The sequence below is a fragment of the Cnephaeus nilssonii genome (genome assembly GCF_951640355.1).
Source record: "Cnephaeus nilssonii genome assembly, chromosome: 7".
Taxonomy (NCBI): Eukaryota; Metazoa; Chordata; class Mammalia; order Chiroptera; family Vespertilionidae; genus Cnephaeus; species Cnephaeus nilssonii.
Window position 1 is genome coordinate 30963706 of NC_137078.1, and position 72089 is coordinate 31035794.

Sequence of the window (72089 nt, forward strand, 5' to 3'; positions counted from 1 at the left end):
GCTTAGGGAATTTTTAGAGTTGGGGTCCATGGAAAAAACATAGGGCTACAGTCTGGGAGAAGGTACATTTCCAAAACACAAGGAAGCCAGGTGCAGTTACATTTCCATAAGACAAGAAAGCAACAACAGGTACATCTCCATAACACAAAGGAGAGGCAACAGCTACATTTCCATAAGCTAAGGCAGTGGTCAGCAAACTCATTAGTCAACAGAGCCAAATATCAACAGTACAACGATTGAAATTTCTTTTGAGAGCCAAATTTTTTAAACTTAAACTTCTTCTAACGCCACTTCTTCAAAATAGACTCGCCCAGGCCATGGTATTTTGTGGAAGAGCCACACTCTAGGGGCCAAAGAGAGCATGTGGCTCTCAAGCCGAGGTTTGCCGACCACGGAGCTAAGGGAACTGGGAGTAGCCAAGAGGTCTATATTTACAAAATAAAGAAGGAGGAAGAAAGCCCAGAAAGAATAGAAGGACAATGAGGGAGGAGGGTCTCAGGAGTTACTATAGTAACCAATACCAAAGGGAATATTGACTAATCAAAGGTGATACCAGGACACAGGAACTACAGCCTTTATAAACCATGGAAACAGGAAGTCTGTGGGACTCTTTCCCCCTACCCACATGGGAGTCTGTGCTGTGAGAACTTTTCCCTTTCCCCACGTTGGAGTCTATACTTGTTCTTCAATGAATTTCCACCTTTGCTATACCACCTTCTGTCCGTGGATTCATTCTTCGACTCGGCTGGACAAATAATCTGGGTTCCAGTCCAAAAATTCCATATCAAAACTAATTTAACTACCTGTATCTCTTGATTGGTAAATTCAGTGTCAGGCGATATATGTTAGGTTGATTCATGCTGCTATTTTTAAACACAACTCCAAAGAAATGGTGTACTTAAAAGCGATGATAATTTTTTTCAGTTTTAAAAATTAAATATAACATTCATTCTGTGAAAGAGAACAGTCTGTTAGGGTCACTGAAGGAGGAACGCACAAGGCCAAAATGGTAAGGGATTAAAAATTTATTAGGTCATCTGGATAGGCTAAACCCCAAAATGGCACCCAAAGACGGGGAGTCAGAGTTTATTAAAGGACTCTAGGCAGGCTTTTTCTGGGCGGAGAATTCTCTGTGCAGGTCTGGATTCTGGGAAACTCCAGAGGGGAGACACAATGGTCGTAGCAAGTGGAATGTGGTCTAAGCAAGTGAAATGTCCACTGTGAAGTGGCCTAAAGGCCAGTCCCAGGGGAGGAGGTGTCGATTCAATTATTTGATCAGACCTAACACAGTCTACTATTTCCTTACTTCTTTTGCTTAACTTTTTCCCCTTCCTTTTGTCCTTTACATTTCTATTCTTTCTGCCTTTGTTCCTTCATTAAAAAAAAAAGATTCAGGACAAATCTAAGTAGAATGGACATGCTGTAATTCTCTCTATGAAACGTCCTACTATCTCCTCTGTCTCCTGCATGCTCATCACTTTGGCCTCTACTCCCCAATCACCTCCCCTCCCCCCACCCCTGTTACTTTTTCATTACTCAGCTCTGATTGGCCTCTTCCTGAAAACCTTCTTTGACCGCTTCAGCCAGCTAAGGTGCCATTCTGTGTGTTAACAAAGCATCCTGTGCTTACATTTTCCAGAATCATAACTAATGTAATGGCTTTATTTATAAAAATTGGGGGACTGTATTCCTATATGAAAATGAAATCTGCTTAATATGACAGCTGACAACACTGATAACATTTCAGTGCAAAGCCTTCAACCTGGTTCACTTGCTTTCCCTAAATTTTTCCTGTATCAGGAATACCATTTTACATTTGCTATGATATATTTGTAAATGTTTAGTCTTGCTACTATCCAAAAACTCTTTTATAGCAAAACAGAACATTCACATTTTTGTTCCAATTTTTCTCAATTTTCCTTTCACTCTCTGGCTCATAAGCATACAAGATAGTAAAGATGCTGCAGAGTCCGATGCCCTTAAGATTAAACACACGTTCCCATGCATGGGGTTCTAAGGCTGCATCATTTAAGGTCATGCTACTGACTCTCCTGCTATAGTAAACTGCCATTTCTTTTCCGGATGCACAGCATTCAAGTATTCCTCTCTCACTTCAACATGGTCACATTCTTTTGTTTCTTCTCATTTTTTAACACTCAAGCCCCGAGAAACTATCAGCAGTCTCATTTCATTCAAGGAGGCAATTAGATAGAAACACACCTCCCAAATCTTTGATGATGACCAGGCTTCTGATACTCTGGAGAATTGCACTGAAGCCTTTACACATGAAAATAAAATAACCATAAAGGAAATAAAATTACCTCATTAGCTGGTTTAGACATATACTTGTCTAGAGGATGAGATAAAGCAGCTTTTAAAAATCTTTTATATTTATTAAATATGGTGATACTCATTTTTCCCTTTTGAATTCACTGATAATTGTAACATATATTCTCATGTCTAATCCTGCCACAGGAAACACACAACTGGTAGGAAACATTCCTACATGCTACTAGCGGGATTCTTCTAATTCAAATCATGTGGGATTGCATAATGAATTCACTTCTAAGTATTCTAAATTGTATAATAAAATACACCTGAAATATAAATTAATACTGTTTATAATAAAACATGCTTTTCAAGGACCCCTTGACATTTCCAATAAACAAAAGATACATATTTGTTGTAGTTTTATCAAGTGGATGTTCAAACCATATATTTTTACACCTATGCTAATTCCTGTATTATGCATAGCCAATGATCAATTAAAAGGTACTTTGTAGATGTTAAATCTGTGCAAATACATGATCATACAAGGAATTCAAAAAACCCAATAGCCAAAGGCATAGATGAGGGAGTGAGGGAGTCACATTCCAATTACTTTAATAAATGAACAAAAATACATTTCCTGTGAAACACTAAAACAAAATGTGTTTTTTATTTCATTAAATGAGTCTGTGACTGGAAATATTTGAATCTAATGTGGAAAACTGCCTTTAATTGACAAATGTGGTGAGGGGGGGGGTTCTGATTATTGAAATGCTGTCAAGAAGGTAAGTTGGGGCAGGCCAGTGTAGCTCAGTAGTTGAGCATTGACCCATGAACCAGGAGGTCAGGGTTCGAAACCCAGTAGGGGGTGTGTAGCAGGCAGCCAATCACTGATTCTTATCATTGATGTTTCTATCTCTCTCTCCTTCTCCTTTCCTCTCTCTGAAATCAATAAAAAAAAACAATGTGTTTTTTTTAAAAAAACAAGGTAAGTTGGTAAATGCAGTGATAGTTTTAAACTTTGCAAAGTAGCTATAAAGATATGGAGTGGTGTTGAAGCCAAACATCTATATTATCTATGAAAACATATGACTGAGTAGTTTTAATCTTTTTTTTTTTATATGTTGGAGGTATTTTTAGGTTAGTTTAGCAATAGATTTAGGTAAAATAAAGAAAAAACATTTCTCTATTGAGCACTGTCTGTGCTAAATGTTATCACTTAAACCCCCCCCCCATCATCTATCCAATAGTCTATCTATTCATATATATTATCAATATATTGTCTCATATCAGCGAGGTACGTTTTATTTCCCCAAGACTACAGCAGAGAAAATCCATCATACCTTGCCCAAGGGCACCAGAGCCAATTGAGATCTTGAACCCACATCAGCTGATTCCCATCTCTGGGATCTTTTTCTGTGATGATGGCTTTATTTACAGGGATGCCAACATTGTATCACAATAGGCTTCCTAGTGCTGTCATCTCCAATAGACTATAGGATCTTAATTGCAGGGGTCGTTATTATTATTATTATATTCACACCCACTAGCAACATGTCTGGTGCATAGCAGGCCCTAAACAAAGATGTGTTGAAGTGAACTGAAACATTCTACCTGCACTGGTTTAACTGCATTATTACCTCAGGTATTTCCATAATCTCCATCTTGTACAAAACAGTAAAATGAAAAGGAGGACTGGTGTGAACTGACCTAATGATATCAGGCCAGTTCTTTCCTTTTCCAGCGTCCCCATTGTTAAGTTAAACATCACCTGATATTAACTCAATTCACATGAGAACAAAGGAAACTTTCATCTCATGACTTTTTTGTTTTGGCAAGCACAATTTCCATGTCCCTTTTTTCCACCCAAATATTTCTCTCCCCAACACTCAGGAAAATTTTCTTTCTCCTGTTTTCAAAACAATGTCAGTCACTGGTTTAGCTCATTATAATTTCATAGCTTCACTGTGTACTAGTGTGCCTGACATTCAACACAAAGTAAATAAGCTCCATAAGCACGTGGTGGTTATTTTTATTATCCTAGTCATACATGTAAGGAAATGTTACAATTCACAGTGAATGTTGCTGGCATGAATACAGAGCCCACAGAAGAGAGATACATATTGATAGTGACAGGTGCTTTGTCGCGTAAGCTTTATCAGGACATACTGGGGAAAGTCCCCTTTTTAGAGTTCATTGTCCCGACTTGCACTTTAATGGTCCCTGCTGGCCACTACAGTTAAACTCTAAGTTCAAGTGAAAATGATCCCCAATGCCTGCCCCATACCTTTGACTAGTGCAATCCTGGGTTCTCAGGGCCACCAGTCTCCTACTGGATGGTGTACCAGTCAAAGCAACAAAAAGATTCTGAAGAGTAAACAAATGCTTTTCTTCTCTTCCCCTTACCTAGCAGAACCCATTCTTTTAACAAAGGGTGAGGGTATTAAGTTGACAGTTTCCATAATGCTAATTAAAAAAAAAAATCCATTATGTCTGTAGAGACTGAAGCCTAGAAAGCAACTTCATCTCCAAAGTGAGTGAATGGCCTGGAGCAGGGTGTGACAAACTATGGTTTCTGGCCAAATGCAGTCCCTCCCTCACCTCTTTTGTATGGCTCACAAACTAGGATTTCTTTTCCTTTTAATTTTAAGCAAAATAGAGACAGAATCATAGCTAGAGAGCTGGCACACAGCTCTGGGGGGTGGAGGAGTGGAAGGATTGAGCAAAAAAAGAGAGAACTCATGGACATGGACAACAGTGTGGTGATTGCTGGTAGGTGGAGGTGGTAGAGGGCAGAGAGGAGATAAATGGTGATGGAAAAAATTAAATTTAATTTAAAAAATAATAATAAATAAAGGTTTTCCTGAAAGAAAGCAAAAATATGCAATTTTAAGACTTTCAGATAACTGCATTTAATCTCAATCTAGATTCTTTACATGGGATTAGCAATTTTTTTTCTTTAAAGGATTAGACATTGAATGTTTTAAGTTTTGTGAGGTTTATCCATTTGCATATATTTCTGTGTTTTTTCTTCCTACAATCCCTTAATATATAAAAAAAAATTAAGACCACATTTTTCCTATGGAGCCATACAGAAACAGAAACATATTTGTGGCCAGATCTGGCAAGCAGGTAGGCTCCCACCCTAGTGGGTGGTTGACCCATTAGATAGAATGGAAAATGAATCTTCACATGGAGAAAACTACTCCATCAACCAAAATTCTTCCTACCAGATTCACCTGCCTTGGACTTTTAAGAGACGAATAGATGTCCACTGTATGTGAGCCAGGACATATGTTTAGGTCTATGGAACACAGTAACTAGCTTACCCTAACTAATACAGAAGGACAGGTAAGACAGGGTTCCCCCAAAAGTGACAGTTAAACACACATCTGAAGGAGAGAAAGCCATAGAGATATTTGAGTGAGCAGTGTTCCATGCAGAGGTCCTGAGTCAGGAGCATATCTCTAGTGTTTGAGGGACAGACAGGAGGGAGGTATGGCCACATTAGAATGAGCAAGCAGGAAAATATCAGTATCTGAGGTCATAGAAGAAAGAAGCAACTAAATTGGCCAAGACCTCATGGATCATTTTTTTTTGGGGGGGAGAGGGTTGGGGGGGAGAGGAGTGTGGTTTACTCAGAGGAAAATGGGAAGCCACTGAAGAGTTTTATGTTGAGTAATGACATGATTAGGCTATCTATTCATATATATTATCAATATATTGTCTCATCAATATATTGTCTCACAGTTTCACTCTGGGCTGCTGTACTAAAAAAACATAAAGGCAATCAAGTGACAGATTAGTTTGGAGACTAGTGAGAGACGATGAAGAGTTGGAATAAAATTGCAGCAATGGATAGGACTTGCGGAAGAATTGATGTGATAGATAAGAGAAAGAGAGAAGCTTATATTTTGTCCTGGGTAAAGTTGAATTTAAAAAGACTGGAAGAGGACTAGGTTGGAAAATATGAGGGGCTCAGTTTTCAACATGTTAAGTGTGAGATGTCACAGCCAACATAGATGTTAAGTTAGCAGTTGGAAATAAATGTCTAGTATTCAGGGGACAGATTAATGGGATCCCTCTGTAGTATATATTCTTCTCTGTAAGACTCCTATGAGACTTTTTATAGCATAGGTGTATAATGTTTTGTTCAATTATTTTCCTCTCCTTCTAGTTTGTTTACTCATTAAAGAAAAAAATGATTTTTAAAAATAATTTTATGTCATATACAGACCACAGTAGTCAATGAATGTTTTTCAAATGAATAAATGAGTGTATTTAGGCGAGTCTATGAACACCGGCGGCAGGGTGTTACTCAGTAGTTACCATGTTTGTTAAACATAGTAATTATCCACAGAGCTTCTACTCTGAAATAATACAAAATAAAATGAACCCCACATTAAAAAAAATGGAGAATATTTAATATCCTTACAAAAATATGAAGAGCTTATGTCTAAAAAATTCACCAAGTCTCTGGATAATTGTAATGCTAACTAAAGTTTAGGAGTCTTGCTATGTAACTGTGATTACAATTATATATATTTATCTGTGGAAGTATTAATAAAGATTATGTTCAATATCTAAGTTTTATGGGAAACTACCATCAATTAAATATTTTATTTCCTCTTCTACCCTTGAGATCTGTTTGTGAAGGTCGTGTCTACACAAATATAGAAAAGCAGCCCAGGTTCCATTAGTTTCCAAGAAAAATAACAATAAAAATATGAAATGGAGAAATCACCATCATGCAATATCATAAAAATCTTGTATCTGCTGAAATAAGTTCACAAAGTGTGTTACGTATGGAATTCACAAAAATGTATATACCCTTTAACAGTTGATAGCTCAATTGATGTTCCTTTCTTTTCGGATTTAACTGATTGGAATTAATAGTTATTCAAAGTATATATACAGTTTGGGGGCACCCTATATTTATCATGTCAGGGACAAAATCAATGCTGTATTTCACAAATGAATTATGGGTTATAGCATTCCTTAGAGAAGTAAATTATAACAGATATTAGATTATTTATTTGGGTTTACAAATAACTTTAAGCATCTTTTTTTTCTAGCTTCCCAATGAATACTGCCAGGAGCCTTCAAGCAATGTGGTGTTTGTTGCCATTTGCACCTGTGAGTATGCTGTAGTGGGTGGAAATGAAACTTCATGTTTTAAATAGATTAAGGAGTAAGAAGGGATCTTTAGCAGGTTAAAGCAATTACTTGGTTTTCCTGGCGGTGACAGATTTTCATTGTTCCCAACCATAACACTCTACACAAAGGGAGGTACATGTTTATTTGTTTTTCTGCGTGTGCGACTGACTCATCTGTCCCTTTCCTAACCTCCACAGCCACCAAGGCACCTGCACACCTCCCACACACAAAAAAAATCCAAACAGGTTGCGAATCAACAGTTATAAAAATCTATATACATATATTTGCATTTCTAGAGTTTTCAAGTAAATGACACCAGTGGTTTTGGGGTATGAATGAACTGTATGCCACTTCTATTTTATTGCTGTTTTATTTTTAAATTTTATTTTTCAATTAAAGTTGACATTCAATATTATTTTATATTAGTTTCAGGTGTACAGCATAGCAACTTGACAATTATATAGTTTACAAAGTGATCCCCCAATAACTAAAGTACCCACTTTGCGCCTGACATAATTATTGCAATAATATTGACTATATTCTCTATGCTGAACTCTGTACATCTCTATGTGACAATTTTGCAACTACCAATTTATACTTAACCCCTTCATCTTTTTTGCCAATTCTCTCTGGCAACCATCAGTTTGTTCTCTGTATCCATGAGTCTGTTTCTGTCTTGTTTGTTTATTTTGTTGTTGTTTTTAAAAATATAATTTTACTGATTTCAGAGAGGAAGGGAGAGGGAGAGGGAGAGAGAAACATCAATGATGAGAAGGAATTTTTGATCCACTGCCTACTGCACGCCCCCCACTGGGGATCCAGCCCACAACCCAGGCATGTGCCCTGAGCTGGAATTGAACTGTGACCTCCTGGTTCTTAGGTCAATGATCAATCACTGAGTCATGCTGGCTGGACTTATTTTTTTAGATTCCATATATATATGAAATCATATATTTGTCTTTCTCTGACCTATTGCATTTACCATTAATAACCCTGTAGGTCCATCTATGTTTTGCAAATAGTAAGATTTCATTCTTTTTTATGGCCAACTAATATTATATTGTATGTAGGTACCACAACTTTTTTATCCACTTATCTATTAATGGACACTAGGGTTGCTTCTATACCTTGGTTATCTATATACTAGAGGCCTGGTGCATGAAATGTGTGCACGGAATGGGGGGTGTCCCTCAGCCAGGCCTGCACCCTCTCTAATCTGGGAGCGCTCAAGGGATGTCCGACTGCTGGTTTAGGCCCGATCCCTGTGGCTCCTAACCACTGACTCCTAACCGCTCACCTGCCTGCCTGCCTGCCTACCGCCCCTAACCACTCTGCATGCTGGCCCCTAACTGCTCTCCCATCTGGCCTGATCCCCCTAATGGCTCTCCCCTGCTGGCCTGATCTCCCTAACGGCTCTCCCCTGCTGGCCTGATCGCTCCTAACTGCCTCTGCCTCGGCCCTGCCCCCATGGCTTTGTCCGGAAGGACGTCTGGATGGTCATCCGGAAGATGTCTGGTCTAATGAGCATATTACCCTTTTATTAGTATAGATATAAAACCCTAATATGCAAATAGACCCAATGGCAGAACAACCAAACAACCGGTCGCTATGATGTGTGCTGACCACCAGGGGGCATGCGCAAACATGGTGGGCATTGGCCATGGCAGGATGGTGGGGAGCAAGTGAGCGGGAGCGCTAGACCGCTGAAAATTCTTTGCTCCTGTGCGCCGCGGTCCTGCACAGCAATCATATCTGCTGCCAGTGCTGGCCCCACTCGCACCTGCTGCCAACACTGGAGCTGCTGCTCATAACCTCTTCTGGTGCCTGACACCACCCCTGATCGATCAGCGCCATCAGCGGGTGCGAGCGGTGGCTGCTGGCTCCGATCACCCCTGAGGGCTTCTCTACCTCCCCCTGCTCCTGCGGGGCGATCAGGGGCAGCAGCCACCACTCACACCCACTGATGGTGCCCCCAACTCACACTCGCTGCTGGTGCCGGCCCCACTCACTCTGCTCCCTCAGCGGGTGCAAGCGGAGCCGGCACCATCAGCGCGTGAAAGCAGAAGTGGCGGGAGCAGGACTGTCAGCAGTCAGGAGACTGGGGACTGTGGCAGGAGGGGCTGAGACCCCTTCCTGTGCCCACCACAGCCTTGTGGCTGCCAGTTCCTTTCAAGGTGCAAGAATTCATGCACTGGGCCCCTAGTTGTAAATAATGCTGCAATGACTAGAGAGATGCATATATTGTTTCCAAATAGTGTATTGGGTTTTTTTGGATATATACCCAGAAGTGCAATTGTTAGCTCATAAGTCAGTCCCATTTTTATTTTTTGAAGAACTTCAATACTGTTTTCCGCAGTGGATACATCAATCGGCATTCCCACCAACAGTGCATGAGGGTTCCTTTTCCCCCACATCCTCACCAACACTTGTTTGTTGATTTATTGATGGTGCCATTCGGACAGTTATGAGGTGATATCTCATTGTGGATTTAATTTGTATTTCTCTCATGATTAGTGATATTGAGCATTTTTTCATGTCTATTGGCCATATATAGGTCCTCTTTGGAAAAGTGTCTTTATTCAGGTTGTCTGCTCATTTTTTAAATTGAATTGTTTGGGGGTTTTTTTTGGTGTTAAGTTGTATGAGTTCTTTATAAATTTTGAATATTAACCTTTTATCTGATGTATCATTGGTGAATATCTTCTCCAACTCAGTAAGTTGTCTTTTTGTTTTATTGATGGTTTTCTTTGCTATGCAAAAACTTCTCAGTTTGATGTAGTCTCACTTGTTTATTTTTTTCTTGTTTCCCTTGCCCTAGGAGATATATCAGAAATAAATATTGCTAAGACAAATACCAGAAAGTTTACTGCCTATGTTATCTTATAGGTGACTTATAGTCTTTAATAAATTTTGAGTTTATTCTTGTGTATGGTGTAAAAAGGCAGCCTACTTTAATTTTTTTGCATGTATCTATTCAATTTTCCCAACACCATTTATTAAATAGACTGTCTTTACTCCATTATATGTTCTTTCATTGGCCATATATTAATTAACCATATAGGTATGGGTTTATTTCTGGGCTTTCTATTCTATTCAGTTGATCTATATGTCTATTTCTTATATAAAAAATAAGTTTTTATTACATATTTTTTTAGTATAGTTTGATATCATATAATGTGATGCCTCCAACTTTGTTCTCTCAAGGTTACTGAGGCTATTTAAAATCCTTTGTGATTTCATATAAATCTTGAGAGTATTTGATCTAGCTCTGTAAAAAATGCCATTGGTATTTACATAGGGATTGCATTGAATCTGTAGATTGCTTTGCATAGCATGAACATTATAATAATTTTAATTCTTCCTACCCATGAGCACAGTTTATGCTTCCATTTATTTGTATCTTCTTCAATTTCTATCTTCAATGTCATAATTTTCTGAATATAAGTCATTTACCTCCTTGGTTAAATTTATTTCTAGTTTTTTTTTATGCATTTGTATATGGGATTTATTTTTTCAGTTTCTCTTCTGATAATTTATTATTCATTTATAAAAATGAAGCTGATTTCTGGATATTGATTTTGTATCCTACTACTTTACTGAGTTCATTTGTAAGTTCTAATAGTTTTTTTGGTGGAATTTTTAAGGTTCTCTATATATAGTATATGTCCTCTACAAATAATGACAGTTTTACCTCTTCCTTTCCAGTTTGGATGCCTTTGACTTTTTCTTCTTGTCCGATTGCTGTTGTGAATTTATTGACTTTCAGTACTATGTTGAATAAGCGTGGTAAAATGGGACATATCGGTCTTGTTCCATATCTTAAGAAAAATGCTTTTAGATTTTTCCCATTGAGTATCTTAGCTGTGGGTTTGTCTCCTATGTCCTTTATTATTTTGAGGTATGTTCCCTCTATTCCAACTTTGCTGAAAAGTTTTATCATAAACTAGCAGCCCATTTGCACAAAGATTCGTGCAATAGACCTTCATTCACCTGGCTGTCTGCACCAGTTTTGTGCCGGCACCAGGGACCCAGGCCTTGGCTGTGGCCACCGCCTTCTGCCTTCTTTCAGGGTCGGGGCTTGGCCCCAGGCAGCGGCCTTGGGCTCTGCTGCACCCCAGCGTCCCTGCTACGGATCACAGGAGCCGACCCCCAGTGGTTGCCTGTGATCCGTGCAGACTCCCCGCTGGTGCCCAAGGCCTGGAAAGCCTCTACCGCACCCCAGCGTCCCTGCAACGGTTTGTTGGTGGGCGTGGCTGGTGGGCGTGGCTGGTGGGTGTAGCAAAGTTACGGTCAATTTGCATATTACTTTATTATTAGGTAGGATTATTAGGTAGGATTATTAGGTAGGATGGGTGCTGGATTTTGCCAAAAACTTTTTCTGCATCTATTCATATAATCATATAATTTTTATTCTTCATGTGGTGTTGTTGGGGAGCACAAAAAACTTGGTTGGAAGGTTGTAAGGAGGACATTCTGAGAAAAGGGAAGTGTGTCCAAGGCTGCCTGCCCTGTTTATCAGAATTTCGACTTAGGGGAGTGTTGAAGGCAGTGCCCCTAATTATTCCTTGACCTTTCCAATCAAGTCTGTGCACATACAGACCCCCGGGTGTTTACTGGAATCCTTATGCTTAATCTATGGATGCCCTTGCCTAGAGGACAATGTAAACATGTGTCCTCCCAAGATTACTCACCCTCCTGATTGTATCTAAAGATAAAAATTCCAATAAAGACCTAATGAGGCAGACAATAAAGGCTGCTCTGGCTACTAAAGCCAGGGGCCCCTTAGCACTCTCTGGCACAGTCAAACTGTGTCTGAGTAAACTATTCATCCATTGTTCAGGGGATGCTGGTCAGCCCCATGGGGTATGGTATATAACAGTAATTGATTTGTGGATATTGAACAAATCTTGCATCCCAGAAATAAATCCCACTTGATTATGATGTATGATCTTTTTAATGTATTGCTGAATTTGTTTTGCTATTATTTTGTTGAAGATTTTTGCATGTGTATTCATAAGGGATATTGGCTTATAATTTCTTTGTTTATAATGTCTTTGTCATATTTTAAAATCAGCATATAATGCTCGTCTCCTAAAATAAGCTGGGGGACCTTTCTTCTTCTTAAATTTTAAAAAATAGTTTGAGAAAGATAGGTGGTAATTCTTCTTTGAATGTTTGGTAAAATTCAAAAAGTTTAAGGCTTTTGTTTGTTGGGTATTTTTATTACTCAATTTTTTAAATCTTTATTGTTCAGATTATTACAGATGTTCCTCTTTTTTCCCCCCATAGCTCCCCTCCACCTGGTTCCCACCCCACCCCATGACCTCACCCCCCAACTTTATTCATCCATAGGTGTAAGATTTTTTTCCAATCTCTTCCCGCACCCCCCACACGCTCTTCCCCTTGAGAATTATCAGTCTGCTCCCTTTCTATGCCCCTGATTCTATTATATTCACCAGTTTATTCTGTTCATCAGATTTTTTTATTCATTTGATTTTTAGATTCACTTGTTGATAGATATGTATTTGTTGTCACTTTGTTCATAATTTTTTATCTTTACCTTTTTCTTCTTCCTCCTCTTCTTAAAGGATACCCTTCAGCATTTCACATAATACTGGTTTGGTGGTAATGAACTCCTTTAGCTTTTTCTTATCTGTGAAGCTCTTTATCTGACCTTCAATTCTAAATGATAGCTTTGCTGGGTAGAATAATCTTTTTTGTAGGTTCTTGCTATTCATCACTTTGAATATTTCTTGCCACTCCCTTCTGGCCTGCATAGTTTCTGTTGAGAAATCAGCTGACAGTCATATGGGTACTCCCTTGTAGGTAACTAACTGTTTTTCTTTTGCTGCTTTTAAGATTCTCTCTTTGTCTTTTGCCCTTGGTATTTTAATTATGATGTGTCTTGCTGTGGTCCTCTTTGGATTCCTTTTGTTTGGGGTTCTCTGTGCATCCTGGACTTGTAAGTGTATTCTTTTCACCAGGTAGGGGAAATTTTCTCTCATTATTTCTTCAAATAGGTTTTCAGCATCTTGCTCTCTCTCTTCTTCTGGCACCCCCATAATTCGGATATTGGTATGCTTGAAGTTGTCCCAGAGGCTCCTTACACTATCTTCATATTTTTGTATTCTTTTTTTCTTTTTGCTCTTCCGGTTGGGTGTTTTTTACTTCTTTGTATTTCAAATCTTTGACTTTATTCTTGGGATCCTCTAGTCTACTGTTGAATCTCTGTATATTATTCTTTATTTCAGTCAGTGTATGCTTAATTTCTGACTGGTCCTTTTCCATTTTTTTGGCATTCTCACTAAGATCCTTGAAGTTCTCACTAAGTTCCTCGGAGGTTTCTAGAAGATTCTTGAGTAACCTTATAACTGTGGTTTTGAACTCTATACCCAGTAGTTTGCTTTCCTCCATTTCTTTCATTTGTGACATGTTCCTTTGTCTCCACATTTTGGCTGCTTCCCTGTGTTGATCGAGTGGCCTTGTGTGCTAGGTGTCCTATAAGGCCCAGTGTCTCAGCCTCCCCAGTCACCTTAGGTGGACGCTCTTGGTGCACCCCTTTGTGGGCTGTTTGCACAATCTTATTGTAGTTAACCCTTGATTGCTGTTGGTATCACTGGGAGGAATTGACCTCCAGGCCAATTGGCTGTGAGGACCAGCTGTGTCTACAATGGAAGAGCTGCTGTGCAGGAGACACCCTTATAGGGCAGGACTTGCTTCAGTGGGGCTTTGATGCTCACTGAGTCTGCCCCTTGAGTGTGTCGCTTATGGATGTGCAAAGTTGTAATCTGGTATGGTCTCACACTGACCACTGGGTACATTGGCTCTTGGATCTCCAAGGAGGTGCAAAGTCAGTCACTGCCTGATGCCACCCAGCAGGAGCTACAGAGAGATCTGCAGATTCCTCCTCTTTGTATGGGGTTTGGAAGTGCCCAGATGAAGCCCAGCTGTGAAGCAAGGCAGGCTTGTTAATGTTGGGCCTTGGGCCTTCTTTTGGAAGCTTTGGAGCTCTCTGACCCAGTTGCAGTTTGACAGGTTTTGGGCTGAGAAAGGACAGGCTATTTATATGCAAAAGCTGTGTGTACTGCTTGGGTGGGGTTGTAAATTGGGTGGGGCGGGGTCTCAGGGAATCACCAGGGCAGAGCAAACAGCAATGGTTGCCAGTCAGCCCTGCACCAGAGAGGTCCCCGCATCTCCACATCTTGAGCCTCCATGCAGGAACAATAATCGCTGCAAGCACCCCTGAGAGAAAGCTGCCCTCGCATTCCAAACTGATGCCAGACAGTCCAGTTTCTCTCTGTATGAGTCTGGGTCCCCAGAGTCTCTCCTGGAACTGGAGTTCAGAGCATTCGGGAGCTTGTATCTCTCTCCCAATTGAAAAACAAAAAAACAAAAACAGCGCACTGGTTGCCTGCCCATTCCATGCGTGCCTCCGCACCCCCGTACCTCCTACCAGTCTCAATGTGCTTTTTTTTTTTCCCTTCTAGTTGTAGAACTTCCAGTCAGCCAGCTTTCTCGTGGTTCTGGATGGTAGTTGTTTTGTCTTTTAGTTGTAGTTTTGATGTGCTTGTGAGATGCAGCAAGTACAGGTGTTTACCTATGCTGCCATCTTGGTTCTCCTTCCTTATTATTACTCAATTTTGTTGGTTATAATTGTTCTGTTCAGATTTTACGCTTCTTCTTGATTCAATATGAGAGATTTTATGTTTCTAGAAATGTACCAATATCTTTAACATTATATAACTTTTGGCATATAACTGTTTGCAGCATTTTCTTATAATCCATTGCATTTCTGTGGTGTTATTTGTCACTTCTCTTTTACTTCTGATTTTATTTGAGTCCTCTCTTTTTTTTTTTTCTTAATGATCCAATTATCATTGTCTTTTCAAAGAATCAGCTCATGGTTGCATTAATTGTATTTATTTGACTATTTTGTTTCTGCTTTGATCATTTTTTATTTCCTTCTTTCTGCTCACTTTGGGCTTTGCTTATTGTTCTTTTGTTCTTTTTTAGGCTTAAGGTTAGATTGTTAAGAGAGTTTTTTTGTTTGTTTGTTTCTTGAGATAAGCCTGTATTGCCAATTTCCCTATTAGGATTACATTTACTGTATCCATAAATTTTGAGTTTTTGTGTTCTGATTTTTATTTGTTTCAAGATACTTTCTGACTTCTTCCTTGATCTCATCGTTAACTCATTCATTGTTCACAACATGTTATTTAGATTTTGTGTGTTAATGTGTTGTTCAGTTTTTTTTCTTCATGTAATGGATTTCTAGTTTCATACTATTGTGATTAGAAAAATGTTTAATATCAATTCAATCTTTCTAAACTTATTGAGATTTGTTTTGTGGCCTAACATGTAGTCTACCCTGAAAAGTGTTCCATGTGAAATTGTAAACAATGTATATTCTGCTGCTTTGGGGTAAAATGCTCTAGAAATAACAATTCCATCTGGTATAATGTGTGATTTAAGGCTGCTGTTTCCTTGTTGATTTTCTGTCTAGAATATATATCAATTGATGTCAATGGGGTATTAAAGTCCCCTACTATGACTACATTATTCTTGATCTCTCCCTTTATGTTCATTAGTATTTGTTTTATATACAGGGTGTCCTAAAAATGTATACACACTTTAATAGCTAACAGCTCAATTAAAAAAAAAATTAAATTCTTTATTTTTTAAAGTATTACATGAGTCTCCTTTTCCCCCATTGACCTCTCCCCGAGCACCCCTATTCCCCAGAACATGCCTTCACCCCCTACTCTCTGTGTCCATTGGTTATGTTCATATGCAAGCATACAAGTCCTTCAGTTGATCTCTTACCCCCTCACCCGCCACCTTCCCTCATAAGTTGGACGGTCTCAATTTTGAAAATTAAATGTATTTTAATAAACACTGCCTTTATAATTATTCAAAGTGTGTATATAATTTTTTGGGACACCCTATATTTAGGAGCTCCTATGTTGGGGGCATAAATGTTTACAAGTGTTATATCCTATTATTGGATTGATCATTTTATCATTATGTAATGTTCTTCTTTGTCTCCTATTATAGTATTTGTTTTAAAACCTATCTTCTCTGATATAATAATTGCTACTCCAGCTTTTATAAAAAATTTGCATTTGCATGAAGTATCTTTTTTACATACCTTTACTTGCAGTCTTTGTGTGTCTTTTTAATTTTTAATATGTATTTTTTATTGATTTCAGAGAGGATGGGAGAGGGAGAGAGAGATAGAAACATCAATGATGAGAGAGAATCTTGATTGGCTGCCTCCTGCATGCCCCCTACTGGAAGTCAAGCCCCCAACCTAGGCATGTGCCCTCACCAGGAATCAAACTGTAATCTCCAGGTTCACAGGTTGTTACTCAACCACTGAGCCATGCCAGCTGGGCTGTATGTGTCTTTTGATATGAAGTAGGTCTCATGTAGATAGTGTATATATGGGTCTTATTTTCTTATATAGGCCTGGTGCACAAATTCATGCACCTGTGGGGTCCCTCAGCCTGACCTGCACCTTCTCATAATCTGGGACCCCTCGGGGAATGTTAGATAGCTGGTTTTTGCCCGATCTCTGAAGGCCCGATCCAGACAGGAGAGAGTCTGATCCTGTGCATTGAGTCTCTGTCCCCTGGTGGTCAATGTGTGTCATAGTGACCAGCTGACCAGTCTTTCAGTCGTTCATTTACTTAGGCTTTTATATATATATAGATCTTTTCAGCTACCCTATGTCTATTGATTGGTGCATTTAGTCCATTTATATGTAAAGTGATTGTCGATAGATATGTAGTTATTGCCATATTATCATTCATGTTTATGTTTATTTTTCCTTCTTTTTCTTAAAGATATCTTTTTAACATTTCTTGTAGGACTGGTTTGTTGGTAATGAACTTCTTTAGGTTTTTCTTATCTGGAAAGCTCTTTATCTCTCTAGTTTTTTTTTTTTTGTTTTTTTTTTTTTTTTTTAATAGCCTTTCTAGATAGAGTGGTCTTGGTTGTAGGTCCTTGCTTTGCATAACTTTTGAATATTTTGTGCTAATCCCTTCTGTCCTGAAAAGTTTCTGTTGAGAAATCAGTTGACAGTCTTCTATGAGCTCCCTCTTAGGTAATTTACCATCTTTCCCTTGTTACTTTCAATCTTTGCTATTTTAATTATTATGTGTCTTAATGTGAACTTCTTTGTTTCTTCTTGTTTCAGATTCTCTATGCTTCCTGGACTTGTATATCTTTTTTCTTTACCAGTTTAGGGATATTTTCAGTCATTATTTTTTCAAATAGGTTATTTTTAAAAGCTCATTTATTTATTTACTTATTATTTATTGATTGTTTATTAGAGAGAAACATCAATGTGAGAGCGAATTATTGATCAGATGTCTCCTTCATGCCATGTACTGGGTATGAAACCTGCTCCTTGACCAGGAATTAAATCAGCAACCCTCTGGTGTACAAGATGATGCCCAACCAACTGAGCCACACTGGCCAGAACTCAAATAGGTTCATAATCTCTTGCTTTATCTTTTGCTTTTGTGGTACCCCTATGATGCAGATGTTGTTATGGCTGATGTTATTCTAGAGGTCTCTTAAACTATACTGATTTTTTAAAATTAATTTTTCTTTGTACTGTTCTGATTGGGTGTTTTCTGCTACCTTGGCTTTGAAATTGCTGATTTGATCTTCTACTTCATCTAATTTGCTATTAATTCCTTCTAGTGTATTCTTCATTTCAGTTATTGTATTCTTAATTTCTGATTGGTTCTTTTTATGGTTTCTATGTGTTTGTTTTTTTTTTATGCTGTTGAAATTCTTGCTTGGATCTGTGAGCATCCTTATAACCATTGTTTTGAACTCTGATAGATTGCTTGCCTCTGTTTTATTTAGTTCTTTTCTGAAGATTTCTCATGTTCTTTCATTTGTAGCATGTTTCTTTTTCTCCCCTTTTGGCTGCCTCTTTGTGTTTATTTCTGTGTATTGGGTATATCTGCTATATTTCCCATTCTTGGTAGGGTAGCCTTAAGTAGCAGGTGTCCTGTGGAGCTCAGTGGCACAGCTCTGATCACTTGAGCCAGGTGCTTCTGGAATGGCCCTTGTGTGGGTTATGTGTGCCCTCCTATTGTAGTTGAGCCTTGGTTTTTGTTGTTACTAGTATATCTGTGGGTGAGGCTGACTCTCAGGCTATGAGAATTGGCCACGACCACAGTATGTGAGCTGCTGTGCAGGGGATGACTTCACAAAGTGAAATTTGCCCCAAAAGGGTCTGGTGCCCACAAAGACCTTCCTTTTGGTATGCCATTTCTGGAACTAATTAGGTGGTGCTTTGCTGCGATATGAAGCCAACCTCAAGGTGTATTGTTTCTTAGGCCTCTTGAGGGAGACTCTAGGGCATGTCAGTGTTAGATACTACCTTGGGCTACCTATTAGTAGCAACAAAGTAATCCGTAGTTGGTAGGTTCCTCTGCTGGGCCTCAGTGTGCATGAAAGTGCCTAAGCTGTGAACCAATGTCAAATGCCACCAGTACTGGTCCTGGGGCAGGTCAGTAAAAGGTCCAAGGCACCCTGAGACCTGTATTTGCCTGCCAGTTGCTGTTAATCTCAGCTCCTGGAAGAGCCTTGGGTAGTTGTGTAAGGCAGATTCTCAGTGAGTCACCAGTTAGGGGAGAAAGGTGTTCACCAGGTTAATACAGTATTAAATTCTATGCCATTGCTGGGTCTGAGACCACTTGGCAAAAGTTTCAGGATAAACCCAAGCTAGCCACCAACCACCCGGGGCCTGTAGTGGGGTGAGGTCTAAGGGAGTCATCAGGATGGAACTAATAGCATTCAGCAGGCTAAATCAGATTAAGGTTTGGCCACATGGAGTTAGGGCTTAACACAAGAAAGATGCGTCTGTGGGCCTTTTGGTAGGACTTAACATTGGAGGCTGTTCCTCCATCCCTAGCTTCAAAGCCACACAGTTCAGTCTCTTCCTTTATGATTTCTGTTCTGCCAGTGTTAAGTGGTTATCCAGGTTGACTGTTCTATAATTTAGTTGTAATTTTTATGTGGTTATAAAAGGAGGTGATTGCAGCTTTCACTTACTCTGCCAGCTTATACCTTCTCCAAAAGATTATAGAAGTATATTTCACTTCTAACATGCCAAAGTTTCAGTTACCTATCAGGAAATTTAAAAAGAAAACAATTAAACTAATTAATTAAATAATGAAAAAAAAAAAAGAAAAGAGAAGAAAAAAAAAGAAAGGCAGAGAAATGCAAATTGAATATAAAAATACAATGAATAATAAATCTAACTTAAGAAATTTAATATCCTAATTTTCTCTAAATTGATTTTTAAAAAGTTATTACTTATTTTCATTGCCAGTGCTCTGGGAAGAACTTAGTGACAGAGTAACATTCTTTCCCCTGCATTTATTTAGCCATATTGGTTTGGGCCAGGGCAGTTAGTGGGGTACAACATACACAGAAAAACATTTTCTTATCAAACTAATATACAGATTTTTTAAAAGATGAGATAAAAAATTTTAAGAATCATGAGATAAATGACATTTGATAGATTAGGAATCCTCACTGCTCTTATAGTTTCTTTTTAAAACTGGAAGATGTTCAGACTAGGTTGTTCTAAAATATGTTTTAGCATCTAAGAAATGACTTGGGTGATTAAAATTTGGGTTAGGTTTTTCTCTTAAGTTACCAATAAGCTCAGTCTTTTCCAAACACACACATGTCATCCATGCTAATTGATTAACTTGGATCTGTCTTAGTTTACATTTTATATGTGAGAGGCATTAAAGAGTGAAGATGACCTTTGAAAAATGAACACAATCCATAGGCATTAATTCTGTTGAAACAATATTCATTAGTTCTAGATATAGGGGCTCTCTTTTCTGTGAACATCATCTTGGCAGATTAGCACCTAAAATTTACTTATAATAAAGCACAGAGTATTTGTGAATGTGTGAATAAAGGTTTGTAGCTCACAATTATTTTTTCTTTATTCATGTTACAAATGGATCCAGGGATTTAAAAAACAATATCTTTACTCTCTTCTAGAATGCAAGAACTAGGAAAAAAAGCAGACACAAACTGGATATATGATTGAGTTTGAACCACAAATATTTTGGTCCCTGATTCTTAGCCTCTTTTTGAATGCTGTAATTCAATCAGATAGCAATTCGAAAAGCCTTATCTAGAACAAAAACTGATAAATGCCAGTGCAAATCAGTGGTAGGAAAACTAGAAACTGTTTTCAGCTCAGTTCATCAAAGTATACAGATGTATTTTTAAACATTAATCAACAAAAAGTGACCTTGAGTCACAAAAGAAATGATACATTTAGGTATTGGGGGAGGAGGTGGGCAGTGAGTGGAGCGATTGAGCAAAAAAAAAAAAAAAGAAAGAACTCATGGACAGGGACAACAGCTTGGTGATTGCAGTGGAGAGGGGGTGGTAGAGGTGGAAGAGAGTATAAAGGAGGAATATATGGTAATGGGGAAAAATAAAATAAATAATATGAAATATGGTCAAGGAAGATCACAAATCACATAGGTTTCCTCCCCCTTTTTTCATAATTTAATGTACAGTTATTGAATTTATAGGTCATGGCTCAGTATGACTATGTCACAATGTAGAAAACCTACATGTCCTACTGGCACTCATTCTGCACATCTTTCCATTTCCTTCATCAAGTCATTACTGGGTAAATCCTCATAATACAATCTCTCAAAGAAATACCACCACCATTCCCCATAGCATTAATCACAGTTGCATCATATAGTAGCTGAATCAAGACACAGAACACATCTGTTGTTTTCTTTTTTCTTACCACTGGTATTAGAACAGGATCTGTTATCTAATGCTTGCTCAGTAAATATTTACTTGATGAGTAAATAAATAAATTGTAAATTTGCCTGCTCCCTCCATTCAGATCCTTATATATTCAGGAGATCTTCCTCTACTTTCTCTCAAGACTCCTTTGACTCTTAGAGGCATCACTGGACTGCCAAGTACCTGTATAATCTTTTCTATAAATTGAATTAAATAAATATGTTCTGCTACAAAACAAGTCATTAATGAATACTTTGAAAAATGGCATGCTCCACTGAACAATTGTATCAGTTATAACCTAATAAATACATATGGTAATTCCTTAGAATTTTGGATATCACACCTTTTAGTCAAGAATGAAAATTCATGTTATAAAACTATTTAAGAGACTCATCTCTTTAAATTTACATAACTTTGCAAGGAACCTAACTTGAAATAATCCTTTTGATTGTGAAGAATTTTTTTGTGTGTGTGGAAATTAATATGTATTTGTTAGAAAAGCTGGTATTAAAAAAATCTTTTGCAAAGCAAGGCTGCAGGTTGGGTTCTCTGAGACAGTGTTTCATGTTCAAGATGTTTGTAAGGGAGTAGGCAGGACATCAGTCCAACCTCTGTGAAGATGGGAAAGAAAAGCAGATGTGGGCAGAGGGCGAAGTTGGCAGCTTCAGCCAACTCCACTGGGAGCTCTAGAGCTAAATGGCTTGTCACAATTGTCCTGGTCTGACCAAAATGGCTAGATTCTTAACATATGCTTTAATAATTGATGCATGTGACTTTCCCAAAGGTTGTGATCTTGAGGAAGATATCTCTCTGCAGCTGAAGCAATCCTAGGAGGCACGCCAGCCAAACGTAGTATCCTGACCACACTTACAGCAATGGGGACATACACCCTTCCTTGACAGAGATCTGCATGGCACATCTTCATGTCCATTACTAGCAATTTAGTTTATTGCTAATAAAATTATAATTATAGTAATTGTTATAATATTATAATATAAAATTATAATAATTGTTAATAAAAATCATAATTAATTCTGAATGCTAACTATGTGCTAGATACTATAATAAGTATTTTAAGTATACTATCTTATTCAATAATATAAAAACTATGATCTACCACAATTTTTAGTTCTATTTTACAGATAAGGAAACTTAGACACTTAATATCTAGATATCCAAATGACACATGGATAGAATTTGGACCTGGAGACTATAGCGGCAGATACAAAACTTTTTAACTCAACAGTACAGTTGCTTTCCAAAAAGAATGCAAAACAGCATGCAAGGCAATAAATCATCTTGAATGTCTCAAATTCAGTTTTGGTTCAGTGTAACTTGTTTCCATTTAGATTTTATTAGGGTGAATTACAATTGTATGAAAATTTTTTTTCTCTAATTGTGCTATTGGACATGAGAGGGTGACCCTTGTAATGATTAATGTTTGATGTCAGAGATAGGACAAATACAAATAAATACATACAACCTTATGTGGGTAAAAAAGCCAATATCTCCATTTAAAGAGCTACATGTGTAAATGAGAGATGTAAGAAGGCAGAATGATGGAGAGTCCCTTAAGTAATCTTTTATATTTATATCTCACCAGGTGACTAATAAGAGATATAATGCTCTGTGTTGAAATTATATATATATATATATATATATATATATATATATATATGACAATAAAATTGAGACTTCATGTTAACAAAACAGTTTAAAGCATATTGGCATGGATTTTTGAAGGCATTTAGAAATATCTTATAAATCTGAAAATGTACTGTGCATTTATTTCCCTAGAGACTATTCTGTACAAACTGCAACCAAAATATTTTATATACATTAAGAACTAATTTATAATGTTATTAAAAAAGAAAATATGTAAACATTTAGAACTATTAGTGTGTGGACTATTTTCCCAGAGGATATAAAAACTGATCAAACCGTAGAAAAATTGAAACCAAGGACGGACAAAACACATATATTACGTATAGAAAAAGCAGAAAGGGATAATTTGTCCTAATGGTTCATTTCTATTTTTGAATTCCTGGAATGAACAGATAAAAATATTATTAAATTAATTAATTAATTAATTAATAATATATTAAATAGACACAGATTATTAAATCACTAGAGGCCTGGTGCATGAAATTCATGCATGGGGGGGTACCCTCAGACCAGCCTGAACCCTCTCCAATCCAGGACCTCTTGGGGGATGTCCAACTGCTAGTCTAGACCAGCAGTTGGACATCCCTCTCACAATCAGGGACCACTGGCTCCTAACTGCTCACCTGCCTGCCTTCCTGATCGCACCTAACTGCCCCCCCTGCTGGCCTTGTCACCCCCAACTGCCCCCCCGCCCACCTGGTCACCCCCAACTGCCCCCCACCATCCTGATCGCCCCTTAGTGACCCCCTGCCAGCCTGGTGGACCCTTACTGCACCCCCTGCCAGTGTGGTCACCCCCAACTGCCCCCCCCCCAACTGGTTGCCCCTTACTGCCCCCCCTGCAAATCTGGTCACCCCCAACTGCCCCCCCCCCCGTGGGCCTGGTCACCCCACGCAGCCTGCTGCTCAGTCATTTGGTCACCCCTCACTAACCCCTCTGCCAGCCTGGTGGCCTCACGCAGCCTGCTGCTCGGTTGTTTGGTCGCCTCTCACTAATCCCCTGCCAGCCTGGTCGCCCCATGCAGCCTGCTGCTCGGTTGTTTGGTCGCCTCTCACTAATCCCCTGCCAGCCTGGTCGCCCCACACAGCCTGTTCGGTTGTCCATTTGGTTGTTTCGGATGCGATGGTCGCTTAGCCTTTTATATATATAGATTACAACCTATCAACAACCACTGTTTTATTTGATTACTAGAAGCCCGTTGCACGAAGTTTTGTGCAATAGACTTTCCTTCACCTAGCTGGCAGCACCAGTTTTCCGCCAGCACCAGTTTTCCTCTGGCCACCCGCCGATCGGAGAACGCTGAGGGCGGGACTCGGGAGGCACTCTGATCCAGGGTGGCCAGAGGAAAACTGGTGCCGGCAGCCACGCAATCGGCCACCTGCGTCTTCCGCTGGCCCCATGGGTCCTCCTACAGCTCCGGCCGTTTAGGCTGGCGGGAGGAGTGGGGGATGGGGACTTGCGAGTCCCCGCCCCCCACTCCTACTGCCAGCCAATCGGCCACCCTGAGTCCCGCCCCCCGCACCTCCAGCCGGCCCAATCGTGGGCTTAGTGGAGTGATGCAATTTGCATATTGCCTTTTTATTATGTAGGATAAGGGTTGCTATTTTATTATAAATTAGAGGCCCAATGCATGAAATTCTTGCACAGGTAGGGTCCCTAGGCCTGGCTGGCGATCAGGGCCAATCTGTGGGGTGACTAGTGGGGTGATCGGGGCCTCCGCTCACACCTGCCTTAGCTGGCCTGGTGCCACCCGCTCGCCCACCTTGCCCCCTGCTGCTGCCGCTGGTTTGGGCCTGCAAGCTGGAGGCAGCTCCTGCATTGAGTGTCTGTCCCCTGGTGGTCAGTGCATGTCATAGCGGCCAGTCGTTCTGCTGGTCATTCTGCCTTTCAGTCAATTTACATATTAGGGTTTTATATAGATAGATGGTTTTACAAACTTAACTAAGGAATTTTAAAATAGAACAAAGTAAATGTATGTGAGAGGGCTTATGTTATAACTGCCATATCTCCAAAGAAACTATTTTCAATATTTTTACATACAATTGCACTCTACTCACACTCTATTATAACTATAGTATTAAATCTTTATTACTTAATTAATGTAGAACAATAAAATGACAGATACTTCAAAGATAATAAAAATTAGAGGTTGAAGTTAGCATCAGCTTAAAAGGGACCCTTAGATTGTAGATTATATGTGTGTGTCACACATGTTTCCTTCCTTGGATGCCTATAAAAACTGCTCTCTGAAAAGATTCATAATATAGTAATGTGCTGGTGCCAAGTATATTCAGAGACCAAAAGTAGTCAGGAAGTAATGACGGCTAAAATCTACTTTTCCACCCAAGTGACTTTAATAAGAGCAGGAAGATTTAGCTTTAACAATCAGGAATTGACCAAAAACTTTTTAGCATATATATATGACTGACTACCTTGTATTTCTACTTAGAAGATTTATTAAATACTCCATAAGAGCATTATTTCAAGGGATAAAAGACTAGTCACCTTTGTCTTTTATGTGCACATCCATTTGCTTCCCCTTCACTCATTTTCCAGTCATTGCAATACACTTTTTGAACCTTCTTTCTGTTTTCACCATAATCCTGCAATGCCCCATGCTCTACTGTGCATTAAGCTCCTATCTTGTGCATCTAGGTATCAGTTGAATTATTCCCAAATTAAACTTTATCTCAAGGCTATTTGGCAATTTCTCAAGAAGGCTTCAGTCTAAACACATTACTATAGCTTTCTCTCTCCCCTCAATATCTACATAAAACAAATGACTTTCTATTCCTCATGTTTCTTTCTTTCTTTGATTACATTTGGGTTTTGTTTCTTTTGAAGTTATTTTTTATTAAAGTATGTTGGCATACAATATTATATTAGTTTCAGGTTTACAACAAAGTGATTTATTACAATGTGATCACCACAATATGTCTAGTAACCATCTGTCACTGTATAAAGTTATTATAATATTATTGACTGTATTCCCTGTGCTGTACATTACATCATCATAACTTATTTATTCCATTACTGAAAGTCTGCAACTCTTAATCCCCTTCACCTTTTTCACCAATACCTTAATACCCCTCTGGTCACCAGCAGTTTGTTTCCATATTTGAGTCTGTTTCTGGGTTTATTTTTTTGGTTTCCACATGTAAGTGAAATCGTACAGTATTTGTCCTTCTCTGTATGACTTATTTCACTTAGCATAATAGCCTCTACATCACTCCAAGATGTCATAAATGACAACATTTTATTTTTTTCTATAGCTGAGTAATATTCCATGATATATATATATATATATCACATCTTTATATATTCATCTACTGATGGACATCTAGGTTTCTTTCATATCTTGGTTATTATAAATAACTAGAGGCCTGGTGCACAAAATTCATGCATGGGGGATGGGGGGTGGGGCGCGATCCTTCAGCCCTGCTTGCACCCTCTCACAATCCAGGATGCTTGCCTGCCGGACTTCTTGATTGCCCCTAACCACTCTGCCTGCCTGATCGCCCCAACTCCTCACCTGTCTGCCTGATAGCCCCTAACTGCCTCTGCCTGCCTGCGTGATCGCCCTTAACTGTTTGCCTACCTGCCTGATTGCCCCTAACCGCCTCTGCCTCTGCCCCCCCACCACAGCTTCATCCAAAAGGACATCTGGAATGATGTCTGGAAGGTTGTTTGGCTATCCCATCTAATTAGCATATTACACTTTTATTATTATAGATAGTTGCCTTGCTCCAAGCTGTAAGAACCTGCTTGTCATAGACATAGAAAAGTTTTATTTTTACTCTTGATTATGGCAATTAACTAACACAGATGGCCACCAAAAAGGTGACTTACCAAAGGGTGTATAGCAAACGGTGCTGTTAAGTCCTCTTCCATGAAAACGTGCATATTGCGCATTGTATCTGCCTGGCTACATAAAAGAGTAAAGTTTCTGTCTGTCTTTGCAATCATATGAGCGAATTGTCTGAGACCCCAGCCCAGTCTGATTTGGTGCTCACAGAATAATAGAGGTCTTTTTATTTTCTTTGCTCCATTGGTGGAGATTTCCTAGAAGTTGCAGGATATCTTCCTTTTAATTTTTCCTCAACACTCTGACTTTACTTATGTCTCTCACCTTTGCTTTCCCTCCATCCCCCATCTGCAACAGTAACTTGGCTCCAGGCTAACTTTGCTCTAATGTCTAGGAGATCACGCAATGTGTCTGCCACCAGAAATATGATTCTCAGCATTCCTGGTGCTCCCCGTGCTCTTGGTTTCCACTTCTGGTCCAGGGACTGCAGAAACTAAAAAGGACTGGGAACTCCAGCCACCCAGGCTTACAGGAGCAGACACTCCAGTGGCAGGGTTGAGGGGACTGGGCGCTGCCATCTTGTGGCTATGGGCACTGCCATCTTTGTGATGGAGTGATGGTTAATTTGCATATTACCCTTTTATTAGATAGGATGCTCCAATGATCAGAAGGACAAATATATCTTTAGAAATTAGTGTTTTCATTTTCTTCAAATAAATATTCAAAAGCGGAATCACTGGGTCTCATCGTAGTTTTATTTTTAATCTTTGAAGAACCTTCATACTGTCTTCCATAATGGCTCCACCAATTTACAATCCTACCAACAGAGTATGAGGGTTTCCTTTACTTCACATACCTGCCAACACTTGTTGTTTGTTGACTTTTTGATAAAAGGTATTCTCACAGGTGTGAGAAGATATCTCATTATAGTTTGTATTTGCATTTCATGATGTGATGTTGAGCATCTTTTTATATGTCTGATAGCCATGTGTATCTCTTTTTTGGAAAAAATGTCTATTGAGTACCTCAGCCTATGTTTGATTGGATTATTTTTTTCTTATAGTTGAGTTGTATTAATTTCTTATACAGAGGTTGCCACAAGTACGTTTATAGTTGTGAGTATGTGAAACAGAGTTTATTCTTATATTATTGCTAGAGGCCTGGTGCATGAAATTTGTGCATGGGGGAGAAGGGGATGTCTCTCAGCCCGGCCTGCACCCCCTCCAATCCGAGACCCCTCGGGGGATGTCCAACCCCTGCGGGATCAGGCCTAAACTTGTAGTCGGACATCCCTCTTGCAATCCAGGACCACTGGCTCCTAACTGCTCACCTGCCTGCCTGCCTGATCGCCTCTAACCACCTCTGCCCACCTGCCTGATCACCCTAACTGCTCTCCCCTGCCAGCCTGATCACCCCTAACTGCCTCTGCCTCAGCCTCAGCCCTGCCACTGTGGCTTTGTCCAGAAGGTCGTCCAGAAGACTCCAGTCTCATTAGCATATTACCCTTTTATTAGTATAGATTTCTTCTTGTATTATATATCTTTCCATATGAACAATTGTAGACCTACTTTTGCCCACCTCTGTATATTTTGGAAATTAACCTATCAGATATATCACTTACAAAAATTTTCTTTCATTCAGTTGGTTGTATTTTTGCCTTGTTTATGGTTTCCTTTGCAATTCAAAAGCTTTTTAGTTTGATACAATCCCATTTGATTATTTTTGCTTATATTGCTGTTGTATGTGGAGACATATCCAAAAATTATTGCTAAGAAGGATACCAAAGAGTTTACTGTCTATGTTTTCTTATAGGAGTTTTATGCTTTTAGGTCTTACATTTAAGTCTTTAATCCCATTTGAGTTTACTTTTATATACTAGTATGGTATAAGAAAGTGGTATCATTTGTATTTTTTTCCGTGTACCTAACCAGTTTTCCTAATCTTATGTATTGAAGAGACTGTCCTTTCCCCACTGTATATTTTTGCCTTCGTTGTCATAGATTAATTGACCATATAAGTATGGGTTTATCTCTGATCTATTTTATTTCATTGATATATATGCCTCTTTTTGTGCCAGCACCATTCTTTTTTATTAATATAGCTTTGTAATATGGTTTAAAATCAGAGAGCATAGTATGCCCAACTTTGTTCTTCTTACTCAAGATTGCTTTGGCTAGTTGGTGGTCTATTGTGATCTTATGTAAAGTTAAGGATTTTTTGTTCTAGTTCTGTGAAAAATGTCATTGCTATTTTAATAGGCATTGCATTGAATCTGTAGATTGCTTGGGTAGTATGAACATTTTAACAATATTCTATCTATGGTAAGTTTGTGACATATTTATTTTATCAATGTCTTATAGTTTTTATAGTATGATTCTTTTATCTCCTAAGTTACATTTGTTCCTAGGTATTATATTCTTTGGATGTGATTGTAAATTGAATTGTTTTATCAGTTTCACCTCCTAATAGTTCATTCTTAGTATATAGAAAAGCAATAGGTTTTCTAATATTCATTTTGTATCCTGAAACTTTTGTATCCTGGGAAACTCTTTAACTTTCCTTTCATTTTGAATAATAACCTTTCTGGCAGACTATTTTAGGTTGTAGATTATTTGCCCTCCACACTTTCATTATATCCTGCCACTCCCTTCTGGTCTGAAAAGTCTCTATTGAGAAATCAGCTTATTGACTCATGGGGTCGCTCTTGTATGTGATTAATTGTTTTCCTCTTGCTGCATTCAAACATTTCTGTTTCTCTTTAACTTTTACCATTTTGATTATACATGTCTTGATGTGGATCTCTTTATATTCATCTTTATTTGAATTCTCATAGTTACCCACCATTTGGCACTTGCCGTGGGGTTAGTAAATGGATTTTTTCACATATGGTCCAGGACCGTCGTGTGCAAACTGTGACTTGCAAACCATATGCAGCTCTTTGGCCCCTTGAGTGTGGCTCTTCCACAAAATACCACAGCCTGGGCAAGTCTATTTTGAAGAAGTGGCATTAGAAGAAGTTTAAGTTTAAAAAATTTGTCTCTCAAAAGAAATTTCAATCGTTGTACTGTTGATATTTGGCTCTGTTGACTAATGAGTTTGCAGACCACCGGTCTAGGAGCTATTTAAATTGCTGTTTTATTGCTGTGTTTCAGGGTAGGCAAGTCTGCATACCAACCCCTTAGTGATATCCTTCCCTACTCTAGGTTGGCCCTTTAGGGTAAGGTTCTTGTGGTTACCATGTCTTCATCTTTCTTCCCCTTCCCTGTGAGGTTCCTCTCTCATTTGTTGTGCAGAAGCTGTTTAATCCACCATCAGTTTTTCTTGAGGGGGAATTGCTGTACATGTAGGTATGTATTTGGTGTGAAGAGTTGAGTTCTGGGTTTTCCTACGCTGCCATCTTGGACCTGACTTCTTTTATGTTTCTTTTTGCATCAGTGTTCTTCATACATTTCCCAAGAATAAAGCCTGTTTTAACTTAATTCATTTTGCATTACATTTCATTCAGTGGTGTTATTACTGTGAGTAACAGAAAATATAGTTAAATTCTATTCCCTAAAGGATCTCAATTTGTGTCTGTTTTCTCAGTAATACATTTTTAATAACAATTCAATAGTGAGCCATATAATCCCTTTGATACTAGAAACATCTTATTTGTCAATTTAGACTAAAATACCTAAGTATTAAGAACTTATTTTTTCTGCCACATGGTATGCCTCCAATTTGCAGCCCTGGCCTACGAAAATTACCATATTAATATTTCTAAACACACAAAAGATTAAGAAATAGATTTGTGGATGACAAAACACTGCTGTCTGGATTAAGCTCTGTTGGCATGACTCCCTGGAAGCCTGTATAGCTGATAAGGATGGAAATTTAATTTTTACTTAAATGGAACCTTATGGGGAGAGTGTATATCTGAAAACTTCACAGGTAAAGTGCTTGGTGAGAATAATTTTATTCAGGTGGCCTTTTTATTTAATCCCAACAAATGTAGAGTAAATGTCTTTAAATAGGTTAGTTTCATTGTAGGTGTTCCATTCAGGAAGTATCACAGTTTTCCAACATTTATCTGTATTATTGAACAAAACTCCCAATTTTCTTAGAAATATTATTTTACAATTAGGCAACAATATGCTACAGAAAAGGCATTTGTAAATGAAATTATAAAAGTCAGTTAAACTTGCCTCTTTAGATCTATCTAAATATCATGTATTCCATCACCACTATGCTTATCTCATTCCTTTAATACTGGGTAGTTTTCTTATTACTTTTAAATTACAAGAGTAAGACATCTGAATAAGAGATAGATAAAGATAAAGTGATGGTTCTTTATTTTATGTCCTCCCTTTAAAAAAAATTCTTTTGCATCTTAAATGTAAGCAGTTTCATGTAGTAATAAAAAATAATTTTATCTCTTACATGCATTTACTCATTTCACCAAAAATATGTCCAAAGAGCTGGTTCTAACATCACAGTAAATGAAGCTAAAAGAATAGGTAAATGGATGGGGTTGAAAAACTTAGACAGTCTGAGCTTAGCTATTTATTTATATATGTACAGTGTGAAATTAATAAAGGTATGTTTGCCCTGACCGGTTTGGCTCAGTGGATAGAGCGTCAGCCTGCAGACTGAAAGGTCCCAGGTTCGAATCTTGTCAAGGGCATGTACCTTGGTTGCAGGAACATCCCCAGTAGGAGGTGTGCAGGAGTAGGAGGTGTGCAGGAGGCAGCTGATTGATGTTTCTCTCTCATCGATGTTTCTAACTCTCTATCCCTTACCCTTCCTCTTTGTAAAAAATCAATAAAATATATTTTGGGGGAAAAAAAAGTTATGCTTGATGGCCAAAATTTATATTATTTTAAAATACTATAATGTAGGTAAGTGCACAGGACTGTATTTTAAAACACTATTACTGGAATATCTTGTATTTTTAGGAAATAAGTTCAGATATATTTGTTTCATTAATGAGAAACCTTATTTCATTTAAGATTATCCAAAGCATACTCCAATGATAAGGCATACACAGCAGTTTTGCTCCATAGAAGTTTAATTCCATCTCTTAAATAGAACAATACTTAAAATGCAATCATTCTAAAATTTCTTGGCACATAGTTTTCCTAAGCATTGGATCAATTTCTTCATCACTGCATTTAAGTAAGTTCCCAACTTTATTAAGACTTCAGGCTCTTTGTTGCCAAGAAGAAAACCCACTAAAAAAGCAAACAATCTGAGTTGGGTTTTCAAACAAATTTGGGTTTGCTTAGGCTGTTTAAAAATTGGTTTGGAAGAAATCAAACATTATTCAAGCTTTGAAAGAGATGATTTGTGTCAGAGTGCCCCTTTTATGAGCTTTTAAGTGAATTGTTGCCTTTGGACTGGAAAAATTTATTTTCATAATCATTGCATTAACCATTTCTTGTATTATAACTAGTCTTTAATAAGTAAAAAGTGAAACTCAGCCTGATTACTTAATATTTTTCTATAAAAACTATTTGAAAAAACTAAATGTAAGATAAATTGCAATCCCTGAGGAAGTAATTTTTATTGCCAACCTGGCTTCATATGCCAGAACACTATACATCATCTACCAATCAACTTCCTAAAGAAAACAAACAATGCATTCCTTTGTATTATTTCGGTGTGCCTGATTAGAATTGAATACAAAATGCTAATCACTTAAAATTTCAATCTGTAGAGATAATTAATGTTGTATAAAAATTAAAGATGAGCAGAAAAGGTGCAGGATTTTCTATTCAAAATTGACACTAAGCCTATTATAAAACATGGTAAATGCTGAATAATGTCAAAAGGTCACATACCTGGAAGATATTTTGAGAAGTCATTTGGTGCTCTAGCCTTTAAACATGACTGACTTTCACTCTCTCCTTTTGCATGTCAGCTATATGGATCTCTTCTCTATTTTTAAAGATTAAAGAAACCAAAAAGAAAACATTTTATAATTTGACCATTCATTCTATCTTCAATCTCTAAAAACTCCTCCTTAATATATGCATAAACCAAATCTCTCAGATAGCATATTTTTCCCATTTCTCCTCATTCTGGAAAATAGCTAATTACCATCATCAATTAGCTAATAACACTGTATTTTTTTAAAGGTTATTATGTAACCACCTCACTTCCAAACTAAATAATCCCGATTCCTTTAACCTACCCTCAAAGGTCCCATTTTATACTCTTTAATCATCTCTGTGGCTTTTCTTTGGATTCCCCACAAATTCCCCATGTTCTTAAGAGGTTATGGGACCAAAAATTCAGTAATAATTTGTCTCTCTTTTATCTGCTGTCGTGTGGTGGGAGTTGTGGGTTTGGCTTCTACTATAACCTAGATTGTAGACAACTTAAGGGTAAACATGTTTCTTTGCTTAAAAAGCATTTATTTGCCTATAATAATTTTCTCCAGAATTGGGTATATCATGGATGCTTACTCATTTGTTTTATATTTTGTCTTGTTTTGTTTACTGGTGTAGTCTCATTATCATTGAGGAGAGAAGAACCAACTCTTGGCCTGTGCACTATATACATTTATTGGGACACTCCAAACATTTTCTTAGTTTGAACTTCCATAAAATAGTCAAAAGCTGTCCATTCCGTTTAGTCCTTTGACACAAGTTCTATTTAGTGTGACAATTGTCAATTATGATTTTAAGTTTGTATTTGTCTTTTAATTTATTAAAAAGAAAACAGGTATTTGTTATTAAATATTTACCATCTTATTTTCAAAATGGAAATGCATGATCTTGTCAATCCAAGCTACAAAAAATACATCTGAATGGGGCGAAAACCCCAAATCTACTCACTGATTTCTCTTTGAATTAAATACACTGTACTAAAACTGACTAGGTGGAACACATGGCAAAACCAGCACATGCCTAGAAATAGCATTTATTAATGTTTGGCAGAGAACTAAGGATAAAATAAATAGCCTATTAAGCATTCAATCCAGACTTTCAATGTAATAATGATAAATCTTAGAAGATATGCATTATGGAGTTTCATAATGAATTTACCCTAAAAAGAAATTTGGGAAAATGGATGAAAATATTGGCTTATCCTATCTAATAAAAGAGTAATGTGCAGATTGATCATCACTGCAACACACAAGATGGCTGCCCCCATGTGGTCAAAGATCCTGCCCCCATGTGGACACAAGATGGCCACCACAAGATGGCCAGCAGGAGAGGGCAGTTGGGAGGTACCTGGCCTGCAAGGGAGGGCAGTTGAGAAGGACCAGGCCTGCAAGGGAGGGCAGTTGGAGGTGATCAACCCTGCAGGAGAGGGCAGTTAGAGGTGACCAGGCCAGCAGAGGAGGGAAGTTGGGGGCAAACAGGCTGGCAGCAGAGTGGTTAGGGGGTGATCAGGCTGGCAGGCAGAAATGGTTAGGGGCAATCAGGAAGGCAGGCAGGCAAACAGTTGGGAGCCAGCAGTCCTGGATTGTGAGAGAGATGTCCGACTGCCCGTTTAGGCCCGATCCCAGTGGAATCGGGCCTAAACGGGCAGTCGGACATCCCTCGAGGGGTCCCATATTGGAGAGGGTACAGGCTGGGCTGAGGGACAACCCCCCTCCGTGCACGAATTTCGTGCACTGGGCCTCTAGTGTTAAACATGAAAAGAATAAATACTTCACACAGCCTAAATTATTTATTAAAATAACTTTCAAAATTTATAGTAATACAAGTGAAAACTTTATTAATTTATCAAGTATATTTATAGATTCTGAGTTAGACAAAAATGCCATACCTTTATTAAATTTTTATTAATAACTTATGTATTTAGTACCTGTGATATGGCAAGTACTCTTCTAGATTATGTAGATGTTACAATAAACAAAAAAGACAAAAATCTCTGCCATCATGTAAGTTAAATTCTACTTATGAACTAATTTAATAAAAATATAATTTATTAGTAGGTTGTATATGGCAAAAATAAAGAAAAATATAAAGCAGGTAGGAGGAGATGGAAATGTCAGCATGGGCCAGTTACTTTTACATAGGGTAGTCAGGAAAGGTCTCTCTGATATGATGCCTTATTAGAAGAGATCTGAAGGAAGTGAGGAAATGAATATTATACAACCGCAGTAAAAGACAATCTCTAGCACAAAAAAACAGCAAGTGCAAAAACTATGATGGTAGGAATATTTAAGATTTTTAAGAAATATCAAGGAAGCCACAATGACTACAGAAGTTAATGAGGGGGGCGGGGGTAGAGAGAGAGAGAGGGAATTTGAGAGCAGAGTGATGGTGGAGGCCAGATCCGAATATGCAGGATCTCTTAAGCTCATGGTCATGATTTTGATTTATATTCTCAAAAGATGAGGAGGCATTTGAGGACTGAGTTAAAGATTGATATGATTGGTCTTAACTTTTAAAATAACTCCTTTGACAACTCTATGGATAATAGACTATTGAGTGGGAAAGTGTAGAAGTATTGAGATCAGTTAGAAGTCTATTGCAACAGTTTAGACAAGAGATGATGTTCCAGACTGTGGTGATAGCAGAAGAAGTAAGAAGTAGTCAGATTCTGTATATGCCTCAAAGAAAGAGCTGACAGATTAAGCAAAGAATGTCCTAACAGATTAAAAAAAGGTGTAATATGGCCAGGCTAGAGAAAGAGCAGAATCAAAGATAACTATAGTTTGGGGGCATGACCAATGTGTGTCAATCTATGGATAGTAATGCTATCAGCTGAGAATGCCTGAAGCACTGGCCTGGCCCACATACTCATTGTGAGCCCCCTAAAACATCCCCCCGTCCCCCCGCCCCAGAGCCAGCCCTGTGCTTCTTACTGTTACCACAAGATGCACTTTAGCAGGGAACGTTGCAGAACAAGATTGATTACTCACAGTTCCTGAAGGTACACTGCATGCCTGAGGACCACATAGCAATCTGGGGGTTGGGGTGAGGAGGAAAGACCTGTGGCTCTGCCTTTATTAGAGTATGAGGATAAGAAGTCTGGGATTTCTGGGGTCACTTATTATTGGCTAATTTGAAGCACAGGACCAAGAATTAGAGCATGGGAGATTGGCAGCAAGGTCACTCAAACAGTCATTACTCAGGGTTTTTGGAAAGGGCAACTTTGTGGGTTGGGGCAGGTTACTTGGTTGTTTTACTAGTAGCTGTGTCATACAGCTAGCAATATGCTTATTCAAAAGATGTCTTTTGAAATGAATGCTTAATGTCAGGCACTTATACTACAAACAATTAAAAGATACAATTAATTGTCATAAAGAAAGACTATGTGAAGATCAGTTCTTCCTCTTTTGAAAATCAGTTGTATGTATCCATATTTATTTATTCTGTTCCATTGGTCCATCTGTCTATCCTTCTGCCAGGACCACATGGTTTTGGTGACTGTAGCCATAAATAAGTCTTGACATTGAGTATTGTATTTCTCTAACCTTATTGTTCTTTTTAAAAATTATTTTATCTATCCTTTTTTTTTTTTGTATTTCCATATCCATTTTAGAATCATCTTCAAAAAAATCCTGCTGGGATTGTGACCACCACTGTGTTAAATCTATAGATCTTTATTGGAAGTTTTATCATCTTCATTATGTTGATGAAGTATTCCAATCCCCAACTACATTATATCTCTCCATTTAATTAGGGCTTTTGATTTTTTTCATCATTGTGTAATTTTAATTGTATGGATTCTGTGCATGTTTTTTGTAGGTTTATGCCTAAGTATTTCACTTTTTTATGAAATTACATTCTTTGCTAAATTACATTTATTTTTAATATCAGTTTATAATTGCTCATTGTTCATGAAAATATGATTGTCATCTTCAAATAGTGACATAAAACTTTCCTTTCCTTTTGATATGTACAATATGCATTTTATTTTATTTTATTGCTTTAATATATAGGCTAGTATTCTAGGAATCTGGTTAGCAAAAATGGTGGGAATGAACATTTTTTATTTGTTCCCTATCTGATGAAAAAAGATTTCAGTCTTCCACCATTAAGTATGAGAATAATTGTAGGGTTTTTTGTAGATGCTTTTTATCAGATTAAGAATGCTTCCTTCCATTTCTAATTTACTGAGAGATTATATCATGAATGAGTGTTAAACTCTGTCAAAAGACTGTTTTGTATCAATTTATATAATCATGTGATTTGTTTCTTTTGAATTTTAATTTAAAGATTACTTTGAATGATTTTTAAAATATTGACTCATTCTTGTATTACTGGAATGAATTTCACTTTGTAATAGTGTACTATTCTTTTTATCTATTGTTAGATTCAATTTACTAATATTTTATTAATAATTTTTGTGTTTGTGCTCATGAATAATGTTGTTATGTAGTTTCCTTATGTTTATTGCTTTTGTCTGTTTTGATATCAAAGTAATTCTGACCTTATAATATGAAATGGGATCGGATCCCTTCTATTCTATCTTCTAGAAGAGATTACATAGACTTGGTGTTATTCTTTATTTAAATGTTTTTCATGATTGTTTTAAAAGATCACTATGGGGGAATAAATTGAGGAGGTGTACAAGCAAAGCAGAATCAGGGAAGAAGAGGCCATTGAAGTTATTTTCCTGAAAGATAAAGCTATCTTGGAGAAGTAGCTAATAATAGGGATGGAAATAGATAACTGTGTGTATATAATACCTGGGATGGAAGCTGGTACATGATAGATAGTCAATGTTAGTTTCTTTTGCATTTCCCCTTGGCACATTTTTATGGAATAATTATAAATAAATCAGACTATTTCTCTAGATTACAGGTGGGCTGCTTGCATGTTTTTGTAAATAAAGTTTTATTGGGACATAGCCATCACCATTTTGTACATATTGCTTATGGCTGCTTTTGCAATACAGTGGCAGACTACTTGCAGCAGATACCATATGGCCCAGGAGCCTAAATAGTTATTAATCAGTTCTTTATGCAAAAGAATATCAATCTTGCTGTAGATAAGTCTAAGCATATGAATGACATACTATTGGTAATTTACATGCAGGGGTATTTAGCAAAAACATTCCTTTAGAATAAATGCCAACATCCTCTCAGTTCCTCACAATGACCTACTCCACCCACTATCTCACTTCCATCTTACTTTCCCTAATATCTCTCTGACCTCATGGCTAATTCATATGTTATCATTCACTCCATGTCAGCCTCCTTGCCCTTCATTTAATATTCAGACACATTTCCTTTTTGGGAGCTTTCTCTGAAGATTTCCTCTGGTTGAAATTTTCCTTCAAATATTGCCATGACTATTCCCTCATTTCCTTCAATTCTGTGTTCAAACTGCCTTAATTATTTCTTTATGAAGTCCATGAAGTCTTCATGAAGACTATTTTTATTAGATTTAAGAAATTCTATTCTCTAAAATGTTGAGAATTCCCAAGTTCTAGAACATTTGGATTTTCATAAACCCTTTAACAAATTATAGTAACAATGCTACGTACATGGATTCCTAGACTTTATTTTCCCCCAGTTTAAGTTTAGCCATTTTAAATAATTTAAAAGCCCCCTTTGCTGCACAAAACCTAAATTCTTCAAGTGCTATGCAACTGCTAAAATAGGAGTCGATACTAGTAACAAAACAATTAAGTCATGGTCTTGAATTTTTTTCTAGTTATTTTTTTCTGTAACTCTTCTGTTGGTAGCTCTAAAATATAAATTAGATTAGTACTAAAGAAAAAACTTAGGACAAAAAGTCCAAAAGGATCAGCAATATCTTTTTTTATACCAAAGGACTATTCTTCCATATAATGTCTGACACGTAGTTGGCTAGCCTTAACAATTAGCTCTGCTCCACACTCGGAAAACATCTTTCCTATCCCCACCTCATCCCTGAATTCTACACATTTTCTCTGTTAGCTAAATGTCAGTCTTATACTGTGAAGTGTGGAAATGACCATGATGTTTCTATCTGAGGACTGACAACAAGGGAGAGTGAAAGATTTCAAAAAGTACATCATAATTTTATTATATTGGTTTAAACTTAAAGTTCAGAAGGCCATTGTTAATATTTTCTGATATCACCAAATCACCTATTACAATGTCAGTGTTAAAAAATGATAGAGTGAAATGTTTTGCTTTCATGAAGATATCACTTTTTCTGTGACCTAGTCCATTTTGCTGAAAATGTGCCTTGAAATATTCAGAAAAACATAAAAGATCTTGAGCTATTTAAGAAAGAGAAACACTGAGATATCTTTAGACAAGCCAAATTGTAAAATATAGAATATAGTGAATAGTTTTCTTCAGTTAGTCTATGTAAACTAACTTGAACTTCTTGGGAGAGAAAATGTAAAAAACAGAGAAGCTGGTTGCTAGGGTGACAATGTCCTGATTGGAAAAGAGCCAGTCATGGCCTTTGATATCACTGAAGCAAGCCAGTCCATAGTCCTGTTTTCCCTCTCATCTGCCTGGAAAGAGGAGCAAAGTCAGAGAAGGACTGAAAGGATATTAATTAAAGGAGACCACAGAGGAAGAGGGTAATGTGCAGCAGGAAGTAAAGTGTTCTTCTTGAAGAATTGCATGGATAGGTAAAATAATATCATATTTTGCATTAATAAGCACATTGCAGTTGATAAACATGTTGGTGTATCTCTCATTCCTGTAACTCCCAAGTTCAATTCATAAACATCTCTTAATGTTTCCTCTCTAAAACCTCTTCTACATAGACTCTCTAAAAGTGAAATAACTACTCCTTTTTAAAATATTTTTTCACATTTTCCTCCTTCCTTTCCATTCTCATTTTTATTTATCATACTCCAGAGGTTATCAATTCACATTGTATTTTGGCAACAGATTGCTAGCTGGTTTCCTTGATCCCAGTCCACTTTCTACCCCAATTATAATCTCTCTCTTCCATTTCTATGAGATTCAAATTAAATAAAGTAACTTATATGAAGTGTTTAGCACAGTGCCTGAATTGAGTAAAGGTAAATTATTTAGTATTTTATATATATAAATTATACATATATCTATATATATATAAAAGCCTAAGCAATCAGTCGACTGGTCAACTGTTCGGCCAGTCGTTATGACATGCATTGACCACCAGGGGGAAGATGCTCAATGCACAGGATCTGGCTCCCTCCTGTCTGGATCAGGCCTGCAGGGATTGGACTGAAACCAGCTCTCTGACATCCCCTCAGGGGTCCCAGGTTGGGAGAGGGTGCAGGCCAGGGTGAGGGACCCCACTGATGCATGAATCTGTGCACTGGGCCACTAGTATGTGTGTGTGTATATATATATATATATATATATATATATATATATATATATATAGAGAGAGAGAGAGAGAGAGAGAGAGAGAGAGAGAGAGAGAGAGAGAGACAAGGACAGAGAAAGAGAATGAGGGGGAGAAAGAGAGAGAATCTTAAATAGAAATCCATTGGTTAGCTTCAAGAGGTTTGGGTCCTCTGAAATTTATGCATCCATATATGTATACATTGTCACTTTCATACATGAGTGGCTCCAAATCTATTCATATCCACAGCTGCAATTTCAGACCCTATCTAGAACTTCTAGCTCCAACCTTAGCCTTAGCTCCAATTTTACATCTCAGCCCCAACCTTGACTCTCAAATCCCAAGTGAGTTCCTGCTTTCAATCAGTAAGGGTTCTGTCCATATGAAAGGCTCTGCATTATCAGCCTTGCTACCTATCCAGCCCGATTTAATCACACATCTTCCAATGATGCTGGTTCCTTCCTTGTTATGGGCACCTTTTCTCTCCCTATCTCCATCGCTTTGATCATACTTCTCCCCCCAACCTTGAGTAGAACCATCTTCCTGATACCCTCCCTTTAAATCCATTCTGTCCTTTGAGGCTGACCTTGAGTTACTCTCTTCCCATGGAAACACCTTTTACCTCAGCTAATACTGATCTTCTCTTTCTTCTCTGGTGAAAATTCACCACTCATGTTAGGAGGTGAGAGGGCTTGGGGAATCATCTTCTAAATAACCAGAGATGGACTAAATAATTGAGACTGATGGGTAAGTAAGTGGGTAAATATAGACAAATAAGATGAGTAGATATAGGGATCACTTGCTAAAGTATTTTATAGCCGCTATTGGCCAAATTGTTAGCTAGTCTGGACCAAAGAGAATTATTATTCTACTCGAGGCCCAGTGCACGAATGTGTACATGGGTGGGGTCCCTTGGGGCCTGCCAGCAGTGGGGGTGGGGTGGGGGCACCGGGAGGTTCTGATCAGGGCGATCAGGGCCGGCTGGCCAGGGGGAGGGACCACAGGAGGTTGGCCGCCATGGGAGATTGGCTGTGGGAGCACACTGACCACCAGGGGGCAGCTCCTGCACTGATCATCTGCCCCCTGGTGGTCAGTGTGCGTCATAGTGACTGATCTACTGGTTGTTCCAGTCATTTTGTTGTAAAGGTCGCTTAGGCTTTTATATGTATAGATCATCTACTGTGCATATGGAACTCTATGTGGAATCAAACAGCTAAAAAATGTTAAAGGTTTTCTGTGTGTCAAGAAATGAAGTAATCCTTTCCTATAACATATCATTAAAACCTAAGGGTAACCCTGTAATATGTCATTATTATACTATTTTTATACTTATTTGGCAGATGAGAAAACACAATTTTAAGAGAAATTTAAACACTGTATTACATTTAATAAGTAGTGGGGCCAGGAGCAAATCTTAGGTTTGAAAATCTATGCTTATAATTATGGATTGTACTTATGTACTTTTCCAGGATGAACAAACGATAGCAATACTGCTTTGTATTCATATATTGGTTTTGCTATAAATTCTATCATGAATCTTTTTAATTGGCCTACAGAGATCTTGATGCAGAGGTGTAGAATCAAAACAGAGATGTCCCGAGATGCTTGCTTAAGAGCTATGCTGAATCACATTGGCTTGGTGATAAGTTCTTATCCATAGTCTTCCCACAGAAGGTCCTTTTGCCACTTTTTATTATCCTAAATTCCATTGCCTATTATATAGGTACTAGAGGTTCAGTGCATGAAATTTGTGCACGGGTAGGGTCCCTAGTGGCTGCTGGCCGGGGCCTCCCTTCCCCGGCTGCCAGCTGCCGGCCAGAGTCTTCTTTCATTACACGCCTCCCCCGGTGGTCAGTGCACGTCATAGCGAGCGAGTGAATTCCTGGTCAGTCGAACTCCTGTGGGGACACTTTGCATATTAAGCTTACATATATATACTAGAGACCCTATGCACCAAATTCATGCAAGAGTAGGCCTTCCTTCCCCCGGCTGCCAGCACTGGCTTCCCTCTGGCACCTGGGACCCAGGCTTTGCTCCGGCTACCGGCAGGCACTCAGGACCCGGGTTTCCCTTGCAGCCCCAGCTACGTCTGGGAGGACAAGGGGACATCTGGTCTAATTAGCATATTATGCTTTTATTATTATTATATAGATAGATAGATAGATGCTTCTTTCTGAATATTTTTATTTTAAAGTAATTTGTTAATATGAAGGATTTCTGTTATTTTGACAGATTTCTGACCTACTGATCCTGGATGTAGAGAAAGACAAAAAGGAGTAAGTGTCCAAGATTTTGAGGAAGACCCAGACCAAACTAGAAATGTTCCGTATTCATGGAAAGTGATGATTGCCTCAAAACCTTCCATGCTCACAAGAATAATATGGGAACTTTTTCAATCAAAACACATCAAAATATAGGAGACTAGAACTAAAAAAAAAGACTATTCAAAGGAAGGAGGAGCGAACTTTTGTGCTTTTGTTTTGTATATTTACATCTAAGCCCTAGTAGAAACTCCAGCCTCTTTGAGCGAGTATGAAGGCATCAAGAGCCTTCTCTTTTACAGCAGCCATCAAGGGGGAAACAGAGAGTGGAAGCATCTGCTTGACTTGGAGGGCTATTTCATGATTTACATTGTTCAGAATTGCTGGTTCATGATGTTAATAAAAAACAGACTTATTGTTAGTAAATTTTACTGTTGTAAATTCTCTACAGACCATGCACCCCCTTATTGCCTACACTGGAGTGGTCCTCTTCCCCTAATTCCACCACTGAATGCCACTGCCTGTTTAATGTTAGGTCAGGATTATAACCCAAGATTAATGTCATATCTCAAGATTACTGGAAGAAGGGGATCTACATCTTCTGTATTATACAGGAGAACCCAAGGGAGACACACACAAAACAGCCCAGTATGACTAACAACATAAGGTATGGGATTCTGTAATATGCAATATATATATTGATCTGGAAAACCATTTAGAAGTAATTTTCCATTTAAAAAATTCTAAAGTAACGGTCCTAAGATGCCAGTATTTTTTTTATATGTCACATGATTATTGAGTCTGCTTTCCTCTGGACAGTGTAATATATGGAAACATTATTGGCAAAGGGTAGAAGGCAAGAAGCAGTTGCTAGGAGAAAAAAAAGGTTAATTGCATAGTTCTCTTAGTAGAATGATTCATAGATTTTAGGGAAAAAGAATGTGAACATAGCAACACCTCCCAATTCTATGCACTGTTTTTTATCAAAATTAATGAGTTGTGATCAAGTTGGATAAATGAGTAGCTAGCTAATTAAGAAAAAAAAATTTCCCTATCCCCTCCAAGTTGGAAAATACATCTAGTTAAAGTACACTAACCCTATCCAAGAAGCTGTCAGCTGGGATTATCAGGATGGCCTCTCAAGACTTGACCCATTGCTCAGGAGTCCAATGCATGACCTTGATCTCCGTGGTAAAACAATATCTATAAATAATGCATTAGCATTTTCACATGCAGGCCGAGTAACATTCTTCATATTTGCTCTTCAGTTCATGCTGCTCCTCATGATGCTGCTCCACTTTTCTGTGTAGTAACCATTAACAGATAATTACATGCTTTCCTTTAAAATGAGAGCATAGTGCCGTGAATTCCAGTTTAAAGCCTAGGCTGTGACCTGAGAGAGGGAAAAATAACATTCCTGCAACATCAATTTAAATGTCTGACAAGTTTGTTTGGATAAAATCAATTTACCATTTTACTATTCTATATGCAAAATGAAAGAGTGCCAATCAGAGTAGAGCCATTTTTTTTTTTACATGTTTTTCTCAGATTGCCTCCCACTTGATAGGGCATTCTGGGGCTCTGGATTATTTTACAGAAACTGAATTTATCTCCCTGCAAATCCTCAGCAGATTTCCAGATTTACACTAACACAATGAAAAGGGGTCTTCCTTATATCAGGAGCTTTGGGTTTGATTTTATTTTCCTTCCAATCATTCTATTCACTGTTAATGAGCAATACATAGGGCTCTAAGCTTGCCTCTGACCATCTCTGTCTGGAAAATCCAGGTTAATGTTGCAAAAAAAACATAGCCAATCTGCTGGAAGAAGCATTGGGTTTGAGAAAACATAAGCAACGGGCATGGCTGAAATTCTTTCTTTTCCCCCAAAATACACTTTTTACCTTTTCATTTAAGCTTAGCTTTTTGGCCCAACAAATTTCCTTTTATAATTAAACTATATCTAAAAACACAAACCAGAGGACCACCCCCACCACCCCCTGCTAAAAATCCCCCCACAAAAACACAACACCTGAATTTTTAACATAGTGTAATATATATATATATTTTACCAGCCTTAATTGTATATCAGCTTTTCTAAACAAACCTTGTACAAAATGAACAAATTTATTTGCATGTTTTATTCCATATTATTTTGGACAGGAAAAGGTTTCCTGTGGGGGTAGGGGAGATGTAAAATGGACTTCTAAACTGGGGTATTACTGCCATCTAGTGTGACATACTGTAACCCAGAGGGGAAGAAAACGAGTATCTCTGAGACAATCCTATTTAAAATTGCAGAGTTTAGAAGGAGGGAAGAGAACATTGCTCAGAAGAAATATCACCACACTGGTGCATGCACCATGTAATGTAATGAATTCCTTTGCTGCAAAGGCATAGTATGGTCAAACAATCCAAACTGGTCTATTTCTTCCAGCAAAATGGAAAAACTCTGGTCAATTCTAAAAGCAAGTTCTTTATGAGAAGGCACGTCCCGACTGTAAAGGCCGTTAAACACTAGGAATGATTTATTCAAGAGGGGAATGTCCACATCCTTTGAAAACAGGCCAGATCCTCATATGTCCACAGCTTTCTGTAAGGATGGTCACGTCTGCACAGAGCTGGGCAGACAGCTTTGTTGGCATCTTAGTTTTCCTTTCAAGCCCTCTGATTATATGAAATGAAAATAATATATGTCATTCATGCCCACAAGCCATGCATAATATATTTGTTGCCGATAGATATATGACATTGGTGAACACTCACTGTATGGGATTCTAAACATGAGAAATGATACATAAAAACCTGGCCAAGTATTTTTATTTATTGTTGCTTCACATGGCACAAGAATATACATAAAATGCCAGAAAGATGAGGGGAGAAAGTCTGTCCTTCTCTGACCTTCCATAATTCTCTTTACTTTTCAGTTTCGTCCAGTTGTGGTACAGATTCTATTAGTTATTAGCTCATGTCTTTGCAGTAGATATCAAACACCATCTCTTCTACCAGGTAATGGGACAATTCTTCAATCTTTTATTTCACTAACTATACTCCCCCGCCCCTGCTAACACAGACACACATCCCCATCTCCACTCTGCAGAGACGTTTGACCTTATAAGTTAAGGACTTTTGTGCCCTGGTATATTAGAAATTTACAACTCTAAAGGCTCAAAAGGCAGAAACCTACAGGATTAAACAAGAACTAATTTGGAGAATCATAAGTGTAAAATCTAAGCTCAGAGGAATTTGAAGGCATGACTGATGTCAAAGTAACCTAGAAACACAGGGTATTTTTGGTCATTTAAAAATATATGGCTCCAGGTATCTTGAACGATAAAAGCATTGCTGTCCCACACTGGGCCCAGACACACTGAAGGAGGAGATCCATTGCCAGCCATGCTCTTGGTACTTAAAATATATCCAGGGGGACCTGCTGAATTCATAGCCCAACTGGCAGAATCTCCAACTCGCAGGCCATCTTTTAAATAGAAAATGGTAAATGGGATCGTCTATCTAGCTATTCTCAGGTTTTTGTGGCCATCTGTGTGGGAGAGAACACTTCAGGTAAATTGTCTGCTGGTGTTCTCTTGGCCAGTGAATCAAAAAAGCAATGCAGGGACAGGAGCGCCCTGGAGAGAGGAGACACATAGATATGGGGGCATGAGTCAAATGCATACTTGATAACATGCATAAAAACTGGGGATCAGATTTAACTGGTTCTGAATATTATTTACAGAAATTATATAAAGATTAAACTCCTTTTCACCTGCAAAAAGAGGAGAAGCAAATAGAACTACAACTGTCAGTCACTAAACCTAACGATCTGCCCTTTGTTTAGATTCAACATGTATAGTTGAATGTAAAGACAAATCTGTTAATTCCCCATTTAAAATGGATCAGAAATAAATAACAAAGGATTCAAGTCTACCTGCCTCATCAGAGACCCTCAAATTAAAAATAGAGCTACGCTGAAAAAAAGTACTCATTTTCTCTAGTGCCAAAGCCCAGATTCTTTATTTCCTTTCCTCGTTTTTTCTGCTGCTCTGTATTTGTCCATTTGCATCTGACATGAATAATGCTGCAACCTGGAGAAAACACAGCCCTCTGGTAAAACACTCACCCGGCTTTCCTAGGATTAATCACAGACTAAAACCCTAAATAACATACTGATATATTAACTCCATTAAAATCTAATTCAGTGGCAATAACTTAGAAAGCCAACAAAGGGCTTATGAAGACCAAAGTGAGAAAAGTCTAAAAAAAGGTAAATCAGTGCTCTGATGGAAAGTAAATCTGAATTAAAGGAAGGAGTATGAATGAGGGGAAACCAGCCTATAGTCCCAATCCTTGCTACCAGCTCAAATATTCTTGCAAAGTTTACCTTTGCATATATCTATCTACATCTATATCTATATCTAAATATCTATATCTATATCTATATCTATATCTATATCTATATCTATATCTATATCTATATCTATATCTATATCTATCTATATACAGGTAATACTGATGTGCTCTTAACTAATGAGAGGCTTTCAGATGTTAGGATGACCAATGCAAAATTTAGGAAATGTAATATCACAAAGGGATTCAGTTTCTGATTTCAAAGACCTCTGCCTCAGGGTTTCATTGTGTATATTCATTAATCTATTCCTTTGAACTCTCTACACAGAGGGCATGCTTCTAGATTGGGGCATGAAGGAATTAAGAAAATAGTCTATGTCCCAGCTCTCATAGAAGATACAGGGATAAAGAATACATGGGTTATCGTTTAAAAAACAAACAGCCCAGCCAGTGTGGCTCAGTGGTTGAACATTGAACCATGAACCAGGAGGTTGCTGGTTCAATTCCTGGTCAGGGCACATACCTGGGTTGCGGGCTCAATACCCAGTTGGGGTGTGTGCAGGAGGCAGCTGATTGATGATGTTCCTCTCTCATCAATGTTTCTATCTCTCTATCCCTCTTTCTCTCTCTAAAAAATAAAAATAAAAACATATTTCAGACAAACAACAACAAAAACAGAGGCAGTAGCAGAGAACAAAGCATTCATTTCAGAAGGTACAGAGGGAAGGTGATGTGAAGATACAGGAAGAGGACAGCCATCTATGAGGCAAGAGGCATGGAACTGCGTCTTCCCACACAGCCCTCAGAAGGAACCAACATTGCTGACATCTTGGCCTTGGACTTCCAACCTCCAGAACTGTGAGAGTAAATATGTGTTGCTTAAGCCACCCATTTTCTAGAACTCTGTTACAACAGCCCTAGAAAACTCATACTGACTCTGGATGAGTATTGTTGACTGGATCTGGTACTTGATGCATAAAATGCAGGCTAGAACACCAGTGGGCAGAGGAAAGACTCCTCAGGAGGCTGGGGCAGGATGAGCAAGGTCACAGGTGGGAAGTCATGGTGGACTTCTGAGTACCAATGCAAGATGCTAGAGGTGCAACGCTGTTACTCCTATATCCCCAAAATTGCCATTCCTGTAGCTTCAATTCTGATTTTATATGAAACAGAAAACCTTCAATCCTAATTGATTTCTATTGTAAACCCCTCCCCCCCACACACACATAGCCCCAAACACTCACAAATTTGGTATTTAAATGAGCTTTGGACACAGATGAAAATAAAGATGAAAAAAGAAATGGGTGAGATAAAAAGATAGTTCTGAAAAAAATTATTCCCACACTATATGACATTTGGCTAGCTTTCATGAACACCAAGATTCTAAAAAATTGGAAGTTCTGTAATATAAGCAGTATTTTATTTCATTTAGCTGTTGCCTCTGTTTTAGCATTTCATTATGAAACAAAAATTTACATAAATATTAAATGTAGCGAAATGTAGCAAAAGAAGAATATTGCACTTTTTTGGTACTACCAGTTGCATGTGTGCGTGTGTGCGTGCGTGCGTGTGTGTGTGTGTGTGTGTGTGTGTGTGTGTAAACCTGCATTAATTTAATTTCCCTGGGTCTGATTAATTAAGTCTGTGATATTACCAAATACTAGTTTGTAAAGCAGTGAAGGGGCATTTGTGTAAAACTCACAAGTGGTGATTCAGGTTCACGCTTTACCATTTACTAACGTGGTGACGTTGGGCCAGTTCTTCCTTCTGAGCCTCAGTGACTTCATCTGTACAAATGTAAATTTAAAGCACTGGTCCAACTTACATTAAAATCTTATTATGAGACTCAGGTAGTGTTCTGTAATTGAAAGTGTTTGGTAAAAGCAATAATATGATATTGATAGCAAGTCACTAGGTCACTCACTATTCTTTAAAGCATATTAAAAAATGGTGCCAATTTTAATTTTTAAGGAGCATTGCAATTTCAATATCCTTTTTGTTGATGGTATCAGAACCGTTGTTTGTGCTGAGCTCCGTGTTCTTCAAGAAATGCTATGTTGTAAAATATAAAGTATTATCTTGATACATATAGTGCTCAGTGCTACTCAAAAGGAGATCAGTGCTTTGGGTAAATACCAGAAAGGTCCATATTTACCAAAAAATAAAAACAAAAAACTACTCACCAGTGTTTTATAAGCTCAAGAATGCCAGTTACCTAATATAATTCAGCTAAAGGCCAGGTAAATAGCAAATTGCGGGACAGGGAGTGTAGAATCTATGACTTTAATCCACAAAAGGCATTAAAATGTGCTCGTGAGATCCCTTGACACTCTGCTGGAAGTTCCAGAGAAGGGAAAAAGCAGATTACATTGAACAGAGTAATGTTTATCTTGGCCTCTGTCTCATTCTCCATTTCTCTTACCAGTTCTCTCACATTCCCCTTTAGATGACTGTACTTTCATTATGTTCATCAGGTTTCAAAACATCATAAATTCTCTTAGGCTACTCTTTGTTTTTTAATCTGACAATTTCTATTTGAAAATGTGCTCTTACAAGCACCATGGTAAGAACAATTTAAAATATAGAGTTGAAGGTCAGTGGATGATGTATATACGGACAAAAGTTTCTATGAAGTTCTCATTGTACTTGGGTTGGGTTGTAGATCGTATTCCAATACAATGCTTGAAGTGAGAAATTATCTCTGTCTAGGGATATCGATAGGAAGATATTTTATTTGGAGTTATTGAGGCTGGATCTTACATACCAGAAAGAATTGGGCCTTGCAGAAGTGTCAGAGGCTTTTAGGCTGAGAGGATAGCATGCATGATTTATGGAGGCCAGATAGCATAAAGTGGTATTGAGAAATGGAGACACTATTTTTAAGATCATAAATTGGAAAAGAATTGACTGAGGCCAAATTGTGAACGGCCTAAGGGAGTTTGACTTATTTCTTTTAGCCAAAACCATAGAAAAGTATTGATACAAAATGTGCATCTAACATTATATGGGGAGAGGCTAGGTTGGCAGTCATGAGGACTCATACCTGAAGCATCACAGGAAATAGGAGCTTCAAGAGAGCTGTAACAGAAAGAATCAAGATGGCACATTGATGAGTGAATGTGCACATGGAATAAATGTGACAAAGAATGTGAATGGCCACAGAATTCGACTCTGAACTCAAATGAAGGCAAATCTCAATGAGAAGAATGTAGAAAGGGCAGAACTAAGCATTCCAGTTCTTATTTATTAATGTTCTAATGAAATAATTAATTTATCTTTCCTGGGATTGGGGGAAGTGTGTGAGTGAGGGGCAGAGACAAGTCAACAGCATCAGTCTAAATAAACTCCTACATCATAGAAGCAAGAAAGGTGATCTGTCCCCTTGTCCCCAACAGAATAAGAAAATAGAGATATATTGATGGAACAAGACTTCATATATGAAGGAAGTGAAGAACCTTGTAATAAGAGTAGGAATTTATCCTGAGAGGACAACATCCGGTTCTTTCTCTCAGGCAGGAGATGTGCCTGCACTGCCTTGGGAATCTGCTCTCCATTACAAGTGATTAAGTTTGCTGCGCTTGAAAACAACACTTGGACCAAAAGGAAGTTTCCTGTTGATTGTTTATATATGTTTAGATGTCCCTGACCGTGGCCTCTGAATTCTCAACATCTGATCAAGTACTAATCATAGCAGAGAAAAAGAGTTTACCTCTTTCTCAACACACCACCTTTAAACAGCACATATGTTCAGAGAACAGTTGGGGTCAAGGTAGAATTCACTCGCCTAGTTCATCTGTTAAGGTTGGGGCTGAGTTTAATAAGTGAATCACAGGATTTTATGTTGGAAGGAACTTGGAAAAATTCAAATGAACCAACCAACTCATATTACAAATGAGGAAAAAAAGCCCAAGAGTTTGACTAAAACCTTTTGATTTCTAATTTTAAGACTATTCCCATGCTCTACACCATAAGAAGAAGCAAAAATTTTGCTTGCCCCTGCTCTTCTTTCTCTTGCTCAGAAGGTCCCAAAGTGTGATATAAGCTGGCACATGATAGGGTGGAAATCACGTCTGTGGAGTTCTGCCAAATGACTTGAGCGTTTCAATTCAAATTCAGCCAAACCCAGAGAAATTCCTTGCCAAGTTTCTCAGGTCTCTGTCCTTTTTCTTGGTGCACTGAGTCATACACTTTCCAAGGCTGCTCTGATATATCCTCCAGTGAAAGCAGAAAACACTGGCAGGATGGTGTAGCCAATCTATCCATACATACAGTGCAGTGATAACAGTCTCTGATTTATTTTTCATGCTTCATCCAGCCTTTAGGGTTTTCAGATACAACAATTCCTTTTTGTTCTCAGTAGTTGTGATTATGCGTATGATAGATACAGCATTAAAAAACATCACTCATGCATTTCCCTTGTCACCTGCACAGAATCTTTGGGCAACCAAGACTTCTTTCTGAGCCCAAGGAAATGCCTCCTCTCTCCGAGGAAATGCATCAGAGACAAAAACCTCCTCCTCCACAAATGAACAAAATCCAAATACAAACAAAACATGAAGTGGAAAAGTGAGATGCTGCTAAATGCATTAGGCTCATGTATGCTTTCAGAGCACCCGTCTCTTGTTGTCTTCTCTCCAGGGCTGCCTTTCAGGGTTGGCTGACACTGAAGAGTGACACGGGGTGTGATGTACTGTGCTGTCCGATTGGTCAATGTTCAATTGCCTGGTGGAAAAGCAGAGTTGTTTGTCCCTTCTGCCATCCTCCCCCTTCTATCCCTTTCTACTCTATTCTGAATGCAAAATTTTCTTATTATCTTAGGGATATTTGCTATTGCTTTTTCGAGGTGCTTTGCCTGCTAGAATCTGATTGAAAAGTGCTTCTGTTTCTCCCTCCTTCTAGCCCCCAGAAAACTGGCAGCCTTGACACTTTTCTGACATTTCTAAACAACTCGGGCTCTCCTTGCCAACTTCCAGTTGCTCTCTAAACCTTTTTAATCCTGTAGAATGCAAGCTAATCTACAGAGAGAAAGGCGCCAGGCCTGGTCTGGCAGCTGCAGCTAGGAATGTCAGTGTGGGGGAAATGATAAATACACCTGCCACGGAGAAAGGGAGAGACATGGCCAGGCTCAGCACCACAATAAGGTTATTTAATGTACAGAGATAGGCAGGACACTCTCCAGTACCCTCGAGTGAAAACTGCATGGAGGTAATTTGTTCAGAAAGAGAAATGACAGCTATTAATAATGTGCACAGTCTGGAAGGTAGCTGTGTTTGGAAAGACATGAGATAAGGAGCAGAAATAGTCCTGCATCCCCTCAGACCCCTCTCAGGTTTACTCAGTTTGATCTGGGGTATAGAAATCACTAGGGCCTTGTGATCTACACCTCCATGCCCTGGAAGGAGAGGGATGGCTGCCTCTTACATAGTGGTAACTGGGTGACATCGGGAAAAGATATATTTCTGTTTGTCAACTTCTCTCTGGTCCCCAGTGGTGTACTGAGCACATCATTGAGTTTAGAGTTGAATTGAAAAATTGTGAATATATTTCCACCATTTTTTTTCTTAAGTCAATTAATCATATCAGGTATAGGGCTTAAAACATGTTTCCACAGAATGAGGATGTGGACCCATGCCCTTCTGTGTGCAGGTGAGCACCGGTGCGCGCGCGCGAGCGCACACACACACACACACACACACACACACACACACACTGCTACCAATCTTTAGCTCTTCTAGCTAAAGGTAATGTATCCAGAGAGAAAGCCTGGAAATAAGCTCAGTAAAAACTCACAGGCTAGATCACTGAAAAAAAATCTCAGATAGAGGTCTGCAAGATTGCCTTAATCAATTTTTTCTAAGATTATAAACTCCTAGAGAGCAGAGACCATATCACATTACTTAATTTTAAACCCCAAAACATGGACCCATGTACAGTTTAGATAGTTGGGAAATCTTTGGATGACAATGACACGAGTGACAAGATAGCTTAAACTATTCAAATGAAATTAAGACATAGGCAATTTAATCAGTTTTTGAGAGCAAAATGAGATTGGTTGATACATAAATGGATAATGACAGACTAAACACTGGGAACTTACCTTTATTGTTTAAAGTATTATGTAGGTCCTCGTGTTTTTTTTTTTTGTGTTTTTTTTACCATTGGCTCCCGCCCCCCTGCATCCCCTTTCCTCCACACTATTGTCTGTATCCATGGGTTATGCATATATGGATATAAATTTTTTGGTTAACAAAATAAACTGATGAACAAAATAGATTCAGAGACATAAAAGCATGAAACAGACTGTCAAATTTTCTTCTTTACTTATACAGGGAACATGGGCACGGTTTTATCAAATTTACCAAGGTTAAAAATAATGTAGCCTAATGAATAATATGCACCCATTTTCTTTCAAAATTTGACTTTCTAAGAAGCCAATTAAAAAAAGGAAACTGATTTTCTAAAATAATTTTTTTCATGAAGAAATCACAAGTATGTCCTAAGGTATAAGAAGTGTATTTGCAAGCTATTCTGAAGCTTACACCATAGCCTTAGAAATAGAATCCATAGAATGTTGTGAAATAATGTAAATATTAGCCGCAGACAACTTGGTTATTTAAAAATTATTTTTCTTCGAAATTAAAGTCAATATTTTTCAATGTTAAAGCCACAAACCTCAAAGGAAATATGTGTGCAATATTTTGTATTTCTGTTCTAAGCAGCCAGTTAGTTGGCCACTGAGGTCAACATAAACCAATATCTGAGGCAGTATATTTTCAATTATTACAAGTTCTAGAACCACATGTTGGTGAGTTTTGATCAATGCTAGATAGACAACAACAGCTATTGAGCTCTTTCTAATGCTTTCCGTCTTTGAACTCTTTCCAGAGATAGTGTTTGTTGAGAAAAACAAATCACACAGATTTCATGCAAAGGAAACAAAAAACCTTGGAAAAATATATTTAAAAATATATAATATTATATAAATATATTTAACATTTCTATTATATAAACCTTATGAATATTAATCATAGTATAAAACTATGGACAAAGATTAATGGTGTTCCCCCAAGTCAAGCTCGTTTTGTGAGTTTCAGAAAAAAAAGGATACTGATCTTAAGAGAATTATAAGAAGTGTTGTTTTATAATATCATTTTAGTCCCCGTGACCAGCGAAGATGAAATCCACTTCATAATATATTGTATTTTTCTTTTAAAAGATCAGAGAGGAGGATCTGGGCAAGCTCTATCTCCAAAAGTGAATCTGTGAAATTTTCATGACATTGTATCAGACTTAAGTAAGATATTTGTTAAAGAAATATCATGAAGTCCATCAAACTCGACTTAGAGGTATAGTGCATTTATTAAACAACCAAACTAAGTACCCAGAATACCTAAACAAAGCTTTAAAAACAAATTACACCAAATGCTTTAGAATTCTCATGCTACCTCAAGTACATGTCTAGTGAGTCAACATTTAAATGTTGAAATATTATGTATTAACCTTACATAAATCTACCTTAGCAATAATATTTAAAAATTAACTAGAAATAAAGCATTTCACTTTGGTCTTCTGAATAGCTCAGTGGCCTTATGTCTACTAACACAATTTTTTAAAAGTCATTAATAAAAATGTTTTATCCACGTGAGAAGGATGAGACTTTCACTGCAGGAATGATAGCGCTCCAGGAACTCAGAACAGATATTAGTAAATACCAAACATTTGTTTTTGATTTAGGAGTAATAACATAGTCCTAAAAAGAATGTGTCACTCATTATTCCCCCACCTGCTTATTTAGTTTCATATATCCTGCAGTCTCCATGAATTTATACTGTACTTTTATTGAAGAAATTCTGATCAATGAAATCTTCTTTCAAGTAGCAGACAAATAGTCATAAGACAAAGTAGCTTTTTAATTGAGTCGATACTTCCTTCTAATGACATATAATTTCAGTATAAACTTATTTATTTCTATTAAAATATAACAAATAATTCCTCATGTAAGATATAAAAGTTAAAGTAGAAGCAATAACAATCCATATAAACTGTTTGAAATTGACAAACACTTAATCTCACAATGTCTACTACAATAAGCAAGTATGACATTGTTTTGATTGAAGTTTATTCAAATCCATAAAACATGGATCTATAAAACCTGAGATTATATTTTAAATAGTCTATTCAACTTACCCTACATCATAGTCATTAAGAAAACATTATCTTCACAAACATACTATAGAAAGCAATAATCGTCATCTGTATGAAATTAATAATTTGATAAAAACAGGAACATAACTATAGTCATTTTCTATTAAAGGCACAGGTAAATAATTCAAAGAGCATTTTCCATATAATCCAGGTAATATTACAATTATTTGCCTTGGCCTTTACTCAACTCTGACCTGGGATTATTAATCTTTTATTTACCCTCCATTTTCACTTACACAAATGTGTTGTTTTTAATGTACAATAGACCAATCTTAAGCTTTTAATTAGAAAACACTCAAATGTTACTTCTCAATTGTTGTTCTAATTTGCAGGTATGCAATCAGTTCTTTAGTTATTACCTTGTTATTATACTAGAATGGCCTTGGAAAGGGCTGCTGAGAATCAAAGGAAATTTAAGGAAAGTAATAACAAGAGAAGATGCCTTGGATTTAATACTACGTGAAAGAGTAGAGTATACCTTGCATAAGTTATGATTATAACTATATTAACATCTAGGCATAAAAAGTACTTGAAAATACACAAGAATTACCTCAGTTGTGCTGTTAGTAAACTGTATAACTTTCATTTTTTCCATCCTGTTTTTCAATGTTGCCAGTTCATCTTATTTAGTGTTTATTATTTTATATATTTACTTCTTTTCTTGAAAAATCAAAACTGTATCATATATTAAGGATATATCATTTATAAAACCATATATATAAATGGACAGCAATATACATGTATGCATTTATAAGTATAAAGTAGTGTTTCAATTGTACTAGTTTTTGGATGATTTTTATTTTCAATCTTCAAAAAAGCTCAGTAAAAGTAACGGTTTAAGCAGTTGGTTTTACTAGTAAACATCTCCTTAAACTGGAAGAACAACAGGATATTTCATAAAATTCAGAAGGATTTAATTGTTTCAAACATTAAAACCAAATGGCAAGAATACAAAAAAAAAAAAAAAAAATCCGAAATGTTTTTTGAAACCAAAAGGCAAAGTAATAAAGGAAGAACATCAACATCTTTATACGGTATCTGGAATCATCAGACCTTGAGACAGTCCACTTCATCACAGAAACCATCCTAACTAATAAAGAGGGAATATGCTAATTGACCCTCACACTGTTGCAAAGATGGCGGCACCCACAGCCAATAAGGAGGGATATGCTAATTGACTGCCCCACCCTCAAAGATGGCTGTGCCCACAGCCACAAGATGGTGGTGCCCAGTCCCCAGCCGCCCAGGGCTGCCCGAGGCTCAGGTAATCAGGGCTGGCTGAGGCTTGTGCTGCCAGCAGTGGCAGCAGCAGAGGTGTGATGGGGTGTTGCCTTCCCCTGATTTCTGGGTCGCCTCCTGTCCCTGAGGTACTCCCGGACTGTGAGAGGGGGCAGGCCAGGCTGAGGGACCCCTCCTCCCGTGCATGAATTTTCATGCACTGGGCCTCTAGTCAAAGAATAAACAAGCAATCACAGAAGCATTATGGAGAGTCAGTATGTGTTTTAGTCTATGGTGTGATAATGTTAATTCAATATGAAAATCTTTCCAATTAGCCATTTCAGTAAAATGACAAATTAATCAATCTCTTATTATAGAAAGTGCCATTTTCACAATTTAATAAAACACAAATCCATTATGGCAAATAATGTTAATGTAGAAATGTGCCATAGAATGTTTAAAAATGAGATTTTGTAATGTGTTAATGAGTTCTCCTAAAAATGTAGGTCATTTTGGTCTGCTGTGCCATTGTTCTGTTGAAAGTAGTCTAGGAAGAAATATAGAGTAATAGCATCTAAAATAGAAACAAACATTAATTTATAAATTCTTTTAGACTCATAACCCTTTTAGCATATTTTTATAAAATATTATTTCAACAAAAAGAGTTATTCACAGCCCAGGATTTAGAAGGAGGGAGAATAGAAGGATTGTCAAATCTCCTCTGTATCGAGGTCATTACACAGCAAGTATCTCCCATGTACACAATTATCTTGTCATCTGTTAGCTTTAGCTCCTACTAAACTTTTATTTCATGCCTATAGGGGCAAACCATATATTTTGGATACCAGCAATGCAGGGATTAACAACAAAAAAGGGGGTAAATTTCAACTGTGATTAATTTATCAAAGATTTCACAAAGCTATTTTTTATGTTGCTTCATCAATTTTGCACTTTATATTTTAGTGTTTTTTCAGATTGAAAGGAAGAGGAGTTAATGTAATTTTTCATTGTATTTTGCCTCAAAGGTGGTAACAAGTCTGAATGGAGAAGAAAGGAGAAGCAGAGATATTTGGACAGAAATTATTATAAGGCTTTGTGATAAACTAAATAAAGGATAGAGAAGAATACAAAGTCTCTTGTAGACATCATATATATGGGTCATGTTTTCTTACCCATTCAGACACTCGATGTCTTTTCATTGGAGCATTTAGTCCATTTACGTTTAAAGTTATTATTGATAGGTACTTGTTTGTAGCCATTTCAATTTTTTGTGCCTGTGTTCCTTCTTCCCTTTTTATTTCTTCTTTTTACACCAGTCCCTTTAGCATTTATTGCATTACTGGCTTCGTAGTAATAAACTCCCTTAGCATTTTATTTATTTATTTATTTAATTTTTGTCTGTGAAGCTCCTTATTTCCCCTTCAATTTTGAATGATAGCCTTAAATATAGTGCTAAGGTATTTAGCTGGGCAAATAAGATAAATTGTCTCTAGAACTGAGATGAGAGAAAGGTCCATAGGACAACAAAATGTAAGTTACCTTTGAACCCTGTTTAATTTGAAGAGACCACTAAAAGCATTACATTATTTGATTCCAAAGAACAAACACAGAACACCCAAAATTCCATTTGAGTTTGATGATGAGGTAGAGGATGTCATTATTAGGTAGACATGGACAAAGAAACAATATAATAATTATGACTTGTCTAACTCAAACCTCCGTAAGTTCCCATGTCTTAAGACTTGGTGATATTACATTTAATAAATGATCATGTTTCTGATGCTGTTTTTTTGGTATGGTTTCATTTGCACTGTTCTAATTATTAATCTTCAGTCAAAGACACATGTGAGGATGGGTGAGCATCTTGGGTAATCATGCCAAGTCATCCAACCCTTATGTAACATAAATAAGCAAGGAAAAACTTATTTGGGTTGTTTTGTTTTGTTTTTTGCTTTGTTTTCTCCAGTTAATCAGATAACTTTTGTCATGAAGGTAGCATAACCATTCAACAAATTAATTGAATGTACCATATTTTTGGGAGTGAGGAGGCAAGGAAGAAAAAGTGAATTCATAGGTGACTGGTAAATTTTAATCATTGGAGCCAAGTTTTAACCTCTGTTTTGAATTCTAATTATTTGGTCAGTATCTTTCAGGCCCCCAGTAGGAAAAGTTTGAAAGAGAATGCTCAGGATTGATGACATTTTAATACTGACAATAACTTAGCCATGTTAAGTTAAATCTCTATGGCCTGTCAGGGGCTCTAAAATACCTATGTTGCTGAGACCCATGTTTATTTAGGATTCCATATTCATTAATTTTTTTGAAGTCCTACTTTGTTTGTCAAAAGGAAATCTTGAATATATAATCCAATCATATATATATTTTTATAAATTAGATAATGATACTGATACTCAGTGGCAGAACATCCAGTTTAAGCTCAGCAAATAAAGAGTTTGTAATTTGTCACTCCCAAACTTACAGAAAGAAAAAGTTGCTGAACTAACTAAAAATAATTGATTTTTCTTGAACAAACCCAAGAACTGTGGTTGTAGGATAAACCACAACCCTGAAATCTAAAGAGACAGGTGCATCCAGAGGGACACAGCTACTGAGGTCTGCTTATCTGGAGCAAAATTCACTGGCACTGTAGTTGGTAGGAACAGGTGAATGACTATTTTGATAAATTGATAGAGATTGTGTTTAGACTAGTGTGAGAGTGCAAAATTCTTGGGGATAGCAGTCTTAGAGAAGTCCCATACTTAAAGTTTTCATTCCAGAAAAATCACCAAGACCTCATGGTAAAAGTTTGAGAATGATCCTCCAGGCCCAGGCTGGGGGAAGAAAAGAGTAACAATCTTAAAATCTAAACTGAGTTTATAAAAGCCTTATCTCCAGGGAGAAGGGATTCACCGGAGGGCAAACTAGAAAACTTATCCCAGTTTAGGAAAAGGAATCCTACCCAACTCCAGCCTTCCTGTCACACTTAGGAAACAAAAATTTCAATATGGTACTAAACTTCAAGTAAATAGATAGGGAGAGCTGCAGGCAGGGAAGGGAATAGGAGAATGGGGATAAAAATCTGCACTCCTGGAGCCTTCACCGCTAAGGCACAGGCCCATTAAAGACTGAGACTTAACGAGAGGGTTAAAGAATGCCCCCGCATGCTCCCTATCCTACCACAACACCAACAAGTCTCCAATATAATAGCAGTGGATGACAGCTGAAAGACACACATTTATAGTTAGAGGCTTCAACATCCCTGTCAGTAATTGAAAGATCAAGCAGGCAGAAAATCAGTAAGATAATAGATAACCTGAATAACACTATCAATCAACTTGATCTAATTGACATTTATAAAATACTTTATTCAACAACAGCAGAATACACATTCTTCTCAAGCTCTCATGAAACATTCACCAAGATAAACTACATTCTGTTCCATAAAATTCACCTTAATAAATTTAAAACAATAGAAATCACACATAACATGTTTTCAGACCGCAACAGACATAAGCTAGAAATCAAGTACAGAAAAACAACTAGACTATTCCCATATATTTGGAAACTAAACAACACACTTCTAAATAATATGGGGCAAAGAAAAAGGCTCAAATGAATGTAAAAAGTACTTTAAAATAAATGAAAATAAAACTACACCCTCAACATTTTTGGAACGTGGCTTATAATTCTTAATAATAATATATATTAGAAAAGAAGACATCTGTAATCAATAATCTCAGCTTTCATTTTTAGAAGACTAGAGAAAGAAGAGCAAAACAAACCTAATGAAAGCAAAAGAAAGTAAATAAAATTTACAGCAGAAATCAATGAAATTAAAAATAGAAAAGGACTAGGAAAAATCAATGAACCCAAATATTGCTTCTTTGAAAAGATGAATAACAGTGATAAACCTCCAGCCGGGCTAACCAAGAAAAAGAGAAAAAAGAACACTGTGCCACACCAGGAATGACGGAGGGAGTAATCACTACTGATCTCATGGAGAGGAAAAGGATGGTAAAGGAATACTACAAACAATGTTATAAATATAAATTTGATACTTTTGATGTAATGAACACAGTACTTGATAACACTAACTACCAAAACTCACTCAAATATATAGTTAACCTGAATAGTTTTATATTTACTGAATAAGTTAAAATAGACATTAAAAATCTTCAGAAAAAGAAAATAGTTGGCCCAGATGGTATATTGATGAGTTTCTAAAAAACATTTATGTAAAAATATATTAATTCTCCACAATCTTTTTCCCAACTAATTTTATAAGCACAACATTACCTAATCCCAAAATCAAATAAGGCTATTATTAGAAAATAAAACCACAGAGGAATTTCTAATGATGATAAGGACAAAACTCTTTAACAAGTCTGAGCTAACCTAACCTAGCATAACAGGATAGGCACCACCACCAAGTTGAGTTCATTGCAGAAATGCAAGGTTGGTTCAACGTTCAATAATTAATCAACATACTTAATCATACTAACAGACTAAGAAAAATAACATGATCATATTAATATATTCAGAAAGATCATTTGACAAAATCAAACATGGATTTATAATAAACTGAGAATAGAAGGGAATATTCACAACATAATAAAGGTAACATATTAAAAATACAGCTAACATAATAATTATGAGAGACTGAACACTTTCCTACTGAAAATAGAAATAAGGCTAAAATATTTTCTCTTTTCACTACTATTCAAGTTCTTACTAAAAGTCATAGCTAGTGAAATAAGGCAAAAATAAAAATAAAACTGTATTCTCTTGCAGATGACATGATTGTCTATGTCAGTGATTTTTCAACCTTTTTCATCTCATGCATACATAAACTAATAACCAAAATTCTGTGGCACACCAATCTTACCAGATGACTATTGTTGTGTTGGCTGTTGTCATTTTTCCATTTGACAATCTAAGGGAAAAGAGTTCAGTGCCCCTGACTAAATAGTCAGGTATTGTTTGTTTTAAAAATTCTAGCAGCCTACCAGTTGAAAATCACTGGTATATGTAATAACTCCAAATAATTTATTTTTTTAAAAAATCCTGATAACTTAAATACAATTACATACTAAAACTCTATATTTTTCTCTCCAACCACATTTTATGTTTTTCATATACAATTTTCACCATTTTACCTTGCATTAAAAAATTATTATAGTTATGATTAGTTTTTAAATTTATCTTTATTGTTGAAAGTATTACAGATAAATATCCCCTTTGTTTGCTTGTTTGTTTTTCCTATTGACCCCCTCCACCTGGCACCCGCCCTTCCCAGACCTTCACCACACTGTTGTCTGTGTCCATGGGCTATGCATATCTATATGTATAAAGGCCTAAGTGACTGTTTGACGTTTTGACCGGGAGCTACGATGTGCACTGACCACCAGGGGGCAGATGTTCAACACACAGGAATGGAAACATGGATCAGACTGATGAATCTCAGAGGGAAGGGGGAAGGGTGGGAAGAGATTAACCAAAGATTTTATATGCATACTGGAGGCCCAGTGCATGGATTCGTGCACCAGTGGGATCCTTGGCCTGGCCTATGGGGATTGGGCAGAAACCGGCAGTCCAACATCCCCTGAGGGGTCCAGGATTGCGAGGGGGCACAGAAAATAGAAAATAGAGAAAGAAGAGCAAAACAAACCTAATGAAAGCAAAAAAAAGTAAATAAAATTTAGAGCAGAAATCAATGAAATTAAAAATAGAAAAGGACTAGGAAAAATCAATAAACCCAAATATTGCTTCTATGAAAAGATGAATAACAGTGATAAACCTCCATCCATGCTAAACAAGAAAAAGAATCAAGATAGTGTGAAGCAAAAAGAAAAGGCATTAATAAATACAACAGTATATAGATCCCAGAAATACACCCACACAAATCTAGTCAACTGATATTTGTCAAAGGTGCAAAGGCAATGCAAAAAAAGAGAGTCTTTTGAAAAATTGAGGGACATTCCACTAAGACCTGACTAGTAATCCTCAAAACTGTTAAGCTCTTCAAAACTAAAATAATGGTGACAAATTTTCAGTCTAGAGGAGCCTAAGAAGCACGATGACTAAATACTGTATAGGGTTGGGCGAAAGTAGGTTTACAGTTGTTCATATGTAAAATTCAACACTAGTAAAAGAGAAACATGCAAATTGACCATCCCTCTGCTATGCCCACCAGCCAATCAGAGTGAGTATGCAAATCAATCCAACAAAGATGGTGGTTAATTTGCATATGCAGGCACGGAGCAAAGACTGAAGACAGCATAGAAGGAAGCCAAGCGCTGCAGAAGGGAGTAAGGCAGCAGAGAAGGGAGGAAAGTGAGGTGGCGGCAGAGATGGGAGGGAAGCCCTCCTCGGCAGACTTCGCTCCCTTCTCTGCTTTGCTCCGGCCACAAGAAGCCCTATTCTTGCAGGAATTAGGCCCAAGGAAGCCCTATTCTTGCAGGAATTTTCCTGCAATGAGCCTCTAGTAATGCAATAATAAAATAACAGTATAAGAATAAAGTCTGTGTTTTTCATACTCACAACTATAAGGCTACTTTTGCCCCACCCTGGTCTTGGATGGGATCCTGAAACAGTAAAAGGATATTCAGGAAAAAATAGTGATATTTGAATGAAGTGTAGTCTTTAGTTATGATAATATATAAACATTGATTCCTTAGTTGCAACAAATGGACAAGTAATATCAGCAACAGAGGAAGCTGGCAGCTGGGAATACAGAGATTCTGTGATATTTTTGCAACTTTCCTACAAGAAAATAAAAAAGGCATAGCACAACACACTAGCCTCCCTCAACTCATCCAGGGGTGTTTTTTAATGTGTCAATGTAGAAATCTATATTTATTTGATATTACATTTTATTCTTTCCTGGATGTTGTGTTCATAATAGTCAATAAATATTTCCCGAATGCTAGCAGAGTGTCCTTCCTTAAGTTCCCAGACCAAAAAATAAATATTATTTTAAAGGAACAAAGCTACAGGCACTAACAAAACAGAACCTATTCAACATTGCATTCATTTAAAAGCACCTTTTAAGATTTAGCTTATTTGAAAACAGAGAAAGAATCAAGTTAATATCTATTGAAGAATGATGGCATAGAGGCCAAAACCATGTTCTTTCACAAAACTTTCTTTTTGATTCTATCAGAATCTTAATTAAAGGCATGGGGCACTTTTAAATGGGAGAAAACAAAAGAACAATACAAGTGAGTTTACAAAATTGCTAAATTGAAGTGACTTTCAATTACAAAATTAATCCTGGGGTAAAGAGAATTACAAATTTGTGTGCTCATGTCTGAGAAACTTCTTTTTTCCCTTGAGCTTAACTCTGTCATCAAAAGGCAGCTGTTTTAACTAAGTGGCTTCAAGTGGCTGAGGTAAGTACAGGAGTTATAGGTTTCACCTGCCTCAACTAAATCCCAATTCACAAGGGGCCTAAAAGAATTAGGATTTCAGGGCATGCAATCACTGAGTAATTGAATAATCCAAGTGGTCGAGCTCAATATGCAGATACATTTCAAGAACATTTGTCCCCAAATTTCATATGAACCGCAGGATACTTAAATATGGTGAATTCATCAAGAGTTTCTATTTTGCCAGTCTGGAAGAAATTAGAAAATAAAAAAGAAAATGACCTTCCAAATCTTTCATGCACAATCAAATGTGGGAATATTGCCCTTTGCAAGGGGCTGGAGCAAGAAGGCACGAATCTCTCTGTATCTCTAATGATGTTAGAACAGCTGGCTTCTATTTTAAACTTGGAGATCTTGCTAGGATCTTTCCTCTTATAGCTCACCTCCTTTTACCACCACTTCCTTTATGAGATCAGGGTTTATGTTGAATGAAAACAAGCACGAAAGGGAGTTTTCAGAATGGATTGGAAAATTTCCAGTTTATATGGTGCATTGTATTTTCATTTCCTAGTTATATTCTTAAGATGCTTACATTTAAACATTTTATAGCTTCCTCTTTTAAAGCCCTCTCTCTCTTTTAGTGGTTAAGTACCTTCAAGCCAAGATCTTACATTAAAGTAGAATCTAATTAGACCTTTCAATTCAGACAGGCTGCTGAACTCTTTTAGTTCCATTATAGAAATGTACAGTAAAATCCTTTTTCCTCTCTGTGGTGAAAATAGCAGTTATCTTCAAGGAAAAAGAAAAAGATGTCCCACCTCAATTTAAGCACAAGGCACAGGCAGGTGACCTGCTGCCTTTTTGTCCTTCTACACAAGAAGGAAGGTGGTTTTCAAATTTTGAGGCAGAAACAGGCAGCGGAGATGTGAAGAGGGTGTCGTTGCTGCTTTCAAACCCTTAAATACACCACATCTAAAATGCCTTCACATTAAAAGCATGAAGATTACAGTAACTACTTCAATAAGCAAGTAGTTTAAAGGTAATTTCTGGCACCATGTATATATTCAGAGTGAAAATGAATTAAGAAAGACAGTATGTAGTTTCAGAAAAAGGAAAGCATAAAATTCTAAATATTCTTGCCACTATGTATCCTTGAAAATAGTCATTTTAAAAAAATTAGCTATTAACTAGGATTCATATTGCTTCCTAGCCTATACTTGGCATTGAATGAGCTTTGAGAAGAGGATAGATAGACCATTATAACAGAAATTGCTACTGCCAATATCAGATGAAGCATGTCAAGCTTGCAGCCAGGAACTGGAAAGAATTGAGGATGCAAAGACCGGGTTGTGGGGAGAAGACAATTTCAATACCGTTACATCAGAATGGCTTACATCACTTCTGAATGAAAGAAAGTTGAAGATGATGCTCATAAAGATGACATGGTGACTCAGTGGTTGAGCGTGGGCCTATGAACCAGGAGGTCACTGTTCCATTCCCGGTCAGGGCATATGCCAGGGTTGCTGGCTCGATCCCCAGAATGGGGTGTGCAGGAGACAGCTGATCAGAGATTCTCTCTCATCATCGATGTTTCTATTTCTTTCTTCCTCCTCTTTCCTCTCTGAAATCAATAAAAAACATTTAAAAAAATGCCATGGTGGATCATGAAGAGTAGATATGATGTCCTCCAACAATCAGACAGCACCAGAGGAACCATAAAGATCCTGCACCTATCCTGTGACACTGGGCATTATTTAGAAAAGAAAAAATACAAAAGGTCAGATTCTGGCCCGGCCCATGTGGCTCAGTGGTTGAGCATTGACCTATGAAGCAGGAGATCACAGTTTGATTCCAAGTCAGGGCATATGCCTGGGTTGCAGACTTGATCCCCAGTGTGGGGTGTGCAGGAGGCAGCAGAGCAATGATTCCCTCTCATCATTAATGTTTCTCTCTCTCTCTCCCTCTCCCTTCCTCTATTAAATCAATAAAAAATATATTTTAAAAAAGCTCAGATTCTGTCTTTTCTCAAGGTGAGTAATGTAGGGTGTTCATAGACTAGAGGTCTCCTACTGCAGTTTGCTCCATCACTGTGTTGGACAGTGACATTCTTGGAGAGTAATGACAAATTATGTTTTTATTTATCATATACTTGAAGGCAAGAATATCCAGCTTTTACAAGTTGTTCATAATTGTTTCAAAGCTGTGGTGTACTTTAAAAGGTCAGAGCTATCACTCTCATGATCTAAGACAGATATTTATAAATTTCTTAGAATCAAGTTGCTTCCAGTGCTTGATGAACACTCTTGGAATACTAGTTATACACCTTTGGATTAAAAGCCCTTGTTTTGGCAAGTTACATTCATATTTTCTCATCTTTCTTGAAATGAGAGGTGGAAGTGAGGAGATCAGGAGTGGTGGAGCGTGGATTGAATAGGCAAAATAAAAGCCCAATCAGGAGGGTTCCATGAATTCTCTAGTAATCACTCACCCCCCCTCCCCAGCCCTCCTCTCGTGGTTTACAAACTTTTGTTTAGCCAGATATCTTATTAAAAATAAATCTTATTGGAAACTTACCATATAGAACAGGTGAATAAGAAATTCATTTGGGTGAGGAGGAATGGGGTGTTTGGAGGTGTGGTGGGGAGCTGAGGTAAGAAGATGCTTCTCAAGATCTGGAGACAATTAGGAGCATATTTGAAAACCACCTCCATTCAGTTCCACCCTAGCAATTCACTTTCACCTTCCCACTCCATGCTGGAAATGAGCACCTACCACTGGTTCCACGCATACCTTGCTATAGCATATCCTGTGGAACAAGACATAGTAACAAGATACCACATATGTCCCAAAGGATTTTGTTATGATACCTAAACATGTGGAAATCCTAAAACAAGATATTTCAAACAGCAATATACCAATGGAGATAATTATATATGCCCAATGCTTATAGCCAACTTCTCTCCTGGAGCTCTGGAACCTATAATGACACATGATTTGAACTTTGTGAATATTTGGTTGAGGAAAGACAGACAAAAAATAAGAGTTCCGAGAACACAATGGTCATTTCCAGTGTCTGAAGTGGGTAAAAAGGCCAGCAATTTTTTAAGTTGTTATGATGCAATAGAAAGAACACAGGGTTTAGTAAAAACAAACAACAACAACAAAAAATAAACACACAAAAAAAGCCCACCTTGGTTCAAGTCCTGATGTTCACACATAATGGCTGAGTGATTATGTACAAGTCATTTTTTTCACTCTGAATTTTGGAGTTGTTATTCTCAAGATGAAAACAAGAATTGTACTGGTCTTCTAGCTCTGTTTCAAGGATGGGGAGATGGCATAATAAGGGTATAGTATTCTAGGCAATATACTCATTTCTGAGGACTTCGCATCCTTTGTATCTCACAGAGTATAATACTGACAAAGATGGTCTCTATTTAGTATTACCTACTAACCTGCAGACCTGGTGTGGCAAGAGTATAAATGTGGTTTAAAATTCACTTAATCCAAAAATCCAACTATTACTTACTAAATTTTTCAATTTGGAAAGATTTTCATGACATCAAAAATTTTATATGAGTTCATTAGTATTATTTAGTTATTAATATTATTGTAATGATATGTCAATCTCTGACAAATTTCAACCACTAAACCTAATTATGTTTTTCAAATTGTGTTTCCTACTATCACTATCATGATCGTTATCAATTCAGCAGAATGAATGCTATTTGCACCTGCTCACTTTCCCCTACGGCACTATATATCATGATTTCTAATATTTTGGAGAAAAAGAATTAGGCCATGTACAAGTGATGACAAATGCTAATAATTGTGGATATAACATTTTTTACATTCAAACACTTTATTTTCTTAAACTCAGCCTAAAGGCAGTATTTCCATGTACATAGCACAAAGTAGGTAAATAGTGCTATTGGAGATGCAAGCAGGACAGGGAGATAAAACAAATAGCATGCAAGCCCGCATGTTCTCCTTGCTGTATCACAGAAGTGTCTTATTTCTAAGGTAAATGTTTCCGTATGTATGATTAAGCTGCTGGTTTGAAAGACCACCAGTGGAAGACCCTACTTAAGCATGCAGTCTATAGAAAATTAGAAAAGGTTTGGTTGCTTTTATGTTTGTTTTTGTTTATGTTGTCACGGTTGTTTCTCCTTCACAGTTACAAATGACATTATAAGACACTTTAAGAATAGAAAGAGGTATATAGATGAATATAAACTAAAAGGGACATGCAGTTTTTAGGAGCAAGAATTTAAACATAATTTTTTGTCATCTGGCTGTAATTAAAGCACTGCAAAGCCTGATCTATTTAGCAACTTATTTGGTAATAACCAAAACTTAGAAGAATGTCAATATACAAGGAGAAAATACTAGAAAGACAATGCTCAGGTGTACATAAAATTATTTTTAAATGTATTACACATTTTTATAAGGTCAGTATTAAAAAATACTTATATTCTTTCAGACACCAGGATTTATTTCTTCAAAAACATTCATGTACTTCTTGAAAAACATTATTAATGCGTTTCTCCAAGTACCAACTTTGCCACTTCATCTATGAAAACACCCATGTATATTTCAGCATAATCTGGGCAAGTTTGGTTTCTTTATCCTTTTAATTGAGGAAATTGGTTATTTACCTAGAAAGCTGAGACTTAAATATGCCACATGAGGGTCATGTTTCAGTAGGAAGAGATAGTGAAAATGAGAGGAAACAGGATGAGTGGTAAAATTATAACCACATTGTGGTTAATGTCAATAGGGATATTTGGCATTTTTCTTTCTATTTTCCAATTTGCACATGCACATTCATTTTTCTTTCCTTTTAGGTTTGGATTGGAAAGCCAGCTCTAAAGAAGATGATTATATATTCCCAGCGTTTATCCTAAAAATTACTGTAATGGGATCAGTTAGAATACTATTAGTAGAGAAATACATGATCACACTGTAAGAGGACTCTCTTCCTCATCTTTCTACTACTCTCCTACTATTCTCATTCCTCTCTCCCTTTCCAGCCGTATCGGCCTCCTTTCTGCTACTCATACATTCCTGTTATGTGTCATTTTAAAGCTTTTGCATTGATTCCTTCCGCTTCCTGCATATTTGTCTCAAAAAATGTGCAGACTTAAATCTTTAACTTTCTAACCTCATCAAGTCTTTCTAAATGTCACTTTTTAATGATGACTAAACTGTACACCCCATTTAAAATTGCAACCTCCACCCCAAAGACCATGCTTCCAGGCAATTCTAAACATCCTTCACATTGTTCACTTTTTTTCATATAGCATTTCTAACTTTCTGACCTATTATATAATGTACATATAATGTGTTGTGTTTATTGTTGATTCTCTGGTTCCCTCAACTAGGATGAAAGGTTGATGAAGAAATGATTTTAGCTTCTACCTTATGAAACGAGAAAAAAAATAAAACAAATTAAGTAAAAAGTAAGTAGAAAATGGAATAATAAACATCAGAGCAGACATCAATGTTATAGAAAAGAGAAAAAAATAAAAAAGTAATGACAGTGAAAAAGCTATTTCTTTGAGAAAACCAATAGACCTCTAGTAAAACAGATTAAGAAAAAAGAGAATAGACAGATTACATGTCTCAGGAATGAAAGAGGATAATAAATTAATATTATGGACATCTTTATGCCTATGAGTTTGGCATCTTAAATGAAATAGACACATTTTATAAAATAATTAAACTACAATGAAAGAAGTAGATAACATAAGTAGCCCTACATCTTTTAAAGAAATTTAATTTGTATTTAAAATTCTTTCCACAAAGAAATTTTCAATTCAGGTGGCTTTCCAAGTAACCGAACATTTGAAGTAAGAAATACTAGCATTACACACAAAGTCTGAAAAACGTAAGATGTTATTTTCCCCAACTATTGCTATGATGCTTGCATTACCCTGTGACAAAAATATTATATAAATACATTATTTAAAAAGTAATATACAGACTAATATCCCTCATGAATATAGATGTAAAAATTGTAGGCAAATTTTAGCAAATCAAATATATAATGTGTACTAGTATATGAGAGTATTAATATACCATGATTAAGTCATTTTATATTAGAAATGAGTCTCCACCTAATATAAGGAAATCAATCACTGTAATTCACCCTATTATCAAACTAAAAAATAAATAAATATGATAAATGAAATAGATAGAAAAATCATTTTTAAAAATCCCAACATTAATTCTTATTAAAAACACACACAAAAACTCACAGCACACTAGGAATGAAAAGTAATATCCCAATATGATTAAAAAATATATGAAAAACCTATAGTTAACATCATATTTAATGACAAAAGACCTAATTTTCTCTCAATTATCTGGAAAAGGACAAGAATATTTGCTTTCACCGCTTGATTTAACATTGTGCTAAAGATTCTAGCCATTCACCAAAGGAAGAAGAAATGAAAAAATCAGGAACAAAGGTAGGAAATTTTTTTTTCTAAATGAATATTCTTGGGGACCTGTAGAATAATAGCAAAATCCCCAAAAGAGAGAAGAGAAACAATGGGGAAGAAAAAGTTTCAAATTAATAATGGCCCTGAATTTTCAAATTTGGGGAGAGACATAGATTTACAGACTTTAAATGTCTACCAAATTTTAAATAGGAAAAATAAAAAGAAAAAATACATCTAGACATATTAACCAGAAACTGATGAAACCAAGATAATAAGATGATATTAATAGTTCCCAGAAACACATAATAATAGGTCAACAATGATGTAAATAATTCAAGAGTTCTTAATTGAAGCACTAGAGACCAGACATCTTTGAAAAGTGAAAGGTTTAAAAAAAACAAAACAAAACAAAAATCAACTGTCAATACAGAATTCTATACATAGCAAAAATATCCTTCAAAGATTCATATAAAATACATTTTCAGTTTTAAAACTAAGAGAATTTGATGCCTACAGTTCTGCACTATCCCATCTAATAAAGAGGGAATATGCAAATTGACCATCACTCCGTCACAAAGATGACGATGCCCATAGCCACAAGATGGCGGCTCCCAGTCCTCTCAGCCCTGCCAGAGTCCCCCAGTCCCAGGGGGGCAGCTGCTGAGAGCGGGCAGCATGAGCGACCTGGCGGAATGCTTGCTTTGTCATTGTGGCCAACAAGGGAGGGCAGTAGGGGGCCATGAGGCAAGGGAGGGCATTTGGGGGCGATCAGGCCAGCGGGGGGGGGGGCAGTTTGGGACGAGCAGGCCTGCAGGCAGAGTGGTTAGGGGCGATTGGATAGGCAGGTAGGTGAGTGGTTAGGAGCCAGTGGTCCCAGATTGCAAGAGAATGTCCGACTGCCAGTTTAGGCCCGATCTCAAAGGGATATCCCCTGGTAGTCAGACATCTTCCGAGGGGTCCCAGATTGGAGAGGGTGCAGGACGGGGCTGAGGGACACCTCCCCCCATGCATGAATTTCGTGCACCGGTCCACTAGTAAGATATAACTAAGGAAGTTTTTTGGGGTGAAGCAAAATAATTTCAGATAAACACTCAGATCTGCTGGAAAGAATGTAAAGCACTGAAAATGATAAATATGCAGATAAATATAAAGTATTATTGTTTTCCTTTTAATTTAAAGATATACTTTTGTTGGGGAGCCCACGAGACTTGGTTGGGAAGTTTGTAAGAAAAACATTCTGAGTAAAGGGAAGTATGTGGAAGGCCATCTGCCCTGTTTATCAGAATTCTGATTTAGGGGAGTGCTGAAGGTCGTGCCCCTAATTATTCCTTGACCTTTCCAAACAAGTCTGTGCATGAACAGACTCCTTGGGTGTTTACTGGAATCCTTATGCTTAATCTTTGGGTGTCCTTGCTTAAAGGACACTAAAACCCAATATTACTTACTCTGCTGATTGTATCTAAAAGATAAACTTTATCTCAAACTTCTGCTACAATAAAAGGCTAATGAGGCAGGCAATCGAGGCTGTCTGGTTACTTTAGCCAGGCAGTACCTTAACCCTCTCACAGCAAACGTTGTGTGGGAGTAATCCATTCATCCGTCGCTCAGGATCTGCTAGTTAGCCCTGGCATACTTTGCCATAGTGTATTCAGATTATGCTCTAGTTTTCCAAGACAATCTTTCTGCTTCTGTACACCCACACTGCCAGGAGTAGCAGCCTGCACTTCATTTTTAAAAAAATACTTTTTAAAAAAATGGGACACTTCACAAATGTGTGTGTCATCCTTGCACAGGGGCCATGCTAATCTTCTGTGTATCACAGCAGTTTCAGTATATGTGCTGCTGAAGCAAGTCTAGTATTTTGTACTTTAAATAACTGCTCTTATCTTTTTACCTAAAAAGCCTATTTGTAAATCCAGTCATTTTGGTGTTTGCTTGGAGATAATTCCCAATAAAACAAACAAACAAACAAATGGCATATTTATTCAAAGCTATGTGTATTTGTTTAAGTCTCTTTAGCCACATAATTTTCCTAGAAATGTTTCAAGATTTTTTTTATGGACCTTAAAACAAAGAACACAGGTAAAAAGGCACAGAGGTATATGTCTCTAGTATCTGGTGATTTATAATGCTGGCTGCTGTAATAAGCCTTCAAATCCCTATGCCTTAACACAACACAACTTTATTATTCAGTCACTTTGAGTCCAGTGGATTAGGATAGGGAAGAACTACCCAGTCTTTCAGGAAAGTAGGCTGATAAGGCTCTTTCATCTTCAGCCAGAGCTTCTAAAGTCTTTGCCTTCA